This window comes from Oncorhynchus clarkii, chromosome 9 (assembly GCF_045791955.1).
Source record: "Oncorhynchus clarkii lewisi isolate Uvic-CL-2024 chromosome 9, UVic_Ocla_1.0, whole genome shotgun sequence".
In the NCBI taxonomy this organism is placed as follows: domain Eukaryota; kingdom Metazoa; phylum Chordata; class Actinopteri; order Salmoniformes; family Salmonidae; genus Oncorhynchus; species Oncorhynchus clarkii.
This window is the reverse complement of record NC_092155.1, coordinates 11,431,937-11,502,509: the sequence shown is the minus strand read 5'-3', so window position 1 is coordinate 11,502,509 and position 70,573 is coordinate 11,431,937. Positions and strand designations below refer to the sequence as shown.

General features: G+C 44.4%; 3 protein-coding genes across 3 annotated transcripts; 2 read left to right on the top strand and 1 right to left on the bottom strand.

Annotated features, from left to right (window-relative positions):
- Positions 1-10,856: 10,856 nt before the first annotated feature.
- LOC139415892 (prefoldin subunit 3-like) lies at positions 10,857-22,052 on the top strand. Its single transcript, XM_071164041.1, has 6 exons — positions 10,857-11,009; positions 11,399-11,523; positions 15,317-15,383; positions 15,629-15,727; positions 15,958-16,096; positions 20,435-22,052. The coding sequence occupies exons 1-6, from the start codon at positions 10,929-10,931 to the stop codon at positions 20,509-20,511; spliced, it is 588 nt and encodes a 195-aa protein (XP_071020142.1). The 5' UTR covers positions 10,857-10,928; the 3' UTR covers positions 20,512-22,052.
- A 6,982-nt stretch (positions 22,053-29,034) lies between these two features.
- Positions 29,035-34,190, bottom strand: LOC139415882 (ras-related protein Rab-39B-like). The gene is made up of 5 exons (XM_071164025.1): positions 34,034-34,190; positions 31,662-31,895; positions 30,422-30,602; positions 30,156-30,281; positions 29,035-29,378 (listed from the first exon to the last, which is right to left on the bottom strand). The coding sequence occupies exons 2-5, from the start codon at positions 31,874-31,876 to the stop codon at positions 29,259-29,261; spliced, it is 642 nt and encodes a 213-aa protein (XP_071020126.1). The 5' UTR covers positions 31,877-31,895; positions 34,034-34,190; the 3' UTR covers positions 29,035-29,258.
- A 2,470-nt stretch (positions 34,191-36,660) lies between these two features.
- LOC139415881 (ras-related protein Rab-38-like) lies at positions 36,661-42,495 on the top strand. Its single transcript, XM_071164024.1, has 4 exons — positions 36,661-37,361; positions 41,046-41,176; positions 41,634-41,783; positions 42,280-42,495. Exons 1-4 carry the CDS (start codon positions 37,169-37,171, stop codon positions 42,493-42,495), a joined length of 690 nt encoding a protein of 229 aa, XP_071020125.1. The 5' UTR covers positions 36,661-37,168.
- Positions 42,496-70,573: the final 28,078 nt, after the last annotated feature.

Here is a 70,573-nt window from a genome sequence, read left to right as displayed (position 1 = left end):
AAAGGGATGTGTCATGTTTCCCTCGTCCATCACCAAGTCAAGTACAATAAGAACTACAGAGTAGCACCTTTATTGTTGCCTTTGAAAGAAAGATAAATAATTGTTTGCTGCATTTTCACTGGGGGTATACATATGAGGTGACACACAAGTCAAGTTCCCACAGTCATCCATCACTATGGGAAAGACCTGAGAAAACAGTAATGATGTGAGACAAAAGGTTGTTGAGCCGCACAAATCAGGAAATGGCTATAAGAAAATAGCTCAACGGTTGAAAATGCATATTTCCACTATCAGAGCAATAATAAAGAAGGTTAAAGCAACAGATGTTAACAATGGGCCTGGAAGAGGAAGTGGGTCTATATTGACCCCATACACAGTGAGGAAGATGGTTCGAGTGGCCAAAAAAATCTCCAAGGATCACAGCTGGAGAATTGCATACATTAGTTGGGGTCTTGGCCTCAGAAAGTCTCCAAAACTACGATCAGACGCCGCCGACATAACCACAAGTTGTTTGGGAGGGTTGCCATAAAAAAAAACGTTGCTGTCATCAAACAACAAACTCAAGTGCCTACAATTTGCCAAACATTACTGGAACTTCCAATGGGACCGGGTTCTATGGTCAGAGATTTTTGGAAACTAACACCAGAGGTGGGTTTGGTGTAGACAGAAAGATAGCCATGCAGAAAAGTACCTCATCCCCACTGTCAAGTCTGGTGGTGGATCTTTGATGTTGTGGGCCTGTTTTTCTTCCAAAGGCCCTGGACAACTTGTTAGGATACATATTATCATGGACTCCATCAAGTACCAGCAGATATTAAATCAAAACCTGACTGCCTCTGCTAGGAAGCTTAAACTGGGCCGTGGTTGGATCTTCCAGCAGGACAATGATCCAAAGCACACCTCAAAATCAACACAAAAATGTTTCACTGACCACAGAATCAAGGTTTTTCCATGGCCTTCCCAGTCCCCAACCTAAACCCCATAGAAAACCTGTAGGATGAGCTGAAGAGGACAGTCCACAAGCATGGACCTCAGAATCTGAAGGATCTGGAGACATTCTGTATGGAGGAATGGTCTCAGATCTCAATTGAAAATTGATTAAATAAAACATTTTCCTCATCAATCTACACACAATACCCCATAATGACATCACAATAACCCATAATGACATTACTATACCCCATAATGACATCACAATACCCCATAATGACAAAGCAAAAACAGGTTTTTATAGATACATTTAATACATTTTAAAATAAAGCTGTAACGTAACAAAATGTGTAAAAAGTCAAGAGGTCTGAATAATTTCCTAAGGCACTGTGTGATATGAAAGGAGCAACAAAGAATAAAAAAAGAACTGTCAAAAATATTCATGATATTTCCTGTGCAAAATCGCCATGATCTAAAGTCAAACATTTGGCCTAACAATCTCTAATCACAGAATAGCTGTGATATATTGGCCATATAGCACAATCTCCCGAGGTGCCTTATTGCTATTATAAACTGGTCACCAACGTAATTAGAGTGTTGTGGTGAGCCTAAGAACAGCCCTTAGCCGTGGTATCTTGGTCTCCTGAGAGTTCGTCGTCCCTGAGAAATAAACTAAGTTCCAGATATCACAGTATAGCATATACCACACCTCCTTGGACCTTATTGCTTAAATAATAAACTGGTCCCTTTGGTCCTTTAATGCACCTGATGAAATAAGACTGAAGTATTGTCAAACATCTTGTGATGTTAAAAGGTACATTGGTGAATCACAGTGTACGCTGCTCTAGCAACCACAAGGACGCCAGGCGCCATACATTCAAGGTGGCATTCCTTAGGTAGACAAAGCAGATTGACTGGCAAGTGTACCCCATGTGGAAAATGCACAATATTAGTATAGAATGTTAAGACGATAGCTTCACAATCAGGTCATGGTAAAACGCACTTTGAACTGCATTCTTCACAAGACGTGTGCTACATAAATACATTTTGATTTGATATCAACTAGTTTCCAGGGGGTGGCACACTACCTCATCCTGAGATTTAATCGCCCCTGGGAAATAGGTCGGTCCTTCCTGGGCATTGGGGGCCGGGCCAGGAGTAAAGGGAGGTCCATCAGTAGCCTTGGTAACAAGGCCAGGAGTAAAGGGAGGTCCATCAGTAGCCTTGGTAACAAGGCCTGGGGTAAAGGGAGGTCCATCAGTAGCCTTGGTAACAAGGCCTGGGGTAGAGGGAGGTCCATCAGTAGTCTTGGTAACAAGGCCAGGAGTAAAGGGAGGTCCATCAGTAGCCTTGGTAACAAGGCCTGGGGTAGAGGGAGGTCCATCAGTAGTCTTGGTAACAAGGCCAGGAGTAAAGGGAGGTCCATCAGTAGCCTTGGTAACAAGGCCAGGAGTAAAGGGAGGTCCATCAGTAGCCTTGGTAACAAGGCCAGGAGTAAAGGGAGGTCCATCAGTAGCCTTGGTAACAAGGCCAGGAGTAAAGGGAGGTCCATCAGTAGCCTTGGTAACAAGGCCAGGAGTAAAGGGAGGTCCATCAGTAGCCTTGGTAACAAGGCCAGGAGTAAAGGGAGGTCCATCAGTAGCCTTGGTAACAAGGCCTGGGGTAGAGGGAGGTCAATCAGTACCATTGGTAACAAGGCCAGGAGTAAAGGGAGGTCCATCAGTAGCCTTGGTAACAAGGCCAGGAGTAAAGGGAGGTCCATCAGTAGCCTTGGTAACAAGGCCAGGAGTAAAGGGAGGTCCATCAGTAGCCTTGGTAACAAGGCCAGGAGTAAAGGGAGGTCCATCAGTAGCCTTGGTAACAAGGCCAGGAGTAAAGGGAGGTCCATCAGTACCATTGGTAACAAGGCCGGGGATAGAGGGAGGTCCATCAATAGCCTTGGTAACAAGGCCTGGGGTAGAGAGAGGTCAATCAGTACCATTGGTAACAAGGCCTGGGGTAGAGGGAGGTCCATCAGTACCATTGGTAACAAGGCCTGGGGTAGAGCGAGGTCCTTCCGGAGCTCTGATGACAGGGGCCAAATCTGATGAAAAATAAACACGTGGCCCTGTCCCACTCTTGTCTTTCTCCATTTCTGACTCATGCTCACTATCCTGTTCCACGTGGACAGGTGGATCATTAACCCCGTTCTCCGGCATCATGATTAACAGGGGCAAACCCTCATTAGGATCAGCAGGACTTTCTTGGTGCTCTTCTGGAGTCGTAACTACTGCCCTCTCAATATCCTGCTGGGGGCGTGATCCGACTTCTGGACAGTAACAGGATTGAAATCTTGAACAAATCCATTGGAACCACACTTTGCCATAAAAATAAATTAACAAACATATGATCCCCACCAAAACACCCAGTACAACCACTTTATAAATGGTACATGTTCCAGCCTCCTCTGATTGCTTTTCTTCAACTTTGGGACTGACAGTGAGACTGAAAGAGTCTGGACATCCTCTCGGTCTCAGCCTATCAGTAGCGGTGATGACGAAGCACTGGTATACCCCCTGATCAGAGAGGCGCAAGTCAGGGAGGGTGATGGAAAGGTCTCCGTGTCGGGAACCATCCAAGGATACAGATGCCCTGTCCTTAAACCCACGGCCAAAGACAAAATGTCCTGCCGTGACATTCAGCACAGTCTCTCCATCCTTTTCCCAATAGATGTTAGCAGTTTGTTTACCGGTTAAGCCGTGGCAGGTAAGTGTCACATTTTCTCCAACATGAGCAGCTATTTTAATGGTGTCCAAAACCACTAGCATAACATCCTGTGGACGTTGTTCACTGTTGCAGTAACACTCATACCATCCATTGTCGTTAAATACAACAGTGGTGATGCTGAGATCGAGGTCTAGGTCTCCGCGTTTAACCCGGTCCTTAAAGTCCTCTCCTGGTGTGAGTCGGCCAGTTTCTTGATCAAGATGAGCGACCAATGTGGAAGGTAGAAAGTCTTGTGGTGTCATCTGACGATACTTCCATTCGACGGGACCCTCGCATGATCCAGTGAACCGGAGTGTGACACTGGCATTCACAATCACTTCAATTGATTGAGGCGAGTTGGATTCTGAACTGTAATATAATACATGGAGAAAACAAGCGACAAACCTTTTCTTTAAAAAACTATTCATGGTTGTTCTGTATGTGGTGCCAGGCTCGGCTTCAAATTCCTCTGCTGTTGTAGCGGTAACGTTATTAGTTAGCTCAGCTAGCTTCACACTCAGCTGTAAGTCTGCCTTTTTAAAACTCCTCCGAAGAAATTATGGGTTTACGAAATAGCTTATGAATCCTGCAAGTTTCTGAAATATCCTCCGTTAAATATATTTACAAAGTTTTGCATCGGTTTAAAAACAACTAGCTATGCGACCCAAGTTGCTGACTGGCCGGTGTTTGGTTTCTGGATTACGTCACACCCCAGCTGACAAGCTAGACCCAATCAAAGCCTGAGGTCAGTTTAGAAAACCAAAACAGTGCATCCACAAGAAATGAGTTACATCATTTGTTGTGTTAAATCGTTTTTCGGACATAATTTATTTTACAAATAACATTATTTGAAATAATCGTTTTTCGGACATAATTTATTTTACAAATAACATTATTTGAAATAATCTTTATGGGTGCAAACAGATTGGAAAATTGCGAGATAGGTGTTTTACCACTAGATGGAGGACTTTACCTATTAGTTCGTTATGGTTTAGTAAATGGGTTGTTTTTCCTCAACTATCTGATAATACACTTTGTGTAGTTGTATCGAATACATTTTTATTTATAAAGCCCTTTTTATGTCAGTAGATGTCACAAAGTGCTTATACAGAAACCCAGTCTAAAACTCCAAACAGCAAGCAATGCAGCTGTAGAAGCACAAGTGGCAAGGAAAAACTCCATAGAAAGGCTGGAACCTAGGAAGAAACCATGACAGGAACCAGTCAGGCTCTGAGGGGTGGCCAGTCCTCTTCTGTGTTGTCTTTTTGTCTGTTGTGATGCTGAGAACAGCCAGATCTTAACAACTCCAATAGGCCTACAGTAAATATCAGGTTAAAAACAAGCACAGAAATGACATTATTATTATACTGTATTAGCGTAACAGTATGTACAATGTGATGTACAATGTACTAGTTCCCTTAACCTAACGTAAGTGCATATCTGAAAAGCCATATAGGTTTAAACCTTAAAGCAAACTTGGAGAGCCCCAGCCTAAGCCCCTCCCAGCCCCCGGCCCATTCAAGGCATTAGTGATTGGTAGACAGCAGGTTGACTGACAGGTGGACCCCTGTAGAACGTGCACAATATAGGAAGATAAAAATGATTTTGCATATACTTCCTCTTCACTTACTGTATATGTGACAACATTCATTTCCGGTGGCACATGGTCTAACCGTGTCCTTTAATTAGCACTGCACAGGCGATAGGCCAACACAAATTCTACTACTCAAAACAGTTTTATCTCTTGTATATTTTTAAGCCTTAAAGTGGGGGCATCGGCTAGCCCTTCCACACCCGCCTTCATGTGTTCCTCCATGTCCACGTGGGCTCATTCACCTCGCTGATTTCTAACAGAACATAATCAGACTATTGGGGCTCCTCTAGAAGGCCTCGGATTATCTAGAAGGCCTTGGATTATCTAGAAGGCCTCGGATTATCTAAAAGGCCTTGGATTATCTAGAAGGCCTTGGATTATCTAGAAGGCATTGAATTATCTAGAAGGCCTCGGATTATCTAGAAGGCCTCGGATTATCTAGAAGGCATTGGATTATCTAGAAGGCCTCAGATTATCTAGAAGGCCTCGGATTATCGAGAAGGCCTCGGATTATCGAGAAGGCCTCGGATTATCTAGGCATTGAATTATCTAGAAGGCATTGGATTATCTAGAAGGCCTCAGATTATCTAGAAGGCCTCGGATTATCTAGAAGGCCTCGAATTATCGAGAAGGCACTGAGTGTGATGATTCCACTTACTGGTTGCGACGACCATAGGGAAATCTCAGAAAACGTACAAATCTCACTCTGTCTACATGATTAACAATAGCAAACCCTGCTAAGAGTATTACAAACCCTCCTACAATTATAAGCACCAATTTCAATGTTGTTGACCTGCACTATTCTTGAACAATGAGAGTGACAGCATCTGGTGTTCCCCGCTCTTTAGAGCCAAAGAAGCAGTGGTAGGTCCCCTGATCTGACAGGCTTAAGATAGGGTGATGGAAAGGTCTCCCTGTCGGTAAGCATCTTTGGACACCGACACCCTGTTCTCAAACCCAAGGTCACGAGTCAAATTATGTCCCTTGACAGACAAAACATTCTCTTCATCTCTTTTCCAATAGACGAGTAACTCACTGTTAGGAGTATGTTTTTTCAGTTAAGCCATAGCAGTTTAGTTTAAAATTAGATCCAACATGAGCAGGTTGGCCAACAACAATGGGGACTATTTCTACATCTTCATGAGTCTTACCACAGTGACACTCAAACCATCCCATATCATTAAATACAACAGAGGTGATGTTGAGATAGAGGTCTCCATCCCCGGGTTTAACCCTGTTCTCAAAGCCCACTCCAGGTGTGAATACCACAGGCCATTGATCAAGTTTAGCAACCAATGTGGTAGGCCTAATTTCTTCTGATGCAGTCTTCTGACGATACATCCATTCAATGATATGACCATTGCATGACCCAGAGAAGGCGAGTGTAACAGTGTCATTCAAATATGCTGTCATACTGCTAGGAAGAGAAGTTGAGGATGATTTTGTAATAAGGAGTAGGAAAACAAAGATTCCAGCTGCCTTCCAAGTCATGGTTGTTACCTCTCTGGCAGTGAAAGCGTCCACTAACAATTTTTTCAGAATGGCACAAATTCCCCGATATCAGGGTACTCATGTCAACATGTTTGCTTTGTCCCGTGAAAAAAATCAGATCTATGCAGCCAGACACAGACTTCTCGTTCCTCTTTATTTTCCTAGATTTAACTGTCCTGGGGTAAGGAATAGAGGTCGACCGATTAATCGGAATGGCCGATTAATTAGGGCTGATTTCAAGTTTTCATAACAATCGGAAATCGGGATTATTATTATTTTTACACCTTTATTTAACTAGGCAATTCAGTTAAGAACATGTTCTTATTTTCAATGACGGCCTAGGAACAGTGGGTTAACTGCCTGTTCAGGGGCAGAACCACAGATTTTTACATTGTCAGCTTGAGGATTCAATCTTGCAACCTTAGTTAACTAGTCCAACACCCTAACCACCTGCCTCTCGTTGCACTCCACGAGGAGCCTGCCTGTTACGTGAATGCAGTAAGCCAAGGTAAGTTGCTAGCTAGCATTAAACTTATCTTATAAAAAACAATCAATCAATCAATCAATCATAATCACTAGTTAACTACACATGGTTGATGATATTACTAGTTTATCTAGCGTGTCCTTCGTTGCATATAATCGATGCGGTGCGCATTTGTGGACTGTCGTTGCTCCAACGTGTACCTAACCTTAAACATCAATGCCTTTCTTAAAATCAATACACAGAAGTATATATTTTTAAACCTGCATATTTAGCTAAAAGAAATCCAGGTTAGCAGGCGATATTAACCAGGTGAAATTGTGTCACCTCTTGCATTCATTGCACGCAGAGTCAGGGTATATGCAACAGTTTGGGCCGCCTGGCTCATTGCGAACTAATTTGCCAGAATTGTACATAATTATGACATACATTGAAGGTTGTGCAATGTAACAAGAATATTTAGACTTAGGGATGCCACCCGTTAGATAAAATACAGAAGAGTTCCGTATTTCACTGAAATAAACATTTTGTTTTCTAATTGATAGTTTCCGGATTCGACCATATTAATAATCAAAGGCTCGTATTTCTGTGTGTTATTATGTTATAATTAAGTCTATGATTTGATATTTTATAGAGCAGTCTGACTGAGCGGTGGTAGGCAGCAGCAGGCTCGTAAGCATTCATTCAAACAGCACTTTTGTGCGTTTTGCCAGCAGCTCTTCGCTGTGCTTCAAGCATTGAGCTGTTTACGACTTCAAGCCTATAATCTCCCGAGATGAGGCTGGTGTAACCGATGAGAATTGGCTAGCTAGTTAGCGCGCCCTAATAGCGTTTCAAACGTCACTTGCTCTGAGACTTGGAGTAGTTGTTCCCCTTGCTCTGCATGGGTAACGCTGCTTCGAGGGTGGCTGTTGTCGATGTGTTCCTGGTTCGAGCCCAGGTAGGACTGAGGAGAGGGATGGAAGCTATACTGTTACACTGGCAATACTAAAGTGCCTATAAGAACATCAAATAGTCAAAGGTATATGGAATACAAATGGTATAGAGAGAAATAGTCATATAAATACTATATTAACTACAACCTAAAACCTCTTACCTTGGAATATTGAAGTCTCATGTTAAAAGGAACCACCAGCTTTCATACGTTCTCATGTTCTGAGCAAGGAACTTAAACGTTAGCTTTCTTACATGGCACATATTGCACTTTTACTTTCTTCTCCAACACTTTGTTTTTGCATTATTTAAACCAAATTGAACATGTTTCATGATTTATATGAGGCTAAATTGATTTTTATTTATGTATTATATTAAGTTAAAATAAGTGTTCATTCAGTATTGTTGTAATTGTCATTACTATAAATAAAATAAAATAAATCGGCGTTGAAAAAATCATAATCGGTCGACCTCTAGTAAGGAATGCTTCTTTTGGATTGTTCAATATGTGACAGACTTTTATTTCAACTGAATGTTGTTATTAGATTCTGTTCCTGTGAACAAATTGATAAATTGATCAATACAGTGACAATTGTCTTCCCCCCCCTTTATTTAACTAGGCAAGTCAGTTACGAACTAATTCTTATTTTCAATGACGGTCTAGGAACAGTTGGTTAACTGCCTGTTCAGGGGCAGAAGGACAGCTATTTTACCTTGCCAGCTCGGGGATTCGATCTTGCAACTTTTCACCCCTACACTCTAACCACTGGGCTACCTGTCGCCCCTACACTCTAACCACTAGGCTACCTGTCTCCCCTACACTATAACCACTAGGCTACCTACCGCCCCTCCACTCTAACCACTAGGCTACCTGCCACCCCTACACTCTAACCACTAGGCTACCTGTCTCCCCTACACTCTAACCACTAGGCTACCTGTAGCCCCTACACTCTAACCACTAGGCTACCTGTCGCCCCTACACTCTAACCACTAGGCTACCTACCACCCCTCCACTCTAACCACTAGGCTACCTGTCGCCCCTACACTCTAACCACTAGGGTACCTGCCGCCCACACACACTAACCACTAGGCTACCTGTCGCCCCTACACTCTAACCTCTACAGTAGGTCGGCAGTATCACATTCCTAGGCACACTGATGTCTGGATGTCAGGCGTTGGGAGTGCAAACTGAAAGAATTCATAGAACTGATATTAAAAGGACACTTCACCACGTTTTAAACATCATATCTCCAGCCCCATACCAGTGTCTATATCTGTGAAAACAGTAATTATATATGTTCTGTATGTTTAAAAAGATAATGAAAAAATTTCCTAGATAAGATAAAGATTCCCATCCCCTTATAATGTCTTCTGTCAAATTATCAAGTTATATGTTTGTTTTTTTTAGGATGCTAAACATAAAAATAAAATGTACATCAATACCTTTTGGTTATTTCCTTTCTCCAGCTCTGTTGAAATGCGTCTTGGTGGATAAGCTCTGTTGAAATGCGTCTTGGTGGATAAGCTCTGTTGAAATGCGTCTTGGTGGATAAGCTCTGTTGAAATGCGTCTTGGTGGATAAGCTCTGTTGAAATGCGTCTTGGTGGATAAGCTCTGTTGAAATGCGTCTTGGTGGATAAGCTCTGTTGAAATGCGTCTTGGTGGGTAAGCTCTGTTGAAATGCGTCTTGGTGGATAAGCTCTGTTGAAATGCGTCTTGGTGGATGAGCTAGTAGTAGTAATCTCAACTTCTCAGCAGCCGTAGCTGCTGTATGGTTTCATGGCAGTCAATAAAGGTGTGGTGGTTGATGGATCGTTTTATTGTCATTACACCGTGTTTTTATGATGTCCCTGGTTCCAAGTTGGGCAGACTGTTGTTTGTTGCTAGGTCATCAGATAGTCATCAAGTCCTTAGTAGTAGGCAGGGGTGGAAATGCAATAAATAAAATACTAAACCCTGAAAAACAAAAATATGTAATTTATTATTATTGTATTTTATTTGTTTTACCTTTAATGAGACTAAGCTGGTAAAATAGAGATACAAATATATATTTTACAAGTGAGAAATTATTCTAAATCCTTGAATAAATGTGAAACTCCTTAGAACCCATGTGTGTAGGGCTATCATCATCACACATTGTGGGCAAAACCATGTTTGGTTCTCTGTCTGTTGTTCTGTGTGAGTTATGTTAAAGAATAACAATGAGGTATCCATAATTTGATGTGAAATGGAAACTGTATAAATGATGTATAACAAATTCTAAAACAATAGTCTTTTTAAGTATTTTTGTGTTTTCCCTGGTATTCAAATCAAACAGGTTGTTAGACAGTTCCCAAGCCTTGCAAAGTAGATTTTACTGTTACACTAGCCTACTACATAGTAAATGTACATGGTCTTCCAATATATTTATTTAACCATGTCAGCCTAGTGATCGTGGACATAAGGAAAAGAAGGAAGCCACTTCACAGGCGCAAACTCAAGCGTTCAAGACGGGCACCAAAAGATGGTGGATAAATAAAGATGGCTCACTTTCGCAATTTACTTTATAAAAAAATGCCAGTTCCGGTCTACTTAACGCCAAAAGTGGCAATAGCTGCTGGGTCTGGTCTACTTAAATCATTGACTTCAATTGAACCAGAATAAGAACAGCAAGTGGGGTGTCTCGCTTACTCGTCCTTCTCTGACGGGCAGCTCTTCAGTAGGAACCCCACGCCCAACTTCTACGTAACGAGAGAGTAGAAAGTCTTTTCCAAGATGGCAACGACCATAGACAGCAGCAATGCCGTACAGGCGACAAGCAAAAAGCATCTCGGAATTCCCGAAGCAATATTTGTGGTGGGTAAAATATGAAGTATATACACACACACAGTGTATCGCTTATAACGTTACTTTGTGCAATACGTTTCTCTCAAAAAAATATATATATTCGCCGTTGTCCAGCCTCTCTGCTAGCCTGTCACACATGCTAACTAAGCTAATGCTAGGTAGCGAACGTTATCTAGCAAAGTGGTGCTATGTTCATTTACATCCTTTTAGGGAAATAACGCCCGACAGAAGCCCATTAGCCGACCTGGCTACCTATCCAATTTTCTCTTTGTCATCCAAATGCAATTAAACAGTTATCTAACGTTAACTACCTTGTATGTCACCATAGGTTTAGTGTGAGAATGACTCGTCTGATATAACGTTAATATTAGCTAACGTTATTTTGTCGACCGTTGTAGGAGGATGTCGAGTCGTTTATGAAGCAGCCAGGCAACGACACCGCAGACGCCGTACTGCGGAAACTGGATGAACAGTACCAGAAATACAAGTATATGGAGCTCAACTTGGCGCAGAAGAAACAAAGGTAGGCCCCACTGTGGACCAGTACGAAAACGGATGAGAATGCATGCACTCATTACCGTAAATTGCTCTGGATATATATATTTGAACCTTTATTTAACTAGGCAAGTCAGTTAAGAACAAATTCTTATTTACAATGACGGCCAACAAGGAGTACTCATTAAATTGTTGCTAGTGGTTGTACTAAGTTATCCTCATAGGTTACTTTTGTTTACATTGTGAACAGTCACCGTGGTCGCGTTAATGCAGAATTCTGTGTACACGCAGAATATATATTTCTTGTTGAATGCATAAGAAACATCTTTCTGCGTTTTGTAAATGCCTATCTACAATGCTTCTTGCTGTAAGTTCTCCTCGGCATCAGACTAACTTTGTGCTTTAGTTGCCCTTCTCCACTTAGATGACAATTCACAAATGGGCATCAGCAGACAGCTCTCTGACAGAAGCTACCTTTCTCTGGTAATTTTCTCGGTGTAGCCTACTTTTCTCTGGTAAAATGCAAGATTAGCCTCAAGCAAAACATGAAGAAATGTAGCTGGCTACATTCTTTCCATGAGTAACATTAGAAATATGATGGCCAGGCATTGGTTTTGCAAAATTACCTTGCTTTTTCAGTGTAAACTCATTTACTTGTGCCTGACGTTGCACTTATGATGTCTTTTGATGAAAATGAAGCTATTTTCTGCCGAATGTGTTACACTAATATAGTTTATGTGAAGGAAAACCATAGTTGCACATCCGTGATCACTCTATTGAAGCAAAAAAACAGACTTTCAATATAAAATGCAGGTGAAATGGTTTAAAACGCGATTTTGTGATGGTCAGCGTTATGAAAAGGCAGATTTTCTGAACTCTAACGTGACCCCTGAGTCAAGTATCTGCTAGCTAGGAGTAGCTAGGAGTAGCTAGGAGTAGCTTCTTGACTACATTCATCTTAGTAAAATAACAAGTGGTGTACAGTCGAGACCGTACAGTCGAGACCATACAGTTCGAGACCATACAGTCGAGACAGAGAGAAGGCAGGGAAGAAACCACCATTTACCCACCTATAGGCTGCTATAGCCTACATATGTATTTAGTTTGTCATTCTATCGTTTTCATGGAATTTTATGATTTAAATCTAATTTAGCAGAATAAATTATCCGGAAATACTTTCACCTGCTCTGTGTATTCTCAAATTGAAAAAAGTGTGGGGGGGGCGGGGGGTCACTCCTCTGAGCTGCGGCAGCACTACCCCCCTGTGTACAGGGCTTTGCTGCTGTCGCTTGCCCTTCTCTGCCATTTTCCCAACTGTTAACGATGATAACGTAGTGGTGGAGAGTCGACTCCAAATAATTGATTCCTTGACTCGTTACACGTCGACTCCCATTTCTGAGTGTCAAAATGTAAACTCCTTAATAAGATTCAGTGTTTTTGGAACGTAGGAGACTGATTAGTCAGAGTAGGTTGGAGCACTGGTGTGCACTGCCTTCATATCACAGGCAGTATAATAGGCTAATAACCACACCTAAACTTTATTAAGGTAATATCAAAAGTTTGTTGAGCCATTGTTTATAGGGAAAATACGAGCAGGATATATATATTGCGACAAATCCATTACAGTTGGAACTGTATTTGGCCAAAGAAAATGACTCCACAGAACACAATTAAACACTTGCGAACTGGTGTAAACCTTCACAGAAAGTTTTGAACAGGCTATATTGCAGCATTAACCAAGAAAGACTAGTGCCTACCGTACCCAACACATGACAGCAATAAGCTAATGATGTTTATTTTTTTTTACAACAGGCCTATGTTAAACAAAATACGAAGCACACAATTTAAAAACACAGATCAAACTTCATTTAGCCAACAGATGTCTCCAACAGAATGAAGCAAAACGTTTTTATATTCATAAATACGCCTACAACAATGATATACAATAATGATGATGATGATGAAACAGATGATTATAATTAGGAAAAAAATGAAGTTCCAAAATGGCATCCTACCTAAAAAGGAAGTTGCACAGTAGCCATGCCAACGCTCTTCTCATCTTTGTCCACTACAATATTAACACTTGTCTATACAGAGGACATTCCCCCTGTAGGCTTCCCTTCTGGGGGAATTCCGACCTGAGTTTAAGCGCCTCGTAAATGGAACGTAATTCCCTTTTTTCCCCTCTATTGCATATTCAAATATTGAACGTAAGCATGAGAATAGCATGCTTTTCACCCACTATTCCTTTGGGGTGGAGATTGAATTAATTAGGTATATACTTTATTTTTATGATAGAAATAACATCATTCTCCAGGCACTGTCATTTACAAATGGAATACAACTATGTAAACGAGTAAGCTGTTTGAATACGGGAATTGTAAATATAAATGACACTTATTTTTAGATCTATCAGGGGCGGCAGGTAGCCTAGTGGTTAGAGCGTTGGGCCAGTAACCAAAAGGTTGCTAGATCGAATCCCTGAGCTGACAAGGTAAAAATGCCGTTCTGCCCCTGAACAAGGCACTTAACCCACTGTTCCTAGGCCGTCATTGTAAATAAGAATTGACTTGCCTAGTTAAATAATACATATTAAAAAAAATATATTTTACCTTATAATCGCTAGAGACAAATGTGAAACCAGTCATATGGCAGCAAAACTGAAGCATATCAACTTTCCAAAGTAATGTGAAATCCTGTTCCATTATGCAGAATTTAAATTGTACGGTATTTTAACTTAGTTTCTTAATTCTAGAATACCCCGACTTTGTTTCCTATATTTAACATGTTAAATACTGTCAGGATAGATCGTCAGTAGGCCTAATAACAACACATTCCACTGCCAATTTACTGTTAGTTACCTTCAGTTGGTGTAGTCTACATTATTTAATTGTTTAGTTTCCTTCATTTGCTTAATTTATCAAGAAGCTGATTTAAACAGCATGATCATCACACATTCCACCTTGTGCTGGTGGACAATATAAGGCCACTAAAATGTGCAGTTTTCTCACACAATGCCACAGATGTGTCAAGTTTTGAGTGTCATGCTGACTGCAGGATTGTCCACCAGAGCTGTTGCCAGAGAATTTAATGTTAATTTCTCTACCATAAGCCCCCTACAACATCGTTTTAGGGAATTTGGCAGTACGTCCAACCGGCCTCACAATCACAGACCATGTGTATGGTGTCGTGTGGACGAGCGTTTTGCTGATGTCAACATTGTGACCAGAGTGCACCATGTTGGCTGTGGGGTTATGGCATGGGCAGGCATAAGCTACGGACAACAAACATAATTGTATTTTATTGATGGCAATTTGAATACACAGCGATACTGTGACAGGATCCTGAGGCCCACTGTCGTGCCATTCATCCACCGCCATCATGTTTCAGCATGATAATGCACGGCCCCATGTCGCATGGATCTGTACACAATTCCTGGAAGCTGAAAATGTCATAAATTAGGCATCAATTCCTACATCTGAATCGCCGACTATAGGCATCTCTAACTTTCATTTTACTAAAATAAAAAAAATGCAGCCTCCTTCGGTCAACAGTAGCCCAAGGCTTCTCTCTCGTGCGCTCTCTCGCTCGTGCGCTCTCTCGCAGCAACATGCAAGGAGTGAGGGAATGGTGCCGACGCATGAAATCGGGATGTGGCCTATGATGTGCAGCCCCGGCCAGGCTACAGTTTTATTTATCTGTTTTTTTTCTCCATTTATTTTATCAGCCAATAGCCGGCAATTAGCGGCTAAAGGAAACCCTGAGATGTAATACAATGATTCTAATTCTTCTTCTATGGTGTTTCTCGCTGCGATCCTCAGGTTGAAAAGCCAGATCCCACAGATCAAGCAGACTCTAGAAATCCTACGGCACATGCAGAAGAAGAAGGTAAACAAACAAATATGTGGGGTTTACTTACTTTGTCTTCTCCTCAGACCTTGCCAGCCCGTCCCCGTTTTCTCCCTCCTCCTCTTCCTCCTCGGCCCTAACTGTTCAATGTTTCCAGACCTATAAGCAATATGATGGAAACTATGCTCCTTATCCAGAGCCTTCAGAGGGGGAGGGACTGAGGACAGGAAACCACTGTAGAGTATTGGGTTTCACCCTGTGTTCCCGCTCCTCTCGTCCAATAGGAAACCACAGACCCGATGGAAACACACTTCCTATTGGCTGACAACGTTTACTGCAAGGCGTCAGTCCCGCCCACCGACAAAGTGTGCCTGTGGCTAGGGGTGAGTACTTTGGGATTGATCCTCCTCAGCCTGTGCATGTATATCCAAAGTGATGTTCTTTGTACTGACCCACCTCCCACCCCTCTTAAATGAAGGCTAGAAGGAGCCTTGTTAGGGAAAATTCCCAGTTTCTCCTAGGAAGGAACCATTAAGCAAGCAATAGTAAAAACTACAATATACTACCATTCCATACTCTAACCTCCCTTTCTTCCCTCTATCCCCTCACCCAGGCCAATGTGATGTTGGAGTATGACATCGACGAGGCCCAGTCTCTTCTGGAGAAGAACCTAGCGACCGCATCACGCAACCTGGACTCCCTGGAGGAAGACCTGGACTTCCTCAGAGACCAGTTCACCACCACCGAAGTCAGTATCCTTACGCCGAAATATAGGCCCACTCAGCCCAGGGACTATGGGTGAACAGGATCGGAGGCTGGAGAAGTATGTGATGCTGCCAAAAGTGTTCTGAAGTTCCAAAAGTTCTACCAGTGCAGGAATAGAAAAAAAGATGTGTCTGGTGGTCCGCCAAGAGAGTTGGGAAACTCTGAATTTAGTAGAGATGTGAACTGTATCCTGAAGCAAGCATATAGGCCTAGGCAGCGTGGGTTAATAGGCCCATAGGCAGCGTGGGTTAATAGGCCCGTAGGCAGCGTGGGTTAATAGGCCCGTAGGCAGCGTGGGTTAATAGGCAGCGTGGGTTAATAGGCCCATAGGCAGCGTGGGTTACTAGGCCCGTAGGCAGCGTGGGTTAATAGGCCCGTAGGCAGCGTGGGTTAATAGGCCCGTAGGCAGCGTGGGTTAATAGGCCCGTAGGCAGCGTGGGTTAATAGGCAGCGTGGGTTAATAGGCCCATAGGCAGCGTGGTATAATAGGCAGCGTGGGTTAATAGGCCCGTAGGCAGCGTGGGTTAATAGGCAGCGTGGGTTAATAGGCAGCGTGGGTTAATAGGCCCGTAGTCAGCGTGGGTTAATAGGTCCGTAGTCAGCGTGGGTTAATAGGCAGCGTGGGTTAATAGGCAGCATGGGTTAATAGGCCCGTAGGCAGCGTGGGTTAATGGGTCCGTAGGCAGCGTGGGTTAATAGGCAGCGTGGGTTAATAGGCCCGTAGGCAGCGTGGGTTAATAGGCAGCATGGGTTAATAGGCAGCATGGGTTAATGGGTCCGTAGGCAGCGTGGGTTAATAGACAGCGTGGGTTAATAGGTCCATAGGCAGCGTGTGTTAATAGGCCCGTAGGCAGCGTGGGTTAATGGGTCCGTAGGCAGCGTGGGTTAATAGGCAGCATGGGTTAATAGGTCTGTGGGCAGCGTGGGTTAATGGGTCCGTTGGCAGCGTGGGTTAATATTTCCGTAGTCAGCATGGGTTAATAGGCCCGTAGTCAGCATGGCTTAATAGGCCCGTAGGCAGCGTGGGTTAATGGGTCCGTAGGCAGCGTGGGTTAATGGGTCCGTAGGCAGCGTGGGTTAATGGGTCCGTAGTCAGCATGGGTTAATAGGCCCGTAGGCAGCGTGGGTTAATGGGGCCGTAGGCAGCGTGGGTTAATAGGCAGCGTGGGTTAATAGGTCCGTAGTCAGCGTGGGTTAATATTTCCGTAGTCAGCGTGGGTTAATAGGCCCGTAGGCAGCATGGGTTAATAGGCAGCGTGGGTTAGTAGGTCCGTAGGCAGCGTGGGTTAATAGGCAGTGTGGGTTAATAGGCCCGTAGGCAGCGTGGGTTAATAGGCAGCGTGGGTTAGTAGGTCCGTAGGCAGCGTGGGTTAATAGGCAGTGTGGGTTAATAGGCCCGTAGGCAGCGTGGGTTAATAGGCAGCGTGGGTTAGTAGGTCCGTAGGCAGCGTGGGTTAATAGGGAGTGTGGGTTAATAGGCCCATAGGCAGTGTGGGTTAATAGGTCTGTCAGCAGCGTGGGTTAATAGGTCTGTAGGCAGCGTGGGATAATAGGCAGCGTGGGATCATAGGCCCGTGGGCAGCGTGGGTTAATAGGCAGCGTGGGATAATAGGCAGCGTGGGTTAATAGGCAGCGTGGGTTAATAGGCCCGTGGGCAGCGTGGGTTAATAGGCAGCGTGGGTTAATAGGCAGCGTGGGTTAATAGGCAGCGTGGGTTAATAGGCAGCGTGGGTTAATGGGCAGCGTAGGTTAATAGGTCTGTAGGCAGCATGGGTTAATAGGCAGCGTGGGTTAATAGGCCCGTGGGCAGCGTGGGTTAATAGGCAGCGTGGGTTAATAGGCAGCGTGGGTTAATAGGCAGCGTGGGTTAATAGGCAGCGTGGGTTAATAGGCAGCGTGGGTTAATAGGCAGTGACAGGGTGTCCGCGGGTCCTTAGTCTTAAATGAATTTATCTAAATTAAAGGCCTTAAATTGTCTTAAATTCAGTTGTCAATGGTCTTAAAAAATGCAGCCAGAGATGACTATGGTGTTTCTGCTATGTTATGCAGCTGGCGAAATCAAATAAAAACATTAAATTATAGCCTATTCTTACCGAGGCGCATTTTCAAGATGCTAAGAGAGTTCCACATGTAGCCTACGACTGTGTCTCTCTCTGTGTGCCACTGCAAGTCTGCCGGCTATGGCCAGCCGAGAGGGCACAGCGAGCAAGTTAGGCTACAGAATAGATAGCCGATTCGAAACATTGTTTTTAGCTTGATTAGTTAGCTCACTCGTTAAGTGATTTTGTTAAACCATAAAGTGCAGTATCTTCAGAGTTCCTCTAATCAATGTGCCTGTTTTTCTGGGATAATGATAATGAGCAAGACACTTTTTTTCTGCCTTTCACACTGCTCTCCTGTAGAAAACAAATATATATATGATTTGTTTTCTATCTATAAGAAAAACACAGCTATCCTGTGTAATACTCGGGGTCTAAAATTAACACCCGCCGCCTGCCAAAACGCAGGTAGATTTTGGCATCAGTGTGTAAGAATGTCTAATTCAGGTGGTAACACGCCGGGCCCCACAGTGTAAGCGTTTTAATAAAAAATCATCACGTATGGGGGGACAAGTGCAAGCTTTCCCACCTTACGCATTAACACTGCCTGGGGGCTGTAAGTGCTGAAAGTTTGAGAGTTTTTCTTTAAGAAGCAATGGACACAGACATAAGTTGTTCTAATTTACTCTAAAGTCTACAAAAGTGAGACTTTGTCCTCGTGTTGGCTATTTACATTTGTTTTGTTCACAAGCTAGGTTGCTTTTCAATGTTTCAGTTTGCTCCTACTGCTAGCAAAAAGAGACATCTGGCCTCTAGTAGTGACATTCTCACAGGCATGGTGATTACTCAGTGGCCCTGTTACCAAGGTAACCTTAAAAGGGCAATTTAACTTTTATTTTTTGTCACTTATTTTTGTTAAAATACTCAGGTCACGGATAATTAAATTAGATCTTACTAGTAATACGTTTTACTGGCCCAACGCTCTAACCGCCCCAACATTACTAAGCTCATCTGTTCTGTGTTTCTTTGTGTAATTGTGGCAACAACAACAACAAACGCTTGGCTGGTTAAAAAAAACTACCTGCCACAGTGGCTGGTTTAAAAACAGCCTACCTGCCACAGTGGCTGGTTTAAAAACAGCCTACCTGCCACAGTGGCTTGTTTAAAAACCGATAGTTTTAGGCCCTGGTAATAGTTGTCACAGTTGAAGAGAAGATGTTCTTAGCTTTATGCAGGTATATATATATATATATATTACATTTCTTAGCTGTGTATTTTACAACAGAGATATTGATGTGGAGAGCGTGAAATGAGCCTCGGCCTCATTGGGTATTAGGCTATGACATCAACATCTTTATTTGGGACACAAATAATTACTTTACTGTTAGATTAAAACCTGGCTACTTCCAGTGAAAATTAGATTTAGAGGGAGTGATCTAGCTCATAGTGTTTTGAGTTTCCACTTACCCAGCTGGTGAATTAGCACCAAATATATTAGTGCGCATAAAGATTTCGGCAAATTCATCTATATTTAACAAAAAACAATATTGACCTATTTTAACACACAAATATAACGACAATAGTCGTAATTGTCTACCCAAAGTTTATGACGATCACTGGATTAGGTTGCAAATATCTTCAATCATGCATTCCTGCCTAGATTAACCAAGTTATTTGAATACCGTCTCAGTAGTCAATTGTACTTCTTTACTAAATCTCTGTCAATGGCATTTCAAGATGATTAACCAACTCTTTATTTCTATTGGTGACGGTGTGAAAAAAGTTGAATATTAGCAGGTTTGTGGCGCACGCAGACCCTAATGGGTATTAAATTGCATTTCAAGTGGCATTAAAAAAAGTCAAGTCTTAAATTCAACCTGATGGAACCTACAGATACCCTGAGTGAAGAAAGCTGTGATACAATGTTCTCTGTGTGTCAGGGATGGTTAAACTGGTCTTTGGGTGCTGCCTTGTCTTGTGTCTTGTGGTTTTACAACTTGAGGCAGTTTATGGTCTGGCAGGGCAGAGTTACGGGTGCAGGTGTGGCAGATGGGTGTGTCAAAGCAGGGAAAGTTGGGTTGTATTCAGTCGACACGAACCAGGAGAAAATAACATTTTGAAACTGAGTTACATAGTTCGTGTTGACAATTGGATCTTGTTTAAACTGTAGGTAAGTACTGTTGTTTTGATAGACTGGTAACGACAGTGTTTACAGTGCTTCTGAAAATACTAGACAAAAATGTCAAACTGAGAAGTGTGTAATCCTTAACCTATCGCCTCCCTCAGACATGGCACGAGTCTACAACTTTGACGTTAAGAGGAGGAGCAAGGACAACCTCCTTAAATCAGTCAAGAAGTCTTGAGAGAGGGGGACCCCCCACAATAAATACCCCCCCCCCCCCCCCAGTAACCCGCCCCAACTCCATGTTCACATCTCTAGTCTCTACAACATGTTTGCTACCTAAATGGCACCCTATTCCATATTTAGTGCACTACATTTAACCAGGGCCCATAGGGCTCTGGGTTCAAAGCAGTGCACCACAGGAGGTTGGTGGCATCTTAATTATTCGGGAGGGAGGGCTCGTGGCCATGGCTGGAGCAGAAACACTACGTTCCAGACATTTATTATGAGCCGTCCTCCCCTCAGCAGCCTCCACTGCAGTGCACTGTATAGGGAGTAGGATTCCAGTTGGGATGTGGACCAAGCCTTATTCTATTGATTTATTACTTTTTAAAGTATTTTTTCAAGTAAAAAAAAGACAAAACAAAAGTTACTACGGCAGTTTTTTGTATTCTTTTATTCCGATTTATTTAAGCACAAATCTTTTTGAACCCCCTGCTTAGTCTTTAGGTTGTCGCCTGTCCTACATTTCTTCCTCCTCTCGTTGTGTTTTCTGCCATTTAAGTTGTTGTGTGCTGCTTCTTCTTACAAACTCTTACTGACGTTGATCTTTGCTATGTACTCGTTTGGGGACTTGGTTTGCTTTCAGAACACATCCTGCTATTACATTACCCATAATCCTCGCTGGGCAGGAAATGGGAGAAGAGGAGGAGCAATCTCACCAGTTCAAGTTGACACCTTCCTGTGATTATGAGAATGTTTAAATGTCGAGCCCACTCTCTTGTGGGTTCCGTCCCTCACTCCTAGTCCCTCGACTGCATCTGAAATTACACCTTATTCCCAGAAGTAGTGCACTAGGTAGTGAATAGGGTCCCATTTCGGATGTAGCCTCTTTTGCTGCCTGTCTGTCTGTTTATTTTATATACCTCCTGTCTTCCCTCCTCCTCTTTCTCAACGTCACGTTGTATTCATTAGAATACTGAAGTGGAAAAAAAGAAATGTCAAACTAAAAAAAAAAAATGAACATTTTGGGAAAGAGAAATGGTCCTGTGTTCTGTGTTTGGTGCTAGTCAGTATCTGCTCTTGCTAATGCCTTACGGAATAGTCATGCAACAATAGCTATGTTTTCCATCAATTTGTCCACTTTTTGGGGGGGTATTATTATTATTTAAAAAGATGGCAAAGAAAATAGCCTGCTACTGTGGATTTCCATTGAACTAGATTGTTGAGAAACTGCTGGAGGAATATGGTAACTAGGTTTCGAACAGATTTTCATGTGAATATTCTAGAATCCGCATAGAGAGAATATGCGTGGTAGGCTATCAGTGGTAGGCTATGTTTCCACCAAATGGACCTGTTGTGTATAAAAAAAACAATGGGTGATGATTAGAGGTCGACCGAATATGGTTTTCCAACGCCGGTACCGATTATTGGAGGACCAAAAAAAGCCGATACCGATTAATAGGCCTATTGTTTTTTTCAATATTTTATTTTAATTTTTTTAATGTATTTGTAATAATGACAATACTGAATGAACACTTATTTTAACTTAATATAATACATCAATAAAATCAATTTAGCCTCAAATAAATAATGAAACATGTTCAGTTTGGTTTAAATAATGCAAAAACAAAGTGTTGGAGAAGAAAGTAAAAGTGCAATATGTGCCATGTAAGAAAGCTAACGTTTTAAGTTCTTTGCTCAGAACATGAGAACATATGAAAGCTGGTGGTTCCTTTTAACATGAGTTTTCAATATTCCAAGGTAAGAAGTTTTAGGTTGTAGTTATTATAGGACTATTTCTCTCTATACCATTTGTATTTCATTAACCTTTGACTATTGGTCTTTAGGCATTTTAGTATTGCCAGTGTAACAGTATAGCTTCCGTCCCTCTCCTCGCTCCTACCTCGAACCAGGAACACATCGACAACAGCCACCCTCGAACCAGCGTTACCCATGCAGCGCAAGGGGAACAACTACTCCAAGTCTCAGAGCGAGTGACGTCTACATTTGAAACGCTATTAGCGCGCACCCCGCTAACTAGCTAGCCATTTCATATCGGTTACACCAGCCTAATCTCAAGAGTTGATAAACAGCGCAATGCTTCAGAGCTGCTGTCAAACGCACGAAAGTTTTATATATTGGTAGACACCAAGAGAGAGACATCTACACTGAACAAAAATATTAACGCAGCAATAGGTCAATTTAAATTAATTAGGCCCTAATCAATGGATTTCACATGACTGGGATTACAGATATGCATCTAATGGTCACAAATACCTTAAGTTAGGGGTGTGGTTCAGAAAACCAGTCAGTATCTGGTGTGACCACTATGTGCGTCATGCGTCACATGTCCTTCCCATAGAGTTGACCAGGCTGTTGATTGTGATCTGTAGAATGTTGTCCCACTCATCTTCAATGGCTGTGCGAAGTTGCTGGAGAATGGCGGGAACTGGAACACGCTGTCGTACACGTCGATCCAGAGCATCCCACACATGCTCAATGGATTAAATGTCTGGTGCGTATGCAGACCATGGAAGATGGTCATTTTCAACTTCCAGGAATCGTGTACAGATGTGTTGGCAGCGGATGAATGGCACGTCAATGGGAACAAATAAAATGCAATTCTGTTAAAAACACAACACATCAGCTGTATGTGACCAGGCGAAAAAAACCTTTCCAAGCCAAACCACTAACTTACACACAGCCTATGTCGTCACCATATTAGCTAAAGTAACGCCATAGTCCGTATAGCTACTAGAAGCACCGCGTTAGTAAACCCGCTTCATGCAGTAATGTTACAGTGTACAGTCAGTAAGCAGTTACACCGGCGGGCCCCGGTGGCAATAAATTAGTAACACCAAAAGCTTACCATGACTTGAAAGAGTTCCAGTGTTGTGTTGGAAAGTCCTAGCCAGCTAGCTAACATAGCATCCCTCTGGTATAGCCAGCTAGCTAACATAGCATCCCTCTGGTATAGCCAGTTAGCTAACATAGCATCCCTCTGTTATAGCCAGTTAGCTAACATAGCATCCCTCTGTTATAGCCGGTTAGCTAACATAGCATCCCTCTGTTATAGCCAGTTAGCTAACATAGCATCCCTCTGTTATAGCCAGCTAGCTAACATAGCATCCCTCTGTTATAGCCAGCTAGCTAACATAGCATCTCTCTGTTTGAGCAGGGTGATTCAGTAGGCTAAACTAGCTAGCTACATTTGCTAGCTAAGTGAAAAAAGTATATTTCGCTCTTGCTTCATTTTGAAAGAAATGAATTTGTTCAAAACTGTTCTTTGAGTCAACTACTCAACATATTTTATGCACTGCAGTGATAGCTAGCTGTAGTTTGTTTTCAGTACTAGATTAATTCTCTGATCCTTTGATTGGGTGGACATGCTGCAAGAGCTCTGATTGGCTGGAAGACGTCCTCAAATTGTCATAATAACTGTGTCAGTCTATGAATGGGGGTGAGAAACATGGGCCTCCTGGGTTTTGTATTGAAGTCAATGTACCCAGAGGAGGACGGAAACTAGCTGTCCTCCAGCTACACAATGGTGCTTCCCTACAGAGTACTGTCTGACTTTATTTGCAAAATAGTGTGTTTTAATAATTTGGTGACGTGATTTTATATTTAGTATAGTTTTTATCTAAAAAGGATAACTTTTTTTTTATGTTTTACCATTTTTGTTTTTTATGAAATTCACTGAGGATGGTCCTCTCCTTCCTCCACAAACCCAGAGTTTCATCAGTAGACACAGGCATGTTTTATATTTAACTGACCTGGAAGACCGCCTGTTGATTTTAAACACTGAACTGATCAATTAGCGAAGTACCTCCGTGTGGTGCCTAGTTGGGACAAAATCCTGCACTATCTGCATCACTCCGGGAACAGAGTTGTGTTATATACGGAACTATACACCTTTTAATGAAACACCCTTGTGTTTAACAGCCAATCAGTATCACTCCTGAGGTGGACGGTCAAGGGGATATGTAAATTAGCTGTCTTGCGGTTTGAAGTGTGCCCGCGTGAACAGTGTTAATTCTTACAATGCTTCAGATTATAAAGACAAAAGTAATAGTACTCCAGTCTCCATTGTCAAGTTAATTCTACCGTGTCATCTAGAGCACGACCGGTTGCCTACCGGTGTTGTATGGTGAGGTGACTGAGATCAAATGGTTACTCAGAGACAGTGGGGCTGATCTCTTAACGTAGTAAAGGGAGAGCACCCCCCCACCCCCCCATGTCAAAAACTATCTGATAGCAACATCTGTCATTTTTTATTTAACTAGGCAGTTCAGTTAAGAGCCAATTCTTATTTACAATGACAATTCCACGCCATCTGTTGTGATTTATGGAAGAGGAGAAATCTACAGGCCTCAATCCCAAAGGATTGGGATGCTTGGCATCACTTTTCAATCAAATGTATTTATATAGCCCTTACATCAGCTGATATCTCAAAGTGCTGTACAGAAACCCAGCCTAAAACCCCAAACAGCAAGCAATGCAGGTGTAGAAGCATGGTGGCTAGGAAAAACTCCCTAGAAAGGCCAGAACCTAGGAAGAAACCTAGAGAGGAACCAGGCTTTTGAGGTTTTATGTCTTGACAAATGTGGGTATTTAGGTTGAACTATTCCCTATGAGGGGTTAACCCATGTGATCTGAACTGAAGCCTATGTCTCTAAAGGGCTGAATAGGATTAGGATAGTAGCACCGGACTCACCGCTAGGAATGAAATAGGGAGCTTTAGAGTTTGACCTGATCTAGCTGTTTGGATAATTCCTTCAATAACCTAGTTTTTTTCTTGTGGCAATTATTCATTTCTCCATTGTCGGCAGGTAGCCTTGTGGTCAGAGTGTTGGGCCAGTGTCAATCCCTGAACTGACAAGGTAAAAATCTGCCATTCTACCCCAGAGCGAGGCAGTTAACCCACTGTTCCCCGAGCGCCAAAGACGTGGATGTCGATTAAGGCAAACCCCCGCACCTCTCTGATTGAGTGGTTCGGTTAAATGCAAAGTCACATTTCAGTTGAACGCATTCAGTTGGACAACTGACTAGGTATCCCCCCTTTCCCTTTCTAAATGCTGGGGTGTCAAACTCATTCCATGCATACTTTTTTTCCCCCTCTTTTAAGTTCCTTTCTAATCAGTGGAGAGAAAACACCTCTGGTCTGCGTATAACTAGACTCTCCCACAGACAAGCTGGTTGACAATGACACCAATTTGCCTTGTATTGTCATCTAGTGGTTGATTTCTGGCACTGCAAGGAGTAACCCATTATGACGTCACTACCCCCACACACACACACACACACGCGCGCGGGTGCTACAATGTAAGACACACGGAGCAAAACTGGTGTTTTACCAGTCACATTTTTTATTGATTTTTTTTTTAGTACATTTCAAGTTGTTTTGATAGAATAGTAGTGGCCCAGAAAGTTCCATAGATGTTGAATTGAATGAACAGTAGTTACATGGTATTGTACAGCTTGGATACAAAGAGAAGAAGATGCCATCGAGTAAAATGAAAAGATTCATCCTGGGTCTCATTCATTAGGGCACAACGTTGCAAAACAGAGAGGGTAGTTTCCTTTGTTGTTTCAGTCTGTTGTCTTCCGTTTGGTGCCCAATGAATACGACCCTAGTAATGCTGTACATTGATGGTCTACTTGCGTGTTATATTGTTTATGAGCAACAGCTAGCCTGGTATCCAACTGATTTCACAGCACTTCTCTTTTTGTTTCCTTTCATTATGTCTGGTTTCACCAGGCTAAGTTACTGCTTGTCCACGTTCAGTAGCCGACGTTGTCGAACGATGTAGTTAGAATTTCCATGAATAGAGCTAAACGTGGAACATTGTTCTATATGCCACAGAGCAAATTTATATCTTGAACTTTCCAAAACGTTGCTGAACGCACCCCACGTCTGCTTGTGTGTGACACAGTAGATAGAAGTTGCCTCTAAGAACCGATACAGGATCCGATGTCTTTGTTTAGTCTACTGGTAAAGGTTAGTGTTGGGGGCTCTGGTAATCTGATCCTATATCTGTGGTTAGAGACCTTACTTACATAGTGTCTTATTAGATGATGAGGAGCAACTGATCCAAACTCCTTAAACCCTCTGATACTAGTCTCAACCCATCTGTCTAGACAGACTACTCTGATACTAGTCTCAACCCCTCTGTCTAGACAGACTACTCTGATACGGTATAAGCATTGGAGGAGATTGGTGAAGACACAGTTGTTCAGTTAAGAGCACTGAATAGAATTCTACTCTGTTCTAATTCGACGGGTGGAACATCATGATGTCCAAGATTCTGTTCTAGAACTAGAATGTCCACGAAACTGGGAAAAGCACATAGTAACCCAAAGAAGTCCATTCGTGATCCAAGTCGTAAAGGAGCGAAAAGTCCCTCGTCAAGACTCTGCAAAATGGTCCCAGATTTGATGATTGAGAACGTTTACCATCCACTCTTCCTTGTCAAGGGTAATCCTACATGATAGATGTACACAGTCACCCCAGCTCCCCTGGCCCTGAAATGTTAGATTGACATACAATAATGCATCACTCTTTGGAAAAGGTGGACGATAGCAGTTCATCCTTGCAGTTATTACACAAATCAAGTAGATGAAAAGGTGCCCTACAGAATCAGTAGTATACACTCGCCCATTCAGAGGAAAGCAATGGTGCTTCCCCTATCCAAAACAAATAACCTTATCAGATTATTAAAATCTTATTTCAATCTCATCACTAGAGACGAAGGAATCATAGTTTTTTCTGATGAGAAAGAAATTGACCTTTGAACACAGTGACTACAAAACATCTTCAACTGAAAATAAAATGTAGGACACCATTTGTTATAACACAGCAAGTTCTGTCCCTCCACCTATTGTGCCCAAACCATTTCATGTTTCAGTTACCAAACCAGAAAAGGTTATTGTTACATCGTCTTAGTCATTAACAAAATGTGATTTTATTTTTGGAATGAGTGTCCTTATTTCTATACTGGTTTGAGATATTGAATGCACATGTCTGTTGCCATACTTGTGTCTATAGAGTTAACTGTAATTTAGATGTCCGCAGGTGTGGAATTCTAGGTAATTATGTTTTTTTTAGAGTATGTTCTCCTTGCTGTTACCATGGGTTCCTCCACTAGATTCCAGAATCACTAGGACAAGTTATGGTGTTTTTAGAGTATGTTCTCCTAGCTGTTACCATGGGTTCCTCCACTAGATTCCAGAATCACTAGGACAAGTTATGGTGTTTTTAGAGTATGTTCTCCTAGCTGTTACCATGGGTTCCTCCGCTAGATTCCAGAATCACTAGGACAAATTCCAGAGACATTGTTCAAACGTACTAAAATAAATAGTCCTCCTCTGTTGTCAGTTTGACCCTCCTCAGGGATTTGGATTCTTGCAAAGGGGACAGGTAATGTTCAGGTAATGTACCGGTACTCAGGGATGCCTAATATCCCCTTATAGTCCACCTTTTACTGTCGTATTCATTAGTGGACACCATTAAGAAAGGAAAAAAACACACAAAAAATATGCTTTGCTAAAAAAACAACCAGTTTCTTATTGGTTCAGGTTGTCCCTTCCTGTTTTGTCCATTTCCTCCGTTTGATGTGAAGTGAATACGTCCCTGGAGTCACTTTGTCCACCTGTACTGTCAGTCAAACAGTCGTTCCCTTACATCCCTGTCCACAGGGTCCATAAAGTCCATTATGGTGTTGGATAGGGATTGTACAGTGGTCGTTGGATGATGGGTGGGGGCAAAAAGTAGAGAACCACAGAGTTTTTGAGACCAGATTTAGTTTCCTTTGGGGGGGGAGAGACTGAGAGCCCCCTCCATCTTAGTCTCCTTTAAACTGAGTCAAATAGAATGTCGTTTTGGCTAAACCTTGCCCAACCATGGTGTGTGATGCCTTCTGGCTGTATACATTGTGTTATGGGATTGCATATTGGAAGAAAGGAGATGGTGAAACCAGGGATCTATACTACATGGCCAAAAGTCTGTGGACACCTGCTAGTCAAACATCTCATTCCAAAATCATGGCCATTAATATGGAGTTGGTTTGCCCTTTGATGCTAGAACAGCCTCCACTTTTCCTGGAAGGCTTTCCACTAGATGTTGGAACATTGCTGCAGGGACTTGCTTCCATTCAGTCACGAGCATGAGTGAGGTTGGGCACTGATGTTGGGCGATTAGGCCTGGCTCGCACTCGGCATTCCAATTCATCCCAAAGGTGTTTGATGGGGTTGAAGTCAGGGCTCTGTGCAGGCCAGTCAAGTTCTTCCACACCGATCTCGACAATCTGTGAGCTTTTGTGGCCTACCACTTCGCAGCTGGGCCGCTGTTGCTCTTAGATGTTTCTACTTCAGAATAACAGCACTTACAGTTGACTGGAGCAGCTCTTGCAGGGCAGAAATCTGACAAACTGACTTGTTGGAAAGGTGGCATCCTATGATGGTGCCACATTGAAAGTCACTGAGCTGTTCAGTACGGGCCATTCTACTGCCAATGTTTGTCTATGGAGATTGCATGGCGGTGTGCTCAATTTTATACACCTGTCATCAACAGGTGTGGCTGAAATAGCAAAAATCCACTAATTTGATGTGTCTACATACTTTTGACCATGTAGTGTAGTTGTGGGTAAGATCCCTCCATCCTGATGCAGATCAGCAGAGGGAAATTGCTAAACTAGAGCTGAAATGGATCCAGGAGGACCTAGGTGAAACCAGGCTTGAGTCAGAGATCTCTCTAGTGATCCATCCAGATCAGCAGAGGCACCGCCGGTCACTCTTGGTGACCTCCTCGGAGGAGTGGACCACGTTGGGGACGAAGCCGCTCTTCACCCCTTCCCAACCCTCCTGGATAGTGATGTCACCGCTCCTCACCTAGGGCCAAGATATCAAGGTTAAGACGTCGTATTCACATGCAGAGGCTTTCGATTAATTAACTAAGGTAACACTTTTATTTTACAGCACAGTATTAGTAGTGATGGGGGGGGGGATCGATAGTTACATATCGCAATATTATTCTCCAAGTATTTATTTATTGCTACTGTAGGTTGTGTTTACTAGCGATAGTTGGCTATACCTGCTCCAAATCCTATAGCTTGTTCTCCATATTCTTTTTAAATGCTATTTTATACTTTTTAACATGCTATTTGTTTCCCTGACTGATTCAAACTGTTTTCTCCTGCTCTCTCTCTCTCTCGTCTCTCTGCAGCAGACATATAGTGAGCCAACATGCTATTTGTTTCCTTGACTGATTCAAACTGTTTTCTCCTGCTCTCTCTCTCTCTCGTCTCTCTGCAGCAGACATATAGTGAGCCATATGTTTGGAACATCACCATCGCAATAAAATCACAGTATCAAACAGCAATACATATAGAATCGGGAGAATCACAAAACATATCGGCACCTAAGTATTGTAATACTATTGTGAGTATTGTAATACTATTGTGAGTATTGTAATACTATTGTGAGTATTGTAATACTATTGTATCATGAGGTCCCTGGCAATTCCCAGCCCTAGTATTTATCAGGTATTTATTTTGAAATGACTTGTTAAAATGGCAATAACCTAATAATTGTATATTAATTACAATTTAGTTTCTTTGAGATTCATGTTTGAAGAAGGTTCATGTTTGAAGAAGGTTATCTCCTCACCAGGTGGAAGATGTCCCTGGTCAGCTCCGTGAAGGCGTGTTCCACATTGATGGCGTCGCGGGCCGAGGTTTCTACGTAACGCATCCCGTAGGCGCCGGCGAGTTTCTCAGCTTCCTGACGAGTCACCTGGCGATTTTTTTTTAAAGGTAAAGATTCTATTTTATTGTCTGATTTCATAGAAATGTGTTATTTATAGTGTCCTTTGTTAGGGTGAGGATTCTTTCTTCCAATGGTCAATCAAACACACACACATTCTGATAGGCTACCTGACGCTGAGGCTCCAGGTCACACTTGTGTCCGACCAATAGGAACACGATGCTGTGTGGTTGGACGTGACTCCGGGCCTCCTCTAGCCAATCATGAACGTTCTGGAAGGAGCGACGGTTTGTGATGTCAAACAGCAGGAGCCCGCCCACCGAGTTACGATAGTAGGCTCTTGTGATGGACCTGAGAGAGGGTTGAGATGAGAGAGAACATGAGATATAGATGGACTATTGGCTACTAAGCTGAACCTGGATGACATGGCAGATCACAGTGGAGGATAGAAACATCCACATCATTGAGGAAACATCTGAGATGTTATCAAGAGTCTTACTGTTGCATCACACTCATCACGAAGACAAATTGTGTCGTTCTGAACTAAAAGAAGAGTGTGAGGGAGAGAGAGAGGTGTTAGGAGACAGATATAAAGGTTAGAAAAGGGGGAGAGTGGGTAGTGAGGGGGAGAGTGGGTAGTGAGGGGGAGAGTGGGTAGTGAGGGAGAGAGTGGGTAGTGAGGGAGAGAGTGGGTAGTGAGGGAGAGAGTGGGTAGTGAGGGAGAGGGAAAGTTTGGTAGAAGAGAGAGAGAAAATGTGAGGTGGGAGGGAGGGAGGACAGGAAGGGGAGAGGAAGTGGGAGGAGGGATATGACAGGCAGGCAAGGTGTGGGTGGATAGAAGGAAGGGGAGGTGGAAGAAGAGGACTTCAAGAAAGAGAGAATGAAGATAGGAGGCTGGTAAAATATTCATAAGAAACAGTTGAAATGAATCAGAAGACAGATATAGAGCAGGAAATGATGGAGAGATGGAACGCTGACGAAGCGCGTGTGTGTGTGTGTGTGTGTGTGTGTGTGTGTGTGTGTGTGTGTGTGTGTGTTCAAAGGCTGCTACTTGTTTTGTATGTTTTTAGAAATGTCTATCAGGCCTATTTAGGCATTCATATCCAATGTGTTACCGATGTTCCTGTAAATGTTTAAATAGGCCAATAACCTTATACCCTTTGTACTTTGCATAATAAGGCTTGTTTGACTCGTCAATAACCCTAATCAGTAGTGGAATGGCACAACCTGACTTCAGTGTGGACCTCAGTCTTGTTGGACAGGAAGCAGCATTGACACAGCAGAGCGCGTTGTCATTCGAAAGGGAGGCTATGATAGATCACTACCGAAAGAGGTTAATATTCGACGATAAATACCTGTCACCATCCTTAGACCCCCCCCCACACACACACACACACACACACACCGTACCTGAACCGCTCCTGTCCCGCAGTATCCCAGATCTGTAGCTTGATCCGTTTCCCCGGCTCGATCTCCACCAGGCGAGAGAAGAAATCTACGCCGACAGTGGGGTCGCTCACCTGGGCGAAGCGTCCCTCTGTGAACCGTCGGATCAAACAGGATTTCCCCACCGTCGAGTCCCCAATGACGATGAGTCGGAACTGGTACAGCCATATCGCCTCCATGGTGACTACTGTCTAGCTTCTGTTGTTGGGTAAATCGGGCACGTGGAGAGAGACACAGGCGAATGGAGGCACAAAACCAGAGTCAGACAGGTAGCAGGTAACCCGTAACAACAGTGTTCACTTGGGGACCCCAGAAGGCTAGAGACGGCCCTGGTGATGAGTTAAAAGGCTGTACTTCTCCTCATCTTGATATGGCCATGGTTTTTATCTAGGCCCCCGGTGTTACAATAAAGCAATAAGGCCCGAGGAGGTGTGGTATATGGCCAATATACCACAGCTAAGGACTGTTTCCTCTGCACGACGCAATGTGGAGTGCCTGGATACAGCCCTTAGCCGTGGTATATTGGCCACAAACCCCCGAGGTTCCTTATTGCTATTATAAACTGGTTACCAACATAATTAGAGAAGTAAAAATACATGTTTTGGCATACCCGTGGTATACGGTCTGATATACCATGACCTTCAGCCAATCAGAATTCAGGGCTCAAACCACCCAGTTTATAATGCCTATTATAGCCACATGTATAATTACAAGCATGTGACTAGAGGAGATCTGATTTTCTAGCCTATGTTGGCCTACTTTCAAGACACTTGACTTGGCTATGTCACCTATTTGATAGTCTGTTTTAGGTTATCAAGGATTTGTTTTAGGTTATCAAGGATTTGTTTTAGGTTATCAAGGATTTATTTTAGGTTATCAAGGATTTGTTTTAGGTTATCAAGGATTTGTTTTAGGTCATCAAGGATTTGTTTTAGGTCATCAAGGATTTGTTTTAGGTCATCAAGGATTTATTTTAGGTTATCAAGGATTTATTTTAGGTTATCAAGGATTTATTTTAGGTTATCAAGGATTTATTTTAGGTTATCAAGGATTTATTTTAGGTTATCAAGGATTTGTTTTAGGTTATCAAGGATTTATTTTAGGTTATCAAGGATTTGTTTTAGGTTATCAAGGATTTATTTTAGGTTATCAAGGATTTATTTTAGGTTATCAAGGATTTGTTTTAGGTTATCAAGGATTTGTTTTAGGTTATCAAGGATTTATTTTAGGTTATCAAGGATTTATTTTAGGTTATCAAGGATTTATTTTAGGTTATCAAGGATTTATTTTATTGCTGAATATACAAAGCCCTGTTGAATTTCCCTCTAAGAAAAATAAAGTTATTTAATTCTAGTTGTAGCCAGTGGCAAGTAAGTAATATAGCTTACATATTTGATTCTATATTCTATTCCATGTTCTATAGAACTATGCTTAATGAAAACACTACAATGCAATAATTTATTTTGGTATTGCATTCTATGCACAGGCCTGGTTATCCAGCCATCACACTGCCTCTAGTGCCAACTAAAGCTCACCGCCACTACCTCACTCTGCTTGGCCGGGGGATTACACAGTCCGCTTAATATGCAAACACTCTGCCTAGCGTGGACACACAGATCCCCTAGAGAATAACCATAATACCCACCCCCATAGCTGTTGACTCAGCCCGGATATCGGCTTTAACTAGGATCTCTGGAGCATTGACACGGACAGTTGACTGTAACCTATTACAGTCACCTATAGGGGACAAAACGATGTCTATTGTAGAGCGTACCGTGGATGTGGCTCATTTGGTAGCGCATGGCGCTTGCAACGCCAGGGTTGTGGGTTCGATTCCCACAGGGGACCAGTATGTAAATGGTTTCCACTCACTACTGTAAGTCTCTCTGGATAAGGGAGTCTGCTAAGTGACTAAAATGTCAAAATTATATTTCACATAAGGTGCTTTTGGATTCAAATCAAATGTTTTTTTCCAGACCTACCAAGGTCAATGAATGGGCCCCTCCATTTTTCCTTATGGCAGGACAATTGATTGTTGTTATTATTATTATAGGGATAGTTCAACCTGATCTGTCAGTAGGCTAATGGGGAATCGAATGGAGAACAGTAGGCTAGAATAGAATCTACACGATGATTTGATGCTGAACTTTACCACATCACATCTGTCACAACAGGCTTCCAAGACCACAAGCAGTGTAACTTCATCCACTTTATTCAAAACCTTTTCTTATTTCTCTCATCATTATCCTGAAATGTAAAAGTATTTTAATGGGATCTAGGTCACAATTACGAGAAAGGCCTATAGCCTAGAAGAACGTGGAATGGTTTCATCTTACGTTTAGTTGCGGCGTTCAGAACCCGAATGCTGCAGGTTCCATCGTTTCGAGAAGCTCGTCTCCTCTTTCGTAGAACAAACGCCGAAAAAAGGTCTTACAGCGACGCATAAACCACAGTTTACAATTCCCCTGGAGAGATCCAACGACGGGTCTAATGTCTTTATTACGGTTTATAACGATAACAACGGGCTCGAACGGCCTAGGTCTAAGAGAAGAATCCACAGCACGCTTCACTCCACAAAAGGTTATTATTTGTAGACGGAAGTCTACACTATTGTCTAAAACCACACTCGTTTCGAATGTGATACATTCGACGGGTTCGTTTTATTTTCACTACACTCTTTTTTTCCGTTTCCTGTTTTTGAAGGCCGCAAAATGTTATGAAATGAATGTTGCTGTTGATGAAATGGCAGCGCTAGCAGCAGCATCACAGAACCTGACTCATTCCACTTCCCCGCCCGCATCAGCACCACTACTACCGTAAACATCATTATAGAGGCGGACAACCACTTTTCTCATCTCTACAAAAACCCACAGCGACACAAATAGCATAGAAGAAAACTCTATTAGACTAGGCCTATATATCAACTCTTGTTATAACACCATTATAAAAATCGTATTTAAATGTTGTGGTTTTGTTTTTATGGCATATCAATCATTTTACCTGTTGTATGGCAACCCTTTTTGGTGGGTGAAAGCGCACTATTCCTTAATAACAGAACTGTTTATTCCCTACCTACTGCCTACCAAACAGACCCGCTCATATAAAACATGTATTGGAGCTTGTTCAATTTGATGAAACGGTTTATAATTCTGCGTGTAAAATTGACTTTTTATGCGTTAAGGGGGACATGTCGGTAACCAACCGATGCTTGACAGTGCGCTGGGACGAATTTTTCTTTATTTTATTGAACCTTTGTTTAACTAGGCAAGTCCGTGAAGAACAACTTCTTATTTACAATGACCGACTAACCCAGACAACGCTGGGCCAATTGTGCGCCGCGCTATGGGACAGCCTGGAATCGAACCAGAGTCTGTAGTGACACCTCAGACCACTGCTCCATTCGGGACATACACTGGTATATGTATATATTTTTTGCGCTATGTTGCGTCAGAGCGATGGACAGACAGTACAGTGAACGTTTGGCTTGTTAACCTATCGTAGCAGGCGTAGAACGACCAGGCTTGTGTTAACCTATGGTAGCAGCCGTAGAACGACCAGGCTTGTGTTAACCTATGGTAGCAGCCGTAGAACGACCAGGCTTGTGTTAACCTATGGTAGCAGCCGTAGAACGACCAGGCTTGTGTTAACCTATGGTAGCAGCCGTAGAACGACCAGGCTTGTGTTAACCTATGGTAGCAGCCGTAGAACGACCAGGCTTGTGTTAACCTATGGTAGCAGCCGTAGAACGACCAGGCTTGTGTTAACCTATCATAGCAGGCGTAGAAAACCCAGGCTTGTGTGGGCGTAGACAACGTCATCGGTTAAAGGGGTGTGGTCGTCAAACAGCAGACGGCTGGGCAGAAGACGCTTCACGCTCAGAGAAATGGCAACTGCTTATACATGAGATGATCGCGCGCACACAGGCTCTTGACCTAACTTGACAGTTGATGACATCACTTTTTATAACTTTTTTTGCACTAGATGGAATGGTCACCAACACGGACAGTTGTGCGTGAATTCATGGGACGTGTATGGAAATAGAAAAAGTGATAAAATAAATCAACTGAAATATTTTTGAGAATGCATATTTGTAAAAGTGAGACAGGATATGAATGTTTCTTTATTTCTCTCTATCAATTAATGTACTAGTTTAGGCTAAAATATGTGGAGGATTACCTTATTTGGCATACAGACAACTTCAGGTAATGGGGAAAATGGAGCTGCTGAAAAGTCGACCCATATGGAACGAGAAAAAAAGATAGACACTGACTTGGACTCAGTGATGTAAATTATTTTAGGAAAAATACGTGAAAGTACTACTTAATTCGTTTTTGTGGGGTATCTGTACTTTACTTTTTATATATATATTTTTTCCTGACACCCTAATTTACTCGTTACATTTTGAATGCTTAGCAAGACAAGAAAATAGCCTAATTCACACACTTATCAAGATAACTTCCCTGGTCATCCCTATTGCCTCTGATCTGGCAGACTCACTAAACACATGCTTCGTTTGTAAATTAAGTCCGTGTTGGAGCATGGCTATCCGTTTATATTTTTTTTAAATACGATAACATTATGCCATCTAGTTTGCTTTATATAAGGAATCTGAAATTATTTATACTTTTACGTTTGATACTTAAGTATATTTTACCAATACCATTTACTTTTGAACTTAAATATATTTTAAACCAAATACTTTTAGACTTTTACTCAAGTAGTATTGTGCTGGGTGACTTTCACTTGCACTGGAGTCATTTTATATTAAGGTATCTTTTACTTTTACTCAAGTATGACAATTGGGTACTTTTTTAACCACTGCTTGGACAATTTGTTTCTTTATGTAATTTTCCATTACATTTTTGTATGTGAACAACTATGTGGTGTAGTTCGCCTTTATTTGATCGGTTAAAGGGGTGTGGTCGTCAAACAGCTGACGGGCAGAAGAAGCTTCACGCGCAGATAAACGGCAACGACTTTTAGAAAAGTTGAGCACGCACACAGACCGCAGGCTGTTTGACCTCATTTGACAGTTAGGTAATGACTTTGCGCTGACAGCACTTTGTAGAAGTTATCCTTTTTAGCGCCAGATGGAATGAAGGTTAGGTAACGGGTGAAGAGTCACCAATACGCGCAGTCGTGCGTGGATTCATTGGACTTGTATAGAAATAGAAAATCGGAGAAAATAAAAATAACTTCTGGACTATTTTCGAGTGCATATTATGAATAAGTGGAGACAGGATGTAAAGGTTTTTTTCTCTATCAATTGACTTGTATACTGTCTTATTTGTCACACAGACAACTTCAGTAACGGGAAAAGAGAGCTGCGAAAAGTGGACCCATATGGAATAAAATCAACTGGAAAAAAGAGACACTGGCTTTTGGAATATTTTTTAAATAAAAAAATTATATGTGGACAATAATGTGGTGTAACTAGACTTGATTGTTTTCTACCAACTCATAGCCCAACCATGCAGCAACAACGCTTGCTCAAGGTCCTGGTCATCGGTGACTTGGGTGTCGGCAAGACGTCCATAATCAAGCGTTATGTCCATCAGATATTCTCTCAACATTACCGGGCCACCATAGGAGTAGACTTCGCTCTCAAAATCCTCAATTGGGATCACAAGACGGTGGTGCGTCTGCAGTTGTGGGACATAGCCGGTTAGTAGCCTAAATGAATTACCTTATTGTAATTACATACCCTACGTTGCCTACCTTTTTGGTTGTATAACCGTGTATTATTTTATAAGACACACAAGTCTACAATATGTCACGCACTTAGGCCATGCTCCATGTTAAATGGTATCGGTTGGTAAAATAATTAGGTGTAACTAAAATACCCTATAGTTTTATAACATTTCTATTTTTATACGACACATAGGAGTCTTAACGATAGGTTAAGCTCTTAATCAGTAGCAAATTATGCCCAAAACGCTGGCATGCACGCACGCCGGACAAAATCGCGCGCACAAGCACCTATATATTCGTGAGTCTTTGTAATTGACTGTGTGTGTGTGTGTGTACCAGAAGTCCTCACTAGAATAGCAAACCAACTAACATTCAGAGAAGTGAGGATATGTTGCCAGTCCTCACTTGTAAATATGTTATTTTAGGTTTAGGGGTTAAAATTAGGATTATAATTAGGGTTACATTTGAAGTTAGGGGTTAGGGAAAATAGGATTTTGAATGGGAATCAATTGTTGGTCTCAAAGTATTCTCAGGTATAGTAAAGCATTGCTCTGTGTGTGTGTGTGTGTGTGTGTGTGTGTGTGTGTGTGTGTGTGTGTGTTTTAGCCCATCTGTCAACAGAGCAGACCGTTTATGGTGCTGTATCATCTAGACTTTTCCCTCCTAATCATCTCCACCAAAGATAATGACATCACACCATGTCTACCAGCTGTCAGTGTGTATGATGACCAGTCATTCTCCCGCCAGGGCTCCGTTGAGAGTAGGTGTGCTGATCTGGTATTTTTTTAATAACGCTGATCTAGGGTCAAGATTTCCTTTTTCGATTAAAAAATGAATTAAGAGTATCTGATCCTAGATCAGCGCTCTTACTCTGAGACACTTTATACATGCAGCCCCCAGGTCTCCTGCCACGTCCATATCATGCTATAATTTATAGACCAGCGTTTCCCAAAGCTGGTTCGCGGGACCTCAAGAGGTGCACCTTTTTATTTTTCGTCCAAACACGACACAGCTGCTTCAAATGAACAAAGCTTGATGATGAAGTTGATTATTTCAATCAGCTGTATAGTGCAAAAACCAAACACCTGGCCTCCTGAGTGGCGCAGCGGTCAGGTATAGCATCGCAAGGCTTGAGGCGTCACTACAGATCCGGGTTCAATCCCAGGCTGTGTCACAGCCGGCCGTGACTGGGAGACCCTTGAGGTGGCGCACAATTGGCCCAGCGTCGTCCAAGCTAGGGGAGGGTTTGGCCGGCCAGGATTTCCTTGTCCCATTGCTCTCTAGCGACTCCTGTGCACGCTGATATGGTTGCCAGTGGGACGGTGTTTCCACCAACACATTGGTGCGACTGGCTACCAGGTTAAGCGAGCAGTGTGTCAAGAAGCAGTACGACTTGACATGGTCGTGTTTCAGAGGACGCATGGCTCTCGACCTTCACCTCTTCCGAGTCCGTACGGGAGGTGCAGCGATGGGACAAGACTGTAACTACCAATTTGGAGATCACGAAAAAGGGGTGAAAGTAGCCCAAAAAATTATACAAAAACAACAACAACGTGCACCCCTTGGGGTCCAGAGGACCAAGTTTGTGAAACGCTGCTATATGAGGATAGAAAACGGATCCTACATCAGCAAAAACGGATCCTACATCAGCACTCCTGCCCTGAGCCTCATTGTCAATAGGAGTCCTAAACAGTTTGTCCTTAGGGCTATGTGTTTAAAGCTCAGTGGGAACTCATCTCTCCTGTAGAAGCATATGTGGACTTGGTGAATGGAGACAGACGTTGCAGTGGATAGACAGAGATGGTGTGGTAAACAGAGATAGACGTTGTGGAATGGCACAATGCATGCATGCAGTGGATAGACAGAGATGGTGTGGTAAACAGAGATAGACATTGTAGGAAAAGGCTTTTCTGCCAGGTTGCTAATCTGATGTTATTCAAGCAATGCGTGTTAGCAGCAACCGCTACATTATACAACCAAAAGGATGTGGACACGTGCTCATTCCAAAATTATGGGCATTAATATGGAGTTGGTCCCCCCCTTTGTTGCTATAACAGCCTCCACTCTTCTGGGAAGGCCTTCACCTAGATGTTGGAACATTGCTGCTATAACAGCATCCACTCTTCTGGGAAGGCCTTCACCTAGATGTTGGAACATTGCTGCTATAACAGCCTTCACTCTTCTTGGAAGGCCTTCACCTAGATAGATGTTGGAACATTGCTGCGGGGACTTGCCACATGCTTCTTCCATTCAGCTACAAGAGCATGAGTGAGGTTGGGCACTGCTGTTGGGTGATTAGGCCTGGCTCGCAGTCGGCGTTCCAATTAATTCCAAAGGTGTTCGATGGGGTTGAGGTCAGGGCTCTGTGCAGGCCAGTCAAGTTCTTCCACACCGATCTAGACAAACCATTTCAGTATGGACCTTGCTTTGTGCACAGGGGTATTGTCTTGCTGAAACAGGAAAGAACCTTCCCCAAACTTTTGCCACAAAGTTGGAAGCACAGAATCATCTAGAATGTCATTGTATGCTGTAGCGTTACGATTTCCCTTCATTGGAACGAAGGGGTTTAGCCCGAACCATGATAAACAGCCCCAGACCATTATTCCTCCTCCACCAAACTTTACAGTTGGCACTATGCATTGGGGCAGGTAGCATTCTCCTGGCATCCGCCAAACGTAGATTCGTCTGTCGGACTGCCATGTGGTGGAGCAAGATTCATCACTCCAGAGAACGCATTTCCACTGGTCCAGAGTCCAATGGCAGCGAGCTTTACACCACTCCAGCCGACGCTTGGCATTGCACATTGTGATCTTAGGCTTGTGTGCGACTGCTTGGCCATGGAAACCCATTTCATGAAGCTCCTGACGAACAGTTTTTGTGCTGACGTTACTTCCAGAGGCAGTTTGGGACTCGGTACTGAGTGTTGCAACTGAGGACAGATGATTTTTACGCGCTATGTTCTTCAGCACTCGCCCGTCCCGTTCTGTGAGCTTGTGTGGCCCACCACTTCGCGGCCGAGCCACTGTTGCTCCTAGACGTTTCCACTTCACAATAACAGTAATTACAGATGACCATGGCAGCTCTAGCAGGGCAGAAATCTGACCAACTGACTTTTTGGAAAGGTGGCACCCTATGATGGTGCCACGTTGAAAGTCACTGAGCTCTTCAGTAAGACCATTCTACTGCCAAAGTTTGTCTATAGAGATTCAGCAACGGGTGTGGCTAAAATAGCTGAATCCATTCATTTGAAGGGGTGTCCACATACTTTTGTATATATATAGCGTTTTTCATTACACATCCTGAACGGAATGTGTTGTTAAGAGAGAGCCTGTTGCCTCTGTCTGTCTATCTAAATGTTATGGTCAGAGGTGAAATTCATTTCCCCCAGGTTTCTTACAGTCTTTTCAGACCTGTGTTTGTGTTTGTGCCCTAAAATAGCGTGTCTGTCTATCAGATGGTTTTTCCAGTATATTAGTATCATGTGAGAGAGGCTAACTTCCAGGAGAAATTACATTTACACATTAGAAAACTCACGTGTGTGTGTGTGTGTATATATACACACACACACACACACACTTAGTTGCTTACGTAATTTTATTGAAAAAGATTGTTGTTATTGTTGTAGTTGTTGGTAAATCACTGTTGTTGTGTCCCCAGGCCAGGAGCGCTATGGCAACATGACGCGAGTCTACTACCGTGAGGCTGTGGGTGCGTTGGTGGTGTTTGACATGACCCGAGCCTCTACCTTCCAGGCTGTCCTCAAGTGGAAGAGAGATCTCGACTCCAAGGTCTAAGACAAGTCACGCTTAGAACATGCTTAGAACCAGTAATAATGCATTTTACCTGGTGGTGTTTGACATGACACGGGCCTACACTTTCCAGGCTGTCCTCAAGTGGAAGGGAGACCTCGACTCCAAGGTCTAAGACAAGGGACATAATATGCTTATAACATGCTTATAACCAGTTGTAATGCTCCGCGCCTGCATGGAAATAACAAAGAACAGAAAGACATAGTAGATTCTGACGAGGCTCAAGTTCTGTTTACATTTAATAGAGCTTTGTTTACATTCCCCCTTCACTCTTCTATTTCACCCTTCCCTCCTTCATTCCTATCTGTCTCTCTCTCTCTCTCTCTCTCTCTCTCTCTCTCTCTGTCTCTCTCTGTCTCTCTCTGTCTCTCTCTGTCTCTCTCTCTCTCTCTCCACAACTCCGTCTCACCACTCCTTCATCCCTCTTTCCTCCCAGGTTGCTCTGGGTAACGGGAGGCCAATTCCGGCCGTCCTATTGGGTAATAAGTGTGACCAACTGAGCACTGGTCTCTGCTCCAAACTGCCCAAACTGGAGAACTTCACCAGAGACCACGGCTTCGTGGGATGGTACGAGACCTCAGCCAAGGTGAGAGGTCAGAGGTAAAAAGTCACGACATGGGGTCACGGCATAGGGAGGGATAGGTCTCTATTGTTGCTGTATGGAGAGTATATCAGGGGATTTATTCTTTATGTTAGGAGATGTTAGCAGACAGTGTCTGTGTGTGAGTCTTAACAGAGCTCATTCATAGAATGTAAATACCGGCTAACTGCTGGCTGAGTGAGGGACTGTGATTATAAACTGTCTTTTTACCTCTCCCCCTGTCTCTGTCTGTCTGTCTGTCTCTGTCTCTCTCTCCCCCTGTCTCTCTCTCTCCGTCTCTCTCTCTCTTTCTCCGTCTGTCCGACCGACCGACCGTGTACTTTATTTACAAAGGTGTTTGTTCTTCACTGGTTGCCCTTTTCTTGTGACAACAGGTCACAAATCTTGCTGCTGTGATGGCATTCTGTGGTATTTCACCCAATAGATATGGGAGTGAAAATTGAATTCTCTCTCTCTCCCCCCATCCCACTCCCCCTCGCAGGACAACACCAACATCGATGCGGCCATCATGTGTTTGGTAGAGAGCATCATGGCGGTAGAGGAGGAGAGGTCGTCAGGTGGAGATACTAGAGACCCCAGTGTCCTGCTCCTACCACGCTTTGACTACAATATGAAAGAGAGGACAGGGGGGCCAGGGTGTGATGGGTGTAATAAAAAGATTACTCTGCCGGGACGGAGAGAGATGGGAGATATCTGAGGGGGACGGGGAGAGAGGCGGAGGGGGAGAGGCAGGGGGAGAGGTGGGGGAGGCAGAGGGAGGGAGAGGCAGGGGGGGAGAGGGGGGAGTGGCAGAGGGAGGGAGAGGCAGTGGGGAGAGAGGTGGGGCAGAGGGGAGAGGAGGCAGGGGGGGAGAGGTGGGGGAAGCAGAGAGAGGGAGAGGCAGGGGGGGAGAGAGGTGGGGACAGAGGGAGGGAGGGAGAGAGGTGGGGAGAGGCAGAGGCAGAGGGAGGGAGAGGGAGAGGCGGGGGAGAGAGAACATGAGATATAGATGGACTATTGGCTACTAAGCTGAACCTGGATGACATGGCAGATCACAGTGGAGGATAGAAACATCCACATCATTGAGGAAACATCTGAGATGTTATCAAGAGTCTTACTGTTGCATCACACTCATCACGAAGACAAATAGTGTCGTTCTGAACTAAAAGAAGAGTGTGAGCGTGTTGTGAGTTTAGTCATCATAACCCCCAACATTAGACTTCTGCCTCTACGCAGCTTTGTCCAGTAGAATGTTCAATAAGCCTTTTAACAGAAAGCTTTAGCCAGGTCACACCCACTAACAAACAGCTTGAGAAAATGTTATTGTCTGTGATGTTAAAACCGGAAGGCTGAGAGGAGTCAGTCAGTCAGTTAATTAGCTAGTTATTTGTTGGTCAGTTAGGTAGGTAGTTAGTCAGCCAGTCAGTCAGTTAATTAGCTAGTTATTTGTTGGTCAGTTAGGTAGGTAGTTAGTCAGCCAGTCAGTCAGTTATGTGTCCATCAGTCAGTCAGTCAGCCAGCCAGTCAGCACATGCTCATGTACAACACATACCATAATAAAATGATGACTTACAGTTGAAGTCAGAAGTTTACATACACGTTAGCCAAATACATTTAAACTCAGTTTTTTCATAATTCCTAACATTTAATCCTAGTAAAAATTCCCTGTCTTAGGTCAGTTAGGTTTACCACTTTATTTTAAGAATGTGAAGTGTCAGAATAATAGTAGAGAGAATTATTTCTTTCAGATTTTCTTTCTTTCATCACACTCCTAGTGGGTCAGAAGTTTACATACACTCAATTAGTATTTGGTAGCATTGCCTTTAAATTGTTTACCTTGGGTCAAACGTTTCGGGTAGCCTTCCACAAGCTTCCCACAACAAGTTGGGTTAATTTTGGCCCATTCCTCCTGACAGAGCTGGTGTAACTGAGTCAGGTTTGTAGGCCTCCTTGCTCGCACACATTTTTTCAGTTCTGCCCACAAATGTTCTATTGGATTGAGGTCAGGGCTTTGTGTTGGCCACTCCAATACCTTGACTTTGTTGTCCTTAAGCCATTTTGCCACAACTTTGGAAGTATGCTTGGGGTCATTGTTCATTTGGAAGACCCATTTGTGACTAAGCTTTAACTTCCTGACTGATGTCTTGAGATGTTGCTTCAATATATCCACATCATTTCCCGTCCTCATGATGCCATCTATTTTGTGAAGTGCACCAGTCATTTCTGCAGCAAAGCACCCCCACAACATGATGCAGCCACTCCCGTGCTTCACGGTTGGGATGGTGTTCTTCGGCTTGCAAGCATCCCCCTTTTTCCTCCAAACATAACGATGGTCATTATGGCCAAACAGTTCTATTTTTGTTTCATCAGACCAGAGGACATTTCTCCAAAAAGTACGATCTTTGTCCCCATGTGCAGTTGCAAACCGTAGTCTGGCTTTTTTATGGCTGTTTTGGAGCAGTGGCTTCTTCCTTGCTGAGCGGCTTTTCAGGTTATGTCAATATTGGACTCGTTTTACTGTGGATATAGATACTTTTGTACCTGTTTCCTCCAGAACCTTCAAGGTCCTTTGCTGCTGTTCTGGGATTGATTTGCACTTTTCGCACCAAAGTATGTTCATCTCTAGTAGACAGAACGTGCCTCCTTCCTGAGCGGTATGACGGCTGCGTGGTCCCATGGTGTTTATACTTGCAAACTATTATTTGTACAGCTGAACGTGGTACCTTCAGGCATTTGGAAATTTCTCCCAAGGATGAACCAGACTTGTGGAGGTCTACAATGTTTTTTTTCTGAGGTCTTGGCTGATTTCTTTTGATTTTCCCATGATGTCAAGCAAAGAGTCACTGAGTTCAAGGTAGGCCTTGAAATACATCCACAGGTTCACCTCCAATTGCCTCAAATTATGCCAATTAGCCTATCAAGAAGCTTCTAAAGCCATTACATAATTTTTTGGAATTTTCCAAGCTGTTTAAAGGCACAGTCAACTTAGTGTATGTAAACTTCTGACCCACTGGAATTGTGATACAGTGAATTATAAGTGAAATAATCTGTCTGTTAACAATTGTTGAAAAAATTACTTGTGTCATGCACAAAGTAGATGTCCTAACCGACTTGCCAAAACTATAGTTTGTTAACAAGAAATCTGGAGTGGTTGAAAAACGTGTTTTAATTACTCCAACCTAAGTCTATGTAAACTTCCGACTTCAACTGTACCTCTGTCTCTCTGATGACTTTGTATTAATAAACACTTTTTGACAAACATGACTATTTTGTGTGTCATGGAAAATTGCAAGATAATGTTATAATGCTTGTAATATTGTTATAATGCTTGTATTACATTATACTAGTTGTTACATTCGACAGAATAGAGTATTGTGTGTGTGTGTTCCACTGAGGATGGGCCTCTATGACATAACACTGACAGAGGATATTTACCATGTCTTTGGGTAATAAAGCCTAAAGAGCATGCCAGATAACATGAGGTAATGGTTCTGTTCTATACCGTACCAGGATGAGACGGGTTCCCGTTTGGAGTAGGAGGGGGCCAGACACTGGTCTTTACAATGAGATCTGTTGACACAGAAGTAACTGTCTATGTTTTATAGATATCTTTCATACAAATCTTAACCTTTGTGAACTGTTCTTAAGATCTGTGGTTCGTCATGTAAGTTGAGAGGGGTGTATCTTGGCTATAAAAGATCTTTGTACTTTTCTGTTGGTACTTTTCAATGGTTCATTAGAGAGAGCTGCATCATTGAAAGTCAAAAAGGCTCTTGCAAAGCTCTTATTAAAAAATATGTAGTTTAAGTAGAACTCTGACTGGTGAGAAAACTCCCCTCTCAGACAGTCACTGGTACAGCTAAGTAGCCGTTCCAATGACTGAACAACCATGGAGACCAGACAACTAAGAAGGACATTGTGCCCTCTTGTGGACAATCAGAGCATTACACCCACATGAGACCCTACAAAAACCCTTAACAAGAAGGCTTGGATCCGACTGAGAAATGGCGAATGAAGGCATTTCACACGTAAATACATTAATGATTATTTACTTCAAACGGGCGGCGGTTCGTGTGCAAAACTATATGATTAATGTGAGAATAATTCTGCAATGGTGTAAATTATCAGTGGTGTAAAGTACTTAAGTAGTACTTTAAAGTACTTTTACTTTAGTTGTTTTTCTGGGTATCTGTACTTTACTATTTATACTTTTGGCAACTTTTACTTCACTACATTCCTAAAGAAAATAATTGTATTTTTACTCCATACATTTTCCCTGACACTCAAAAGTACTCGTAACATTTTGACAGGACAATGGTCCAATTCACACACTTATCAAGAGAACATCTCTGGTCATCCCTACTGTCTCTGACCTGGAGGACTCACTAAACAGAGAACATCCCTGGTCATCCCTACTGTCTCTGATCTGGAGGACTCACTAAACAGAGAACATCCCTGGTCATCCCTACTGCCTCTGATCTGGAGGACTCACTAAACAGAGAACATCCCTGGTCATCCCTACTGCCTCTGACCTGGAGGACTCACTAAACAGAGAACATCCCTGGTCATCCCTACTGTCTCTGATCTGGAGGACTCACTAAACAGAGAACATCCCTGGTCATCCCTACTACTTCTGATTTGGAGGACTCACTAAACAGAGAACATCCCTGGTCATCCCTACTGCCTCTGATCTGGAGGACTCACTAAACAGAGAACATCCCTGGTCATCCCTACTGCCTCTGATCTGGAGGACTCACTAAACAGAGAACATCCCTGGTCATCCCTACTGTCTCTGATCTGGAGGACTCACTAAACAGAGAACATCCCTGGTCATCTCTACTGCCTCTGATCTGGAGGACTCACTAAACAGAGAACATCCCTGGTCATCCCTACTGCCTCTGATCTGGAGGACTCACTAAACAGAGAACATCCCTGGTCATCCCTACAGCCTCTGATCTGGAGAACTCACTAAACACAAATGCTTCGTTTTTAAATTATATCTGAGTGTGGGAGTGTGCCCCTGACTATCCATCAATAAAAATAAAACAAGAAAATGGTGCCGTCTGATTTGCCTAAAATAAGGAATTTAAAATGGTTTATACTTTTACTTTTGATACTAAAGTACATTTTTAGCAATTCCATTTACTTTTAATACTTAAGTATATTTAAAACCAAATTCCTTCAGACTTTTGCTCAAGTAATATTTTACTGGGTGACTTTCACTTTTACTTGAGTAATTTTCTATTAAGGTATCTTTACTTTTCCCACCACTGAACGTTGACGATGTGTCCTTTTTTCTCCATCTTTTTCTCCATCTCTGTAATAAGCAGTAATATTTTGTCAGGTCACTAGAGACCTTTGTCTCATGTAAAGGGTGTATGTTTATTCTGTGTTAGTAAATAAATATTTAAACCAATTTGTGTAGTACTGAATAATGAGCAAGGCTGTTTTTTTTCAGATGCAAGGAGGTTACGACTGTTCAGAATGATAATTTGATAAGAGGTAATGATTAATCGGACGACTGTTTATCGATGTAATAGATATAGACCTTTTATAGAGTTTAATTCAGGAGATGGTAACGCTTTAACAACCTCTTCCGTGGTGCCCCAAATCCTAATGAGTTAGTTACATTTTTGATTTAATCGTGTAACAATTAAACATTAAACACCATATATAGCCTATTGTCATACCTGACTTTAAATGACAGCTCTAAAGTCTGCTCTGTTGAGTCCAGAAACATAAACACTTGTCCCCTAAAGGTCATGACCTGTTTCAGTGACGGGTGCTTGCAACCATGCAAAATCATTTGAATCCCACTTACAAACTTCAAAACACACAAAAAATCAAACTTCAGTAGCTCATTAGGAATGAAGGGTGACACATTCAAATTCGTAACCCGAGTAGACGGGGAGAAGAACGGCGTGACTTGAATGAACACATCATTAAGGATGACGCCGTTCTCAACAATCTGAATGACGCTTCTCTTTTCAGAAAAATCACAACCACTTTTGTTCATTCTCAATGCATAAGCAACATTCTCATAGCATCCTCCACAGTGACAGCATCTTCAGTAGCATACCTGAAACCATGCCGCAGCGATAGGGAAGGCGTCCCCATGTGGGTCGCCTTCCCCACCAAACTCCCAGCAAACTGACCAAAACTAACAACTAAATCCCTATAATTCCATTACTAAACCCATTCAATAAAGGAAAAAGAACCCAGGAATGTGAACCCAGGAAAAAGGACCCAGGAAAAAGAACCCAGGAATGTGAACCCAGGAAAAAGGACCCAGGAATGTGAACCCAGGAAAAAGGACCCAGGAATGTGAACCCAGGAAAAAGGGCACAGGAATGTGAACCCAGGAAAAAGGCCCCAGGAATGTGAACCCAGGAAAAAGGACACAGGAATGTGAACCCATGAAAAAGGGCACAGGAATGTGAACCCAAGAAAAAGAACCCAGGAATGTGAACCCAGGAAAAAGAACCCAGGAATGTGAACCCAAGAAAAAAAACCCAGGAAAAAGAACCCAGGAATGTGAACCCAGGAATGTGAACCCAAGAAAAAGAACCCAGGAATGTGAACCCAGGAAAAGAAAAGCTAAATCCCTCTAACACCAAGCGGTGCTCACTCTGCCCTCAGAGAAAGGTCCAGACAGACCAGTGGTGCTCACTCTGCCCTCAGAGAAAGGTCCAGACAGACCAGCAGTGTTCACTCTGCCCTCAGAGAAAGGTCCAGACAGACCAGCGGTGTTCACTCTGCCCTCAGAGAAAGGTCCAGACAGACCAGCGGTGTTCACTCTGCCCTCAGAGAAAGGTCCAGACAGACCAGCGGTGTTCACTCTGCCCTCAGAGAAAGGTCCAGACAGACCAGTGGTGCTCACTCTGCCCTCAGAGAAAGGTCCAGACAGACCAGCGGCACTGTAGCTTATCCTTCTCTTTAGTCAGGGTGTTGTAGCTGGTCTGTAGCTGGTCTTTCTCTTTAGTCAGGTTGTTGTAGCTGGTCTGTAGCTGGTCTTTCTCTTTAGTCAGGTTGTTGTAGCTGGTCTGTAGCTTGTCTTTCTCTTTAGTCAGGTTGTTGTAGCTGGTCAGTAGCTGGTCATTCTCTTTAGTCAGGTTGTTGTAGCTGGTCTGTAGCTTGTCTTTCTCTTTAGTCAGGTTGTTGTAGCTGGTCAGTAGCTGGTCTTTCTCTTTAGTCAGGTTGTTGTAGCTGGTCTGTAGCTGGTCTTTCTCTTTAGTCAGGTTGTTGTAGCTGGTGTGTAGCTGGTCTTTCTCTTTAGTTAGGGTGTTGTAGCTGGTCTGTAGCTGGTCTTTCTCTTTAGTCAGGTTGTTGTAGCTGGTCTGTAGCTGGTCTTTCTCTTTAGTCAGGTTGTTGTAGCTGGTCTGTAGCTGGTCTTTCTCTTTAGTCAGGGTGTTGTAGCTGGTCTGTAGCTTGTCTTTCTATTTAGTCAGGGTGTTGTAGCTGGTCTGTAGCTGGTCTTTCTCTTTAGTCAGGTTGTTGTAGCTGGTCTGTAGCTGGTCTTTCTCTTTAGTCAGGTTGTTGTAGCTGGTCTGTGGCTGGTCTTTCTCTTTAGTCAGGGTGTTGTAGCTGGTCTGTAGCTGGTCTTTCTCTTTAGTCAGGTTGTTGTAGCTGGTCTGTAGCTGGTCTTTCTCTTTAGTCAGGTTGTTGTAGCTGGTCTGTAGCTGGTCTTTCTCTTCAGTCAGGTTGTTGTAGCTGGTCTGTAGCTGGTCTCACTTCAGTCAGGTTGTTGTAGCTGGTCTGTAGCTGGTCTCACTTCAGTCAGGGTGTTGTAGCTGGTCTGTAGCTGGTCTTTCTCTTTAGTCAGGTTGTTGTAGCTGGTCTGTAGCTGGTCTTTCTCTTTAGTCAGGTTGTTGTAGCTGGTCTGTAGCTGGTCTTTCTCTTTAGTCAGGGTGTTGTAGCTGGTCTGTAGCTGGTCTTTCTCTTTAGTCAGGTTGTTGTAGCTGGTCTGTAGCTGGTCTTTCTCTTTAGTCAGGTTGTTGTAGCTGGTCTGTAGCTGGTCTTTCTCTTTAGTCAGGTTGTTGTAGCTGGTCTGTAGCTGGTCTTTCTCTTTAGTCAGGGTGTTGTAGCTGGTCTGTAGCTGGTCTTTCTCTTTAGTCAGGTTGTTGTAGCTGGTCTGTAGCTGGTCTCACTTCAGTCAGGGTGTTGTAGCTGGTCTGTAGCTGGTCTTTCTCTTTAGTCAGGTTGTTGTAGCTGGTCTGTAGCTGGTCTTTCTCTTTAGTCAGGTTGTTGTAGCTGGTCTGTAGCTGGTCTTTCTCTTTAGTCAGGGTGTTGTAGCTGGTCTGTAGCTGGTCTTTCTCTTTAGTCAGGGTGTTGTAGCTGGTCTGTAGCTGGTCTTTCTCTTTAGTCAGGGTGTTGTAGCTTGTCTGTAGCTGGTCTTTCTCTTTAGTCAGGGTGTTGTAGCTGGTCTGTAGCTGGTCTTTCTCTTTAGTCAGGTTGTTGTAGCTGGTCTGTAGCTGGTCTTTCTCTTTAGTCAGGTTGTTGTAGCTGGTCTGTAGCTGGTCTTTCTCTTTAGTCAGGGTGTTGTAGCTGGTCTGTAGCTGGTCTTTCTCTTTAGTCAGGTTGTTGTAGCTGGTCTGTAGCTGGTCTCACTTCAGTCAGGGTGTTGTAGCTGGTCTGTAGCTGGTCTTTCTCTTTAGTCAGGTTGTTGTAGCTGGTCTGTAGCTGGTCTTTCTCTTTAGTCAGGTTGTTGTAGCTGGTCTGTAGCTGGTCTTTCTCTTTAGTCAGGGTGTTGTAGCTGGTCTGTAGCTGGTCTTTCTCTTTAGTCAGGGTGTTGTAGCTGGTCTGTAGCTGGTCTTTCTCTTTAGTCAGGGTGTTGTAGCTGGTCTGTAGCTGGTCTTTCTCTTTAGTCAGGGTGTTGTAGCTGGTCTGTAGCTGGTCTTTCTCTTTAGTCAGGTTGTTGTAGCTGGTCTGTAGCTGGTCTTTCTCTTTAGTCAGGTTGTTGTAGCTGGTCTGTAGCTGGTCTTTCTCTTTAGTCAGGTTGTTGTAGCTGGTCTGTAGCTGGTCTCACTTCAGTCAGGGTGTTGTAGCTGGTCTGTAGCTGTTCTTTCTCTTTAGTCAGGTTGTTGTAGCTGGTCTGTAGCTGGTCTTTCTCTTTAGTCAGGTTGTTGTAGCTGGTCTGTAGCTGGTCTTTCTCTTTAGTCAGGTTGTTGTAGCTGGTCTGTAGCTGGTCTTTCTCTTTAGTCAGGTTGTTGTAGCTGGTCTGTAGCTGGTCTTTCTCTTTAGTCAGGGTGTTGTAGCTGGTCTGTAGCTGGTCTTTCTCTTTAGTCAGGTTGTTGTAGCTGGTCTGTAGCTGGTCTTTCTCTTCAGTCAGGGTGTTGTAGCTGGTCTGTAGCTGGTCTTTCTCTTTAGTCAGGTTGTTGTAGCTGGTCTGTAGCTGGTCTTTCTCTTTAGTCAGGTTGTTGTAGCTGGTCTGTAGCTGGTCTTTCTCTTTAGTCAGGTTGTTGTAGCTGGTCTGTAGCTGGTCTCACTTCAGTCAGGGTGTTGTAGCTGGTCTGTAGCTGGTCTTTCTCTTTAGTCAGGTTGTTGTAGCTGGTCTGTAGCTGGTCTTTCTCTTTAGTCAGGGTGTTGTAGCTGGTCTGTAGCTGGTCTTTCTCTTTAGTCAGGTTGTTGTAGCTGGTCTGTAGCTGGTCTCACTTCAGTCAGGGTGTTGTAGCTGGTCTGTAGCTGGTCTTTCTCTTTAGTCAGGTTGTTGTAGCTGGTCTGTAGCTGGTCTTTCTCTTTAGTCAGGTTGTTGTAGCTGGTCTGTAGCTGGTCTTTCTCTTTAGTCAGGGTGTTGTAGCTGGTCTGTAGCTGGTCTTTCTCTTTAGTCAGGGTGTTGTAGCTGGTCTGTAGCTGGTCTTTCTCTTTAGTCAGGGTGTTGTAGCTGGTCTGTAGCTGGTCTTTCTCTTTAGTCAGGGTGTTGTAGCTGGTCTGTAGCTGGTCTTTCTCTTTAGTCAGGTTGTTGTAGCTGGTCTGTAGCTGGTCTTTCTCTTTAGTCAGGTTGTTGTAGCTGGTCTGTAGCTGGTCTTTCTCTTTAGTCAGGTTGTTGTAGCTGGTCTGTAGCTGGTCTCACTTCAGTCAGGGTGTTGTAGCTGGTCTGTAGCTGGTCTTTCTCTTTAGTCAGGTTGTTGTAGCTGGTCTGTAGCTGGTCTTTCTCTTTAGTCAGGTTGTTGTAGCTGGTCTGTAGCTGGTCTTTCTCTTTAGTCAGGTTGTTGTAGCTGGTCTGTAGCTGGTCTTTCTCTTTAGTCAGGTTGTTGTAGCTGGTCTGTAGCTGGTCTTTCTCTTTAGTCAGGGTGTTGTAGCTGGTCTGTAGCTGGTCTTTCTCTTTAGTCAGGTTGTTGTAGCTGGTCTGTAGCTGGTCTTTCTCTTCAGTCAGGGTGTTGTAGCTGGTCTGTAGCTGGTCTTTCTCTTTAGTCAGGTTGTTGTAGCTGGTCTGTAGCTGGTCTTTCTCTTTAGTCAGGTTGTTGTAGCTGGTCTGTAGCTGGTCTTTCTCTTTAGTCAGGTTGTTGTAGCTGGTCTGTAGCTGGTCTCACTTCAGTCAGGGTGTTGTAGCTGGTCTGTAGCTGGTCTTTCTCTTTAGTCAGGTTGTTGTAGCTGGTCTGTAGCTGGTCTTTCTCTTTAGTCAGGTTGTTGTAGCTGGTCTGTAGCTGGTCTTTCTCTTTAGTCAGGGTGTTGTAGCTGGTCTGTAGCTGGTCTTTCTCTTTAGTCAGGGTGTTGTAGCTGGTCTGTAGCTGGTCTTTCTCTTTAGTCAGGGTGTTGTAGCTGGTCTGTAGCTGGTCTTTCTCTTTAGTCAGGGTGTTGTAGCTGGTCTGTAGCTGGTCTTTCTCTTTAGTCAGGTTGTTGTAGCTGGTCTGTAGCTGGTCTTTCTCTTTAGTCAGGTTGTTGTAGCTGGTCTGTAGCTGGTCTTTCTCTTTAGTCAGGGTGTTGTAGCTGGTCTGTAGCTGGTCTTTCTCTTTAGTCAGGTTGTTGTAGCTGGTCTGTAGCTGGTCTTTCTCTTCAGTCAGGGTGTTGTAGCTGGTCTGTAGCTGGTCTTTCTCTTTAGTCAGGTTGTTGTAGCTGGTCTGTAGCTGGTCTTTCTCTTTAGTCAGGTTGTTGTAGCTGGTCTGTAGCTGGTCTTTCTCTTTAGTCAGGTTGTTGTAGCTGGTCTGTAGCTGGTCTCACTTCAGTCAGGGTGTTGTAGCTGGTCTGTAGCTGGTCTTTCTCTTTAGTCAGGTTGTTGTAGCTGGTCTGTAGCTGGTCTTTCTCTTTAGTCAGGTTGTTGTAGCTGGTCTGTAGCTGGTCTTTCTCTTTAGTCAGGGTGTTGTAGCTGGTCTGTAGCTGGTCTTTCTCTTTAGTCAGGGTGTTGTAGCTGGTCTGTAGCTGGTCTTTCTCTTTAGTCAGGTTGTTGTAGCTGGTCTGTAGCTGGTCTTTCTCTTTAGTCAGGTTGTTGTAGCTGGTCTGTAGCTGGTCTTTCTCTTTAGTCAGGTTGTTGTAGCTGGTCTGTAGCTGGTCTTTCTCTTTAGTCAGGTTGTTGTAGCTGGTCTGTAGCTGGTCTTTCTCTTTAGTCAGGGTGTTGTAGCTGGTCTGTAGCTGGTCTTTCTCTTTAGTCAGGTTGTTGTAGCTGGTCTGTAGCTGGTCTTTCTCTTCAGTCAGGGTGTTGTAGCTGGTCTGTAGCTGGTCTTTCTCTTTAGTCAGGTTGTTGTAGCTGGTCTGTAGCTGGTCTTTCTCTTTAGTCACGTTGTTGTAGCTGGTCTGTAGCTGGTCTTTCTCTTTAGTCAGGTTGTTGTAGCTGGTCTGTAGCTGGTCTTTCTCTTTAGTCAGGGTGTTGTAGCTGGTCTGTAGCTGGTCTTTCTCTTTAGTCAGGGTGTTGTAGCTGGTCTGTAGCTGGTCTTTCTCTTTAGTCAGGTTGTTGTAGCTGGTCTGTAGCTGGTCTTTCTCTTTAGCCAGGTTGTTGTAGCTGGTCTGTAGCTGGTCTTTCTCTTTAGTCAGGGTGTTGTAGCTGGTCTGTAGCTTGTCTTTCTCTTTAGTCAGGGTGTTGTAGCTGGTCTGTAGCTGGTCTTTCTCTTTAGTCAGGTTGTTGTAGCTGGTCTGTAGCTGGTCTTTCTCTTCAGTCAGGTTGTTGTAGCTGGTCAGTAGCTGGTCTCACTTCAGTCAGGTTGTTGTAGCTGGTCTGTAGCTGGTCTTTCTCTTTAGTCAGGTTGTTGTAGCTGGTCTGTAGCTGGTCTTTCTCTTTAGTCAGGTTGTTGTAGCTGGTCTGTAGCTGGTCTTTCTCTTCAGTCAGGTTTTTGTAGATGGTCAGTAGCTGGTCTCACTTCAGTCAGGTTGTTGTAGCTGGTCTGTAGCTGGTCTTTCTCTTTAGTCAGGGTGTTGTAGCTGGTCTGTAGCTGGTCTTTCTCTTTAGTCAGGTTGTTGTATCTGGTCTGTAGCTGGTCTTTCTCTTTAGTCAGGTTGTTGTAGCTGGTCTGTAGCTGGTCTTTCTCTTTAGTCAGGTTGTTGTAGCTGGTCTGTAGCTGGTCTTTCTCTTTAGTCAGGTTGTTGTAGCTGGTCTGTAGCTGGTCTTTCTCTTTAGTCAGGGTGTTGTAGCTGGTCTGTAGCTGGTCTTTCTCTTTAGTCAGGTTGTTGTAGCTGGTCAGTAGCTGGTCTTTCTCTTTAGTCAGGTTGTTGTAGCCGGTCTGTAGCTGGTCTTTCTCTTTAGTCAGGGTGTTGTAGCTGGTCTGTAGCTGGTCTTTCTCTTTAGTCAGGTTGTTGTAGCTGGTCAGTAGCTGGTCTTTCTCTTTAGTCAGGGTGTTGTAGCTGGTTTGTAGCTGGTCTTTCTCTTTAGTCAGGTTGTTGTAGCTGGTCTGTAGCTGGTCTTTCTCTTTAGTCAGGTTGTTGTAGCTGGTCTGTAGCTGGTCTTTCTCTTTAGTCAGGTTGTTGTAGCTGGTCTGTAGCTGGTCTGTAGCTGGTCTTTCTCTTTAGTCAGGGTGTTGTAGCTGGTCTGTAGCTGGTCTTTCTCTTTAGTCAGGTTGTTGTAGCTGGTCTGTAGCTGGTCTTTCTCTTTAGTCAGGTTGTTGTAGCTGGTCTGTAGCTGGTATTTCTCTTTAGTCAGGGTGTTGTAGCTGGTATGTAGCTGGTCTTTCTCTTTAGTCAGGGTGTTGTAGCTGGTCTGTAGCTGGTCTTTCTCTTTAGTCAGGTTGTTGTAGCTGGTCTGTAGCTGGTCTTTCTCTTTAGTCAGGTTGTTGTAGCTGGTCTGTAGCTGGTCTTTCTCTTTAGTCAGGTTGTTGTAGCTGGTCTGTAGCTGGTCTGTAGCTGGTCTTTCTCTTTAGTCAGGGTGTTGTAGCTGGTCTGTAGCTGGTCTTTCTCTTTAGTCAGGTTGTTGTAGCTGGTCTGTAGCTGGTCTTTCTCTTTAGTCAGGTTGTTGTAGCTGGTCTGTAGCTGGTCTTTCTCTTTAGTCAGGGTGTTGTAGCTGGTCTGTAGCTGGTCTTTCTCTTTAGTCAGGTTGTTGTAGCTGGTCTGTAGCTGGTCTTTCTCTTTAGTCAGGTTGTTGTAGCTGGTCTGTAGCTGGTCTTTCTCTTTAGTCAGGGTGTTGTAGCTGGTCTGTAGCTGGTCTTTCTCTTTAGTCAGGGTGTTGTAGCTGGTCTGTAGCTGGTCTTTCTCTTTAGTCAGGTTGTTGTAGCTGGTCTGTAGCTGGTCTCACTTCAGTCAGGGTGTTGTAGCTGGTCTGTAGCTGGTCTTTCTCTTTAGTCAGGTTGTTGTAGCTGGTCTGTAGCTGGTCTTTCTCTTTAGTCAGGTTGTTGTAGCTGGTCTGTAGCTGGTCTTTCTCTTTAGTCAGGGTGTTGTAGCTGGTCTGTAGCTGGTCTCACTTCAGTCATATTGGTTTTATAAAGAGAAAAACACTTCAGTCTTCGATGCTTCTGTTATCTGGAAAAGATTGATACATATAAAAGGCTTGGTTGTTTAGCAACAAAAGCGAGACATGCACAACTATGGGGCAAAACAGATGGGGTTGGCTTAGATTGCTAACAACATGTAAACTATGTTTATTGAAAGGGAGTGGAATCTGTAGTAACTCCTCAAGCACTGAGATGCAGTGCCTTATACCGCTGCGCCACTCGGGAGCCAAATAAAGCAGATGGTGATAAATATTAGCCTTTCTTGTAGCCCAAGCGTATCTCCTGCCTAGTAGATCGCGCTGTTGAGTTTGGGTGGCATGAGGGGGAAATGTACTATTCAGCTTCGTATAAGAAATGACTGAGGTGTTTTTGGTGTAACATATTATAGTCATACTATGCTACAGTAGACCTATATGCTATTCCATTTGGTCCTGCAAAATACTAATAAATCGTTATGTGATATCGGGAGACATTGATTAACCAATAGTAAGTGATGAGTAAGACTCTGAGTTGTAGGTAACAGGTCTTGATGACTTGAGCGCTGTTCAAATCATGGTGCTGAAAGAACAACACCGTAACCAACTGGTCACACATGCCCTCCCACCGCACCCCTCTGTGGTTCATATGCCCTCCCACCCGCACCCCTCTGTGGTTCATATGCCCTCCCACCCGCACCCCTCTGTGGTTCATATGCCCCTCCCACCCGCACCCCTCTGTGGTTCATATGCCCCTCCCACCCGAACCCCTCTGTGGTACATATGCCCCCTCTGTCTCTGTGTTGCTCTGTCCTGTCTCTGTCTCTGTGTTGCCTCTGTCGTGTCTCTGACTCTGTGTTGCTCTGTCCTGTCTCTGACTCTGTGTTGCCTCTGTCCTGTCTCTGTCTCTGTGTTGCCTCTGTCCTGTCTCTGTCTCTGTGTTGCCTCTGTCCTGTCTCTGACTCTGTGTTGCCTCTGTCCTGTCTCTGTCTCTGTGTTGCCTCTGCCCTGTCTCTGTCTCTGTGTTGCTCTGTCCTGTCTCTGTCTCTGTGTTGCCTCTGCCCTGTCTCTGTCTCTGCGTTGCTCTGTCCTGTCTCTGTCTCTGTGTTGCTCTGTCCTGTCTCTGTCTCTGTGTTGCCTCTGTCCTGTCTCTGTCTCTGTGTTGCCTCTGTCCTGTCTCTGTGTTGTCTCTGCCCTGTCCTGTCTCTGTGTTGCCTCTGTCCTGTCTCTGTGTTGTCTCTGCCCTGTCCTGTCTCTGTGTTGCCTCTGTCCTGTCTCTGTGTTGTCTCTGCCCTGTCCTGTCTCTGTGTTGCCTCTGCCCTGTCTCTGTCTCTGTGTTGCCTCTGCCCTGTCTCTGTGTTTCTCTGTCCTGTCTCTGTCTCTGTGTTGCCTCTGCCCTGTCTCTGTCTCTGTGTTGCCTCTGCCCTGTCTCTGTCTCTGTGTTGCCTCTGTCCTGTCTCTGTGTTGTCTCTGTCCTGTCTCTGTGTCTGTGTTGCCTCTGTCCTGTCTCTGTGTTCTCTGTATTGCCTGTGTGTCTGTCTTTCTCTGTGTCTGTCTCTAACTGTTGTATAGTTAAACAGGACTTCCTGAGTAACTAAATGCTGTATAGATAATTAACTTCCTTTGCAAATAGCACTTTTATAGCAATGCTACAGAGGTTTGTATAGCATTTTATAGCATTTTTATAGCAATGCTACAGAGGTTTGTACAGCATTTTATAGCATTTTTATAGCAATGCTACAGAGGTTTGTACAGCATTTTATAGCATTTTTATAGCAATGCTACAGAGGTTTGTGTGTGTGTGTGTCTGTGTGTGTATGTATGTGTCTGTGTGCGTCTCAGTCATCAGATCTCAACCCAATTGAACATTTATGGGAGATTCTGGAGCAGCGTCTGAGACAGCGTTTTCCACCACCATCAACTAAACACCAAATGATGGAATTTCTCGTGGAAGAACAGTGTTGCATCCCTCCAATGGAGTTCCAGACACTTGTAGAATCTATGCCAAGGTGCACTGAAGCTGTTCTGGCCCTTGTTGTCTCTCCTTTCTCTTCCTCTGTCTTTTTCTCATTCTATCTTTCTGCCTCTCTCTCTCTGCTCTCTCTGCTCTCCCCCCTCTCTCTCTGCTCTCCCCCCTCTCTCTCTGCTCTCCCCTCTATCTCTCTCTGCTCTCCCCTCTATCTCTCTCTGTTCTCCCCCCTCTCTCCCCTCTCTCTCTCTGCTCTCTCTGCTCTCCCCCCTCTCTCTCTGCTCTCCCCCCTATGTCTCTCTGCTCTCTCTGCTCTCCCCCCATCTCTCTGCTCTCCCCCCATCTCTCTGCTCTCTCTGCTCTCCCCTCTATCTCTCTCTGCTCTCCCCCTCTCTCTGCTCTCCCCTCTCTCTCTCTGCTCTTTCTGCTCTCCCCCTATCTCTCTCTGCTCTCCCCCCTCTCTCTCTCTGCTCTCCCCCCTCTCTCTCTCTGCTCTCCCCCTCTCTCTCTCTGCTCTCCCCCCTCTCTCTCTCTGCTCTCCCCCCTCTCTCTCTGCTCTCCCCCCTCTCTCTGCTCTCCCCCTCTCTCTCTGCTCTCCCCCTCTCTCTCTGCTCTCCCCCTATCTCTCTCTGCTCTCCCCTCTATCTCTCTCTGCTCTCCCCCCTCTCTCTGCTCTCCCCCCTCTCTCTGCTCTCACCCCTCTCTCTCTGCTCTCCCCCTCTCTCTCTGCTCTCCCCCTATCTCTCTCTGCTCTCTCTGGTCTCTCTGCTCTCCCCCCTCTCTCTCTGCTCTCCCCCTATCTCTCTCTGCTCTCTCTGCTCTCCCCTCTATCTCTCTCTGCTCTCTGCTCTCCCCCCTCTCTCTCTCTCTGCTCTCCCCTCTATCTCTCTCTGCTCTCCCCATCTCTCTCTCTGCTCTCCCCTCTATCTCTCTCTGCTCTCCCCCCTCTCTCTCTGCTCTCCGCCTCTCTCTCTCTGCTCTCCCCCCTCTCTCTCTGCTCTCCCCTCTATCTCTCTTTGCTCTCCCCCTCTCTCTCTGCTCTCCCCCCTCTCTCTCTGCTCTCCCCCCTCTCTCTCTGCTCTCCCCCTCTCTCTCTGCTCTCCCCCTCTCTCTCTGCTCTCCCCCCTCTCTCTCTCTGCTCTCCCCCCTCTCTCTCTCTGCTCTCCCCTCTATCTCTCTCTGCTCTCCCCCTCTCTCTCTCTGCTCTCCCCTCTATCTCTCTCTGCTCTCCCCCCTCTCTCTCTGCTCTCCCCCCCTCTCTCTCTCCTCTCCCCCCTCTCTCTCTCTGCTCTCCCCCCTCTCTCTCTCTGCTCTCCCCTCTATCTCTCTTTGCTCTCCCCCTCTCTCTGCTCTCCCCCTCTCTCTCTGCTCTCCCCCCTCTCTCTCTGCTCTCCCCCCTCTCTCTCTGCTCTCCCCATATCTCTCTCTGCTCTCCCCCTCTATCTCTGCTCTCCCCCTATCTCTCTCTGTCCTCCCCCCTCTCTCTCTGCTCTCCCCCCTCTCTCTCTGCTCTCCCCCCTCTCTCTCTGCTCTCCCCTCTATCTCTCTCTGCTCTCCCCCCTCTCTCTCTGCTTTCCCCGTCTCTCTCTGCTCTCCCCCCTCTATCACTGCTCTCCCCCCTCTCTCTCTGCTCTCCCCCTATCTCTCTCTGCTCTCTCTGCTCTCCCCTCTATCTCTCTCTGCTCTCCCCCTCTCTCTCTGCTCTCCCCCCTCTCTCTCTGCTCTCCCCCCTCTCTCTCTGCTCTCCCCCTCTCTCTCTGCTCTCCCCCTCTCTCTCTGCTCTCCCCCCTCTCTCTCTCTGCTCTCCCCCCTCTCAATCTCTGCTCTCCCCTCTATCTCTCTCTGCTCTCCCCCTCTCTCTCTCTGCTCTCCCCTCTATCTCTCTCTGCTCTCCCCCCTCTCTCTCTGCTCTCCCCCCCTCTCTCTCTACTCTCCCCCCTCTCTCTCTCTGCTCTCCCCCCTCTCTCTCTCTGCTCTCCCCTCTATCTCTCTTTGCTCTCCCCCTCTCTCTGCTCTCCCCCTCTCTCTCTGCTCTCCCCCCTCTCTCTCTGCTCTCCCCCCTCTCTCTCTGCTCTCCCCATATCTCTCTCTGCTCTCCCCCCTCTATCTCTGCTCTCCCCCTATCTCTCTCTGTCCTCCCCCCTCTCTCTCTGCTCTCCCCCCTCTCTCTCTGCTCTCCCCCCTCTCTCTCTGCTCTCCCCTCTATCTCTCTCTGCTCTCCCCCCTCTCTCTCTGCTCTCCCCCCTCTCTCTCTGCTCTCCCCCCTCTCTCTCTGCTTTCCCCGTCTCTCTCTGCTCTCCCCCCTCTATCACTGCTCTCCCCCCTCTCTCTCTGCTCTCCCCCTATCTCTCTCTGCTCTCTCTGCTCTCCCCTCTATCTCTCTCTGCTCTCCCCCTCTCTCTCTGCTCTCCCCCCTCTCTCTCTCTGCTCTCCCCCTCTCTCTCTCTGCTCTCCCCTCTATCTCTCTCTGCTCTCCCCCTCTCTCTCTCTGCTCTCCCCTCCATCTCTCTCTGCTTTCCCCCCTCTCTCTCTGCTCCCCCCCCCTCTCTCTCTGCTCTCCCCCCTCTCTCTCTCTGCTCTCCCCTCTATCTCTCTTTGCTCTCCCCCTCTCTCTCTGCTCTCCCCCCTCTCTCTCTGCTCTCCCCCTCTCTCTCTGCTCTCCCCCCTCTCTCTCTGCTCTCCCCCCTCTCTCTCTGCTCTCCCCATATCTCTCTCTGCTCTCCCCCCTCTATCTCTGCTCTCCCCCTATCTCTCTCTGTCCTCCCCCCTCTCTCTCTGCTCTCCCCCCTCTCTCTCTGCTCTCCCCCTCTCTCTCTCTGCTCTCCCCCTCTCTCTCTCTGCTCTCCCCTCTATCTCTCTCTACTCTCCCCTCTATCTCTCTGCTCTCCCCCTCTCTCTCTCTGCTCTCTCCCCTCTCTCTCTCTGCTCTCCCCTCTATCTCTCTCTGCTCTCTCTCTCTCTCTCTGCTCTCCCCCTCTCTCTCTGCTCTCCCCCTATCTCTCTCTGCTCTCCCCTCTCTATCTCTGCTCTCCCCCTATCTCTGCTCTCCCCCTATCTCTCTCTGCTCTCCCCCTCTCTCTCTGCTCTCCCCCTATCTCTCTCTGCTCTCCCCCCTCTCTCTCTGCTCTCCCCCTATCTCTCTCTGCTCTCCCCCCTCTCTCTCTGCTCTCCCACCTCTCTCTGCTCTCCCCCTCTCTCTCTGCTCTCCCCCTCTCTCTCTCTGCTCTCCCCCTCTCTCTCTCTGCTCTCCCCCTCTCTCTCTCTGCTCTCCCCCTCTCTCTCTGCTCTCCCCCTCTCTCTCTGCTCTCCCCCTATCTCTCTCTGCTTTCCCTACTTTCTCTTCCTTTCTATCCTCTTTTTTTACCCCCTCCATGGTATCCAATTGTTAGTAGCACCAATGTGTCAGAGGAAACACCGTACACCTGGCGACCGTGTCAGCGCGCACTGCGCCCGGCCCGCCACAGGAGTAGCTAGTGCGCGATGAGACAAGGATATCCCTACCGGCCAAACCCTCCCTAACCCGGACGACGCTAGGCCAATTGTACGTCGCCCCATGGACCTCCCGGTCGCGGCCGGCTGCGACAGAGCCTGGGCTCGAACCCAGAGTCTCTCTCTGACCTCTAACTCCCTTTCTCTCACCCCCCTCCCCCCTCTCTCCCACCCCACCTCCCCTCTCTCTCCCATAGTCTTCACCCTCACAACTTTAGAGGAGGGAAAATAACCACAATTCCACTGATATAATTATAGAAGGACATTGTTCCAATGATTCTACAGCACACACACATGCATGAACGCACGAGGACACACACACACACACACATGCATGAACGCACGAGGACACACACACATGCATGAATGCACATGAATGAGTAATTGTGCATTCAATAGTATGATTTACAATACAATTGTGTGGATGTACACAAGGATGGGTGTTCACGAGTAATAGCACAGTTCTTAATGAAAGGCCCGTGGTGGTGGATAGGCATTCACTGCAGGCGGCAGGGGTTGGTTCTCATTAGCAGGACTCCGATATACTGGTTAAAAAGTGGATGTTGTACTCTTTACAGCTATAGTAGTCAAGGGCACGGCCAGAGAGGAGAGAAAGTCTAAAAAGAAAGACATAATTACGGATGTGGTGGAGCGGTTTCTGGGATGGGAGGACTTCTCAGTAAAGGAGTTACATGAAAGGCTGTCACAAGCAGACCCCGCCCAAAGATAACGTGAATAAGGGGGCAGTTGAAATCGGAAAGGGGAGTACATGTTGGCGGGTTCTTTGCAGCGGGAATTATATTGAATTCTAATCACGTCATAGCACAATCAACATAGAGTTCAAATGCCGAGACTCCGAGATCATTGAGTTTTTAAATCTGAAGCCGATCTCTGCTGCGCTGTATCAGCACAACGGACAGCGGCCTACAGCAGGGCCGTTTTGGTAATGAATAGGCAATTAACCCTATTACAAACTGCCTATGTGAATGCAGTCGTACACACACAGCTGTCTTACGAGAATAATGCAAGCTGAAAGTAGTAGCCTAGTTATTCATGGATGCAAACACAAATACTGAAAGCATTCGGGCTTAGAATACTGACACCAACTGGGAATGTGAACATAACAAACCAGCGGAACCAAGTAGTAGGCCTAGTAAATAACATATCAGAACGATAAGGGCATGACACAATCTCGGCTAGTTACATGAACAGTAAACAAACGGAGTAAAGAAAAGGCTATTGGAGATCCAAATAACCAAAACACAGCCTACTACAGTGAGATGCAGCCAAACATGCACAGCTGGCTTGCCAAATAAACAGACCTATCTATACAGGCCCGCTTCAAACATTAAAAACCATGCAGCTCACTCATGAGTTTAGCAACATGTTTGCGATGTGGCACAATGCACTTCTGTGTATCAAATTCGACCAGGTAATCATTTAAGCAATGCCAGCACGTCTCCAATACGTATACGTTTCAACTTACGGCAACGAAAACCATTGGGCTACCAAGAAAACCATAATATAATCTATTTCTATGATGAACTGATATGTAGCTATACCCAAGGGTTATTTCATTGGAATTATATTGAATTCTGCTTATATCACGTTATACCACAATAAACATAAACGTTTATGTTACAAACGCCTTTGACGCAGAAGTATCAGGTTTTAATGGCACGAAATCTCTCTGAGCTCTCTCAGCGGCATGGACAGCAATTTACACACTACAGACAAGATGTTGATAAAAACCCAACCAGTTTACGTTTTCAAAAGAGTTGCAGCTTCCTTGATGCTCTGTGGAACTCCCTGAGTAATCGACAATTCCATCCCCCTCAAATGCCAGTTCAATTAGTTGAGCTTTCCTCGGGTGTAGCGTGCTTCTTCTGTCCTGAACACGTTTGTCAAAGTGGAAATTTAGTTCTCTCACGTAGCTGTGGATGCCCCAAAAGTCAGTCCCATGTGTCAGTGCAGTAAGCACGGTCCGCATAGCGGACAGAGGCCCAGAGGATCATTGCAGGATATCAAGTGGGATCCATTTGTCCTCATTGGGAGTAGAGCATGCGATTTTAGTCTGTAAAAACTGGCGAGCAACGCTAAACTCAGCTTCCACCAAATCTGTTTTGCTTAGATCCAGCAGTAGTTATATCTAGAAAGTCATGACTCTCTGGGTCAAGGGAAAACAGAGGCTCAACCATTTTGCTGTTGTGTTCGCTGAATCGTTCTGACATTGAACAAATTACAGCATCCAACGTGCTGAAAAACAATCATACCTAACCACCCAGTGGCTTTCCATAGGCCCCCTACCAAGGCCGGCGCCAGAACAAATCAGTTGTACGGACCTTTGATTTCCACAGGCAGGTAAGCTTTTCGACGAGACCTCCTATGTGTGCACGTGCTTGTACGTTTAACTTTTTTATAGTAAAGACAGAGTTTCAAGTGTTTCAAGTTTGAGGAAGCATACAATGTATCCTACCATTTCTACCGAGCTGCGTGCCAGTTATGATTATTTGCATATGCGCATTTTTGTGGAGCACTTTAATTTCAATATGAACATTGTCACGTGGTTATCACGTGGTTATTCCCAAAAAATCTGAAGTAAAATGATGAAAATCTAAAAGTTACAATTCAACTACGGCAAGAGCACCCGCCTCTGCCATATGGACGTATGTGATCCGTACTGTGATCCATTGGCGGTTAAAGAAATGAGAGCCTAGAACTCAGAGATAGCCTGTAGGCCAATATAGCAGTAGGCATTTAACTTCTATAGTCAATTAAGTAAAATACATAGACCTAAATCCGACAAATAAAAACAGTAGAAAATATTTGATGAAAATCCGGGTCTTTCAATCCTGTGGCGATTATAGCATGTAAATCTTGGTGGGACAAACTCAACAACAACAAAACAATCGATTAATGCCAGCAAAGCCACTACACAACACAACACTAAACAATACATGAATTGCACTATAACGGTGACATACGGTGCCCACAAACGACAGAAAGCTGCCCAAACGGCAGAGCTTTCTTTTCAGCACCATGGAGTTCATCCTTATCACCTCTACACCTGGCGATCAGCGGAAACTATGGCATAAGGGGACGATGAGCAGATAAGATGCAATTTATCATTTTGATTAAGAATTTCGATTGTTCAGCACTTTTGAAATGTACAGCGACAGAATTCAGGACATGGGCCGTCCTTACAGTATTCTCCCTGTACACCAAGTCAGAACTGTAGGATAAATAAAGGAGGCATATAAGCTGACAATGAAAGCTCTTACAATATTTGATGATGACATTTCTCTGAAACAGGCTACAGGCTACATGTGCACCACCAAGTCAGAACAGTAGGCTAAGTTATGAAGGGGAAAGGGACAAATTATTAGGGTGAGGCACATGGGCTACTAACAGCTTCCTAAACAACATACACTTAGTATTACTTTCTTAGCTTTCTTAGCTACAGTATAAATATATCCCTGGTATATTACATAATGTAATACATTTTTGTAATACATTTTTGGACTCATCTTGTTGTGCTGTTGTTCTCAAGTGAACAGGAAGGAGGCATGGCGGTCCTTCTTGTGGGAAAATGTTGTCATCAAACTTTGTCATCAAAGCCTGTAAGGCAACTGGGAACTCGGGGAAAAAACACGGAAAAAACACGGTCGAATCATGACATCAATGATCTTCAGGTCGGAGCTCTATGACCGTTCAAAACTTTTTCCCAAGTGAGAGATTGATTTTTTTTTAGAGTTCCCAGTTGTCTTGAACTCATTGAAGTCTGAGATTTCCCAATTCCGAGTTTCCAGTTGTTTTGAACATGGCAGAAGTCATGCTGGATTGACAGCATGGACAGTGTATTCAACCTTTTCTGGCCCATGGAGTTGCATGTGAATGTTTATCCTTTTAAGCTGGGAAAAGAGACCCTTAAACCCAGACTTGGACCACATACGCTATCCACTGAATAGCAGGCTAGTGATTGTTTTGCAATGCTTGCAGTTAGCCACTGATTCCTACCAAATACCTCAATGTTGAATTTGAGATTTCCAACTTGTTGTGTAACGTTTATGGCCAATGAGCACCGATACGTTTTATCTCTAATTTCTCTTCATATGACAAGGATTTAAAATGCTTTTCCAGTAGATTGTTGATGTGATTCATGATGATAACTGCTTGTCTAGCTTGCTAGGTCAATGAGGTTTTTTTTCTCCCCAAAAATCAAACAAAATGAAATGTTATTTGTCACATGCGCCGAATACAACAGGTATAGTTATAGTGAAATGCTTCCTTACAAGCCCTTAACCAACAATGCAGTCAAAGAAATAGAGTTAAGAAAATATTTACTAAATAAACTAAAGTAAAAAATGTAATAAAATGTAACACAATGAAATAACAATAGCGAGACCATATCCCGGGGATACCGGTACCGAGGGGGTGTACGGAGGTACAGGTCAGTTGAGGTAATATGTACATGTAGGTGGGGGTGAAGTGACTATGCATAGATAATAAACAGCGAGTAGCAGCAGTGTATAGACCAAGGGGGGGGGGGGTCAATTTAAATAGTCCGGGTGGCTATTTGATTAATTGTTCAGCAGTCTTATGGTTTGGGGATAGAAGCTGTTAAGGAGCCTTTTGGTCCTTGACTTGGCGTTTCGGTACCGATTGCCGTGCGGTAGCAGACAGAACAGTTTGACTTGGGTGGCTGGAGTCTTTGACAATTTCTTTGGCCTTCCTCTGCCTCCGTCTATTATATAGGTCCTGGATGGCAGGGAGCTTAGCCCCAGTGATGTACTGGGTCGTACTCACCACCCTCTGTAGTGCCTTGCGGTCAGATGCTGAGTAGTTGCCATACCAGGCGGTGATGCAACCAGGATGCTCTCGACGGTGCAGCTGTATAACTTTTTGAGGATCTGGGGACCCATACCAAATCTTTTCAGTCTCCTGAGGGGGAAAAGGTGTTGTCGTGCTCCTCTTCACAACTGTCTTTGTGTGCTTGGACCATTATAGTTTGTTGGTAATGTGGAAACCAAGGAACTTGAAGCTCTCAACCTGCTCCAATACAGCCCTGTCGATGTGAATAGGGGCGTGTTGTTTGCAAACTGATATGTATTAATGCCAAAGTAACAATAAGGCAGGCAAAAACCTGCCCTGTTCTGTACAGATTTTGGCGATAATGAGCCCTCTCGCTTCGCCTCTTCCTCTCTGCTGAAACAAAATCACCGGAGAAAGCATCCGAGTGAGCGAAACAGCGCCCCTCTGTCTTAGAACCTGTAGACCATGTATCTGATGCGGTCTGGCCAGAAATGATATGACATGCCAAACTCTTTTGGTCCAGACAGCATCAGATACATGGTCTACAGATTCTGAGACAGAGGGGCGCTGTTTCGCTCACTCGGATGCTTTAACTGCGATCGATGCGTCTTTCTGTCGACAGAGGGGCGCTGTTTCTCGGTCAAATAAATGATCAATATTTCAATATTTTATTTGGCCGGGCAAGGAGGTACGTTTTATTTGGAGGCCAGCCCTGCACCCTTCCCACACCGCAGCCCTGCACCCTTCCCACACCGCAGCCCTGTCCATTGTACTGACAGTGCAGATTCACATTTTTTTTTACGCCAACCTGTCCCAAAATAATTGTTTATTTTTATATTGGAACATAAAACGAAAACTGAGGGGGATAAAGTTTGAACTGAGGGGGATAAAGTTTGAACTGAGGGGGCTAAAGTTTGAACTGAGGGGGATAAAGTTTGAACTGAGGGGGATAAAGTTTGAACTGAGGGGGATAAAGTTTGAACTGAGGGGGCTAAAGTTTAAACTGAGGGGCTAAAGTTTGAACTGAGGGGGATAAAGTTTGAACTGAGGGGGATACAGTTTGAACTGAGGGGGATAAAGTTTGAACTGAGGGGGATAAAGTTTAAACTGAGGGGGATAAAGTTTGAACTGAGGGGGCTAAAGTTTAAACTGAGGGGGCTAAAGTTTGAACTGAGGGGGCTAAAGTTTGAACTGAGGGGGATAAAGTTTGAACTGAGGGGGCTAAAGTTTGAACTGAGGGGGATAAAGTTTGAACTGAGGGGGATAAAGTTTGAACTGAGGGGGATAAAGTTTGAACTGAGGGGGATAAAGTTTAAACTGAGGGGGATAAAGTTTGAACAGGGGGGGCTAGGCCCCTTTTAGCCCCCTCATGAGCCAAAATACCCTCTCAGACCCCAGAGCTCCAGAGCCCTAGTGGGGAGATATGGATCTTTTGAAGGACGGAAGAAGTGGGAGTCTGTTTTGATTTGTTTTGTCAACTATTATAGTTGCGAGGAGTAAGTTACGTTTTCCCCATCAAGTATGGTTTTCTGTTTGACTTTGAATCCAGTAGTGGGCGACTTTGCCGGCAATACAACTTTTTGGATGTAGTCCGACCTAAAACACCACGGAAGAAGAAGTAGTCCTGAGAGATGGGAGATGGATTAGCTGGTGGGCTAGACAGCGGGAGACAGTGGCGTGCGGACCGGACCGTGAAAGAGCAGCTGTGAATAGTATACTGCTGTTCTTAAATAGCCTATACTTCAAAACGCTCTATAGGGAGAGGGGTGCGGGTGGGACACAGGGTGGAAAGTCAAAAATATAGTCTAATCAAGCATTATGATTACCATTAGGATTTTTAAAGTGCGATATGGGTAGATTTTTTTGTTCTCCTTGATTGTAGCCTAAATATTCCCCACAACTAAAAAAGTTGAAGAAAATCTCCCTCTCTCTCTCTCTCTCTCTCTCTCTCTCTCTCTTTCTCTCTCACCCCCCCTCACCATCCCCCTTCTCTCGATCTTCCAACAAAAACATAGACCTTCCTCCCCCCCGTCCTCGATAACAGCGACGACAGCTCACTCCCTCTAACACAGATCACTACATATTCCATCCCAGTTCTACCTCCTACTCCTGGCTCTAGGCGTGGGAATATCTGTGTGTGTCTACATGTGCGTGGTGCAATAGGTCTGAGTCGGCTGCTGACAGTCCATAGTGATTGGCCCTGAGTCGGCTGCTGACAGTCCATAGTGATTGGCCCTGAGTCGACTGCTGACAGTCCATAGTGATTGGCCCTGAGTCGGCTGCTGACAGTCCATAGTGATTGGCCCTGAGTCGACTGCTGACAGTCCATAGTGATTGGCCCTGAGTCGGCTGCTGACAGTCCATAGTGATTGGCCCTGAGTCGACTGCTGACAGTCCATAGTGATTGGCCCTGAGTCGGCTGCTGACAGTCCATAGTGATTGGCCCTGAGTCGACTGCTGACAGTCCATAGTGATTGGCCCTGAGTCGGCTGCTGACAGTCCATAGTGATTGGCCCTGAGTCGGCTGCTGACAGTCCATAGTGATTGGCCCTGAGTCGGCTGCTGACAGTCCATAGTGATTGGCCCTGAGTCGGCTGCTGACAGTCCATAGTGATTGGCCCTGAGTCGGCTGCTGACAGTCCGTAGTGATTGGCCCTGAGTCGGCTGCTGACAGTCCATAGTGATTGGCCCTGAGTCGGCTGCTGACAGTCCGTAGTGATTGGCCCTGAGTCGGCTGCTGACAGTCCATAGTGATTGGCCCTGAGTCGGCTGCTGACAGTCCATAGTGATTAGCCCTGAGTCGGAGGCTCTGTCCAGTGAGGTGTAATTAAATGGACATTGTGGCATCTGGGGCCCCTCCTTCCTAGACACATGAAGAAAACTGAAAATAGGGAGTGCGGCTTTGCTTCTGTGAAGAAAACATCAATGGTATCGAAATCGTGTTAGTTGGAAACAAAAGTGTTTTAAGAGCCTGAGATAGAGTTTTCAGTTTGACTGTTTTTTTTTTTTTGGGGGGGGGGGGGGGGGGGATTTAAAAGCCACAGCGTATTTTGTTGTCAGTACATATTGAGGCTCTCTCTGGTGTTGGGTTCATTAATGCACTCTGTGACATTTACAGATGTAGGATCTTAATTTGATCACTCCTTTCTTACTGAGAATTTAACTGCACCACAGGAAATGCAGATGAGCTTCGTGATTTTCATAAATTACTAACACGGTCCTATTAACAGTATTACACTATCCATGTAGCCTATTTTTGGACAGCTAACAGCCTAACTGCCAATCAAGCACCATTATGGACTAAATGTTTAGATCCTGTTTCTGCAGGATTCTTTTTCTGTAACAATATAGGTCAAATTAAGATCCTACATATGTAGCGCCCCTCTTCCTGAGTAGATCTATTGAGGCAAACCCAAAGTAAGCTACCCGAGGGTTCTTGACTATGCCTATTCATGAGGGTACATGAGTGGTGTTATAATCAAAGTTGGCAGTCTGAAGTTAGGATATCACGGACTGATTGGACTAGATATTTTCAGCCAGATTTGACACAAATGACATGATCGCTAGAGCTTTACATCCAACACTGTTCTACCTGCCTATACCAAACAATGTTCTACCTGCCTATACCAAACACTGTTCTACCTGCCTATACCAAACACTGTTCTACCTGCCTATACCAAACACTGTTCTACTTGCCTATACCAAACACTGTTCTACCTGCCTATACCAAACACTGTTCTACCTGCCTATACCAAACACTGTTCTACCTGCCTATACCAAACACTGTTCTACCTGCCTATACCAAACACTGTTCTACCTGCCTATACCAAACACTGTTCTACCTGCCTATACCAAACACTGTTCTACCTGCCTATACCAAACACTGTTCTACCTGCCTATACCAAACACTGTTCTACCTGCCTATACCAAACTCTGTTCTACCTGCCTATACCAAACACTGTTCTACTTGCCTATACCAAACACTGTTCTACCTGCCTATACCAAACACTGTTCTACCTGCCTATACCAAACACTGTTCTACCTGCCTATACCAAACACTGTTCTACCTGCCTATACCAAACACTGTTCTACCTGCCTATACCAAACACTGTTCTACCTGCCTATACCAAACACTGTTCTACCTGCCTATACCAAACACTGTTCTACCTGCCTATACCAAACACTGTTCTACCTGCCTATACCAAACACTGTTCTACCTGCCTATACCAAACACTGTTCTACCTGCCTATACCAAACACTGTTCTACCTGCCTATACCAAACACTGTTCTACCTGCCTATACCAAACACTCTTCTACCTGCCTATACCAAACACTGTTCTACCTGCCTATACCAAACACTCTTCTACCTGCCTATACCAAACACTGTTCTACCTGCCTATACCAAACACTGTTCTACCTGCCTATACCAAACACTGTTCTACCTGCCTATACCAAACACTGTTCTACCTGCCTATACCAAACACTGTTCTACCTGCCTATGCCAAACACTGTTCTACCTGCTTATGCCAAACACTGTTCTACCTGCCTATACCAAACACTGTTCTACCTGCCTATACCAAACACTGTTCTACCTGCCTATACCAAACACTGTTCTACCTGCCTATACCAAACACTGTTCTACCTGCCTATACCAAACACTGTTCTACCTGCCTATACCAAACACTGTTCTACCTGCCTATACCA

Coding starts and splice junctions, on each gene's coding strand:
- LOC139415892 (XM_071164041.1), top strand. CDS start 10,929: ATGGCAACGACCATAGACAGCAGCAATGCCGTACAGGCGACAAGCAAA. Junction 11,010..11,398: donor TTCCCGAAGCAATATTTGTG/GTGGGTAAAATA, acceptor CGACCGTTGTAG/GAGGATGTCGAGTCGTTTAT. Junction 16,097..20,434: donor GTTCACCACCACCGAAGTCA/GTATCCTTACGC, acceptor CGCCTCCCTCAG/ACATGGCACGAGTCTACAAC.
- LOC139415881 (XM_071164024.1), top strand. CDS start 37,169: ATGCAGCAACAACGCTTGCTCAAGGTCCTGGTCATCGGTGACTTGGGT. Junction 37,362..41,045: donor GCAGTTGTGGGACATAGCCG/GTTAGTAGCCTA, acceptor TTGTGTCCCCAG/GCCAGGAGCGCTATGGCAAC. Junction 41,177..41,633: donor AGAGAGATCTCGACTCCAAG/GTCTAAGACAAG, acceptor CTTTCCTCCCAG/GTTGCTCTGGGTAACGGGAG.
- LOC139415882 (XM_071164025.1), bottom strand. CDS start 31,876: ATGGAGGCGATATGGCTGTACCAGTTCCGACTCATCGTCATTGGGGAC. Junction 30,282..30,421: donor ACCTGGAGCCTCAGCGTCAG/GTAGCCTATCAG, acceptor AAAAATCGCCAG/GTGACTCGTCAGGAAGCTGA. Junction 29,379..30,155: donor CCAGGGACATCTTCCACCTG/GTGAGGAGATAA, acceptor TCTTGGCCCTAG/GTGAGGAGCGGTGACATCAC.